The sequence below is a fragment of the Trichomycterus rosablanca genome, chromosome 14 (assembly GCF_030014385.1).
Source record: "Trichomycterus rosablanca isolate fTriRos1 chromosome 14, fTriRos1.hap1, whole genome shotgun sequence".
Classification (NCBI taxonomy): Eukaryota; Metazoa; Chordata; class Actinopteri; order Siluriformes; family Trichomycteridae; genus Trichomycterus; species Trichomycterus rosablanca.
In genome coordinates, this window is record NC_086001.1 from 2570106 (window position 1) to 2641216 (window position 71111).

General features: G+C 41.3%; 5 protein-coding genes and 2 non-coding genes across 10 annotated transcripts in view; 4 read left to right on the plus strand and 3 right to left on the minus strand.

The window, feature by feature from the left end:
• Window positions 1-2140, plus strand: part of patl1 (PAT1 homolog 1, processing body mRNA decay factor) — a 16865-nt gene extending 14725 nt beyond the window's left edge. Inside the window, exons 15-18 of one of the 2 annotated variants that reach the window (XM_063008685.1) lie at window positions 1-46; window positions 1109-1200; window positions 1281-1430; window positions 1852-2140. The exon at window positions 1-46 is cut by the window's left edge and continues 80 nt beyond it. In XM_063008685.1, coding sequence (XP_062864755.1) covers window positions 1-46; window positions 1109-1200; window positions 1281-1430; window positions 1852-1873 — 310 coding nt within the window. In that variant the 3' untranslated portion in view covers window positions 1874-2140. The other variant, XM_063008686.1, reaches the window with a different exon arrangement.
• A 1552-nt stretch (window positions 2141-3692) lies between these two features.
• On the plus strand, window positions 3693-44764 carry dnaja1 (DnaJ heat shock protein family (Hsp40) member A1). 3 transcript variants are annotated; one of them, XM_063008688.1, is made up of 11 exons: window positions 3693-3715; window positions 8455-8608; window positions 12535-12721; window positions 13030-13134; window positions 15209-15436; window positions 17042-17156; window positions 17469-17584; window positions 17879-17979; window positions 18887-19093; window positions 40263-40465; window positions 44686-44764. In XM_063008688.1, exons 1-10 carry the CDS (start codon window positions 3699-3701, stop codon window positions 40296-40298), a joined length of 1266 nt encoding a protein of 421 aa, XP_062864758.1. In that variant the 5' UTR covers window positions 3693-3698; the 3' UTR covers window positions 40299-40465; window positions 44686-44764. The 3 variants fall into 3 exon arrangements, with proteins under 3 accessions (XP_062864758.1, XP_062864759.1, XP_062864760.1); XM_063008689.1 differs by lacking the exons at window positions 40263-40465; window positions 44686-44764 and having other exon boundaries at window positions 18887-20987; XM_063008690.1 differs by lacking the exons at window positions 17469-17584; window positions 18887-19093; window positions 40263-40465; window positions 44686-44764 and having other exon boundaries at window positions 17879-17976.
• trnak-uuu (transfer RNA lysine (anticodon UUU)) lies at window positions 4020-4092 on the minus strand. Its single transcript has one exon. It is a non-coding gene; the product is annotated as a tRNA-Lys (tRNA).
• Window positions 5356-5447, plus strand: trnar-ucu (transfer RNA arginine (anticodon UCU)). The gene is given in 2 exon segments: window positions 5356-5392; window positions 5412-5447. It is a non-coding gene; the product is annotated as a tRNA-Arg (tRNA).
• Window positions 22290-38418, minus strand: smu1b (SMU1 DNA replication regulator and spliceosomal factor b). The gene is made up of 13 exons (XM_063008687.1): window positions 38393-38418; window positions 37075-37285; window positions 36006-36158; window positions 35179-35289; window positions 34315-34443; window positions 32211-32330; window positions 31090-31206; window positions 30403-30530; window positions 28721-28847; window positions 27649-27816; window positions 26501-26653; window positions 25905-26074; window positions 22290-22347 (listed from the first exon to the last, which is right to left on the minus strand). The coding sequence occupies exons 1-12, from the start codon at window positions 38416-38418 to the stop codon at window positions 25976-25978; spliced, it is 1542 nt and encodes a 513-aa protein (XP_062864757.1). The 3' UTR covers window positions 22290-22347; window positions 25905-25975.
• rps6 (ribosomal protein S6) lies at window positions 41299-47612 on the minus strand. The gene is made up of 6 exons (XM_063008697.1): window positions 47532-47612; window positions 45294-45425; window positions 44971-45181; window positions 44724-44870; window positions 43647-43804; window positions 41299-41443 (listed from the first exon to the last, which is right to left on the minus strand). The coding sequence occupies exons 1-6, from the start codon at window positions 47535-47537 to the stop codon at window positions 41348-41350; spliced, it is 750 nt and encodes a 249-aa protein (XP_062864767.1). The 5' UTR covers window positions 47538-47612; the 3' UTR covers window positions 41299-41347.
• A 1608-nt stretch (window positions 47613-49220) lies between these two features.
• LOC134326518 (alkaline ceramidase 2-like) lies at window positions 49221-55566 on the plus strand. Its single transcript, XM_063008696.1, has 7 exons — window positions 49221-49240; window positions 50035-50187; window positions 51086-51200; window positions 52232-52373; window positions 52754-52891; window positions 53963-54100; window positions 55290-55566. The coding sequence occupies exons 2-7, from the start codon at window positions 50080-50082 to the stop codon at window positions 55474-55476; spliced, it is 828 nt and encodes a 275-aa protein (XP_062864766.1). The 5' UTR covers window positions 49221-49240; window positions 50035-50079; the 3' UTR covers window positions 55477-55566.
• The last annotated feature ends 15545 nt before the right edge of the window (window positions 55567-71111 follow it).

The following is a 71111-nucleotide window of genomic DNA, read 5'->3' on the forward strand; positions in this document are numbered from 1 at the left end:
GGTGCAGGGCGGCGAGGGCCACTTTCCCCGCGTGCTACAAAATAAGGTAACGATGCTTTTTAAATTGGGAGAGGAACTCCAGTTCCCTATTACGCTCTGGCTGTTTCTTTACTGCTAGTCCCAGGGCCTCGACCGGACTTCAGAAGTATGTAGTATGGAAAAACGCCGTCACCTTCCGTCCCTCCATCAGACACTCCAATTTTGTTTGATCACAGGGCTGGAACTGGTGGGCGGACGCATCAGAGGACCGAGCTGTTAGAAAATACCGAGAAAGGGGCGCTCGGGTGACGCAGGATAATCCGCTAGCACACCAGCGCCGAGATTCTGAGCTCCCGGGTTCAAATCTTGCCTTTGCAACCAGTCGGCTGGGCGCCATCTAGCAGGCACGATCGGCTTCCAGTCTGCAGGGTGGGAAGGACCGGACTAAAAGGTGGGGTTATCAACACTGTGCAAGGACCTTGGTTGGCCAGGGTGCCTGTACAGAAAGTGAGGAGCGCAGAGATCGGGGCGTGGCTCTCTGCACGCGAAGACGACCCCTCACGAAATGCACCGAAATGTTGGAGGGAGTGTGTGTCGGGCGAACAGACACCCTCCTTGGACACCATCGTGGGTCCCCGGCAGCGGATTAGCTAGGCTAAATTGGGAGAAAGAGGGGGTAAAATGCTTAAAAAGATACTCAAAAAAAGAAAAGCTTGCACTCTGTGGTCAAAAAATGTGTGGACACCTGACCATAAGTTTTTGCACCTGTCTGTGTGACTATATGATGTTTGTCGGACAAATAACGTTTCACAGTTCACAAGGCAGCTGGATGGTAAAATGAAATTAAAGTGTAAAAATTATTTGCATTGGCTTGAGTGGGTAGCACTGTTGCCTCAGAGCGAGAAGGTCCCGGTTTCAATTCCCAGGTAAAGCTGTCCGGGGAGCTGTGTGGAGTTTGCATGTTCTCCTCGTGTCTGTGGGTTTCCTCCCGCAGTCCAAAGACACAAAGTCGTTTAATCATTGTCGTCCCAGCTCACTACGTACAATTCTAGCAAACGACGATCGACTGTAAACGGCTTTAGATTTACTTTTGTGTACCGACCCACGTTTTTGTTTCCGATCGATGCAGTTTGGTGTGACGCTGCTTTATCTGATCCTGAGTGAGGGCGAGCGAATGCAGAGCTCTGATCCCAACTGTCAGCTCATGGATGACAACCGATGGTACGAATAAACATCCTTATATATAAGGATCTTTGTTATTAAGTAAAACTATAATTTTTTTCCTTTTCTTCCTCTCTCAGGACGGAGCTGGTGTTCTCCGTGACGAGGGAGCTGCTGCAGGTCCCCTCGTCGTCCCTCTCGCCTCCTCTCTTCACCCCTCCGAACCTCCTCTCGCTGTTCTCTCGCTACGTGGACCGGCAGAGGCTAGAACAGTTACAAGAGAAATTACAGTGAGAGGCGCCGTACACACACACACACGCGCGCGTCATACATGCACTCGCTGGTTAATTTAATATAAACCTTAAACAGTCTCGATTCGCCATACAATTTAGTCTAAGTAAATGAAATCTCACGGGCGTTCGGGTGGCGCAGCATTCATAGCATAGTGATTATTAGCAACTCGGGCACAGGAGCCCGGACCGGTCCCGGAGAACTCGTCCGACCTTCCCTCCCTCAGACACGGCCAGTTGTGTTTTTGTGGACGCCTGGTCAGATCGGTGGCTCTGCTGAGATTCCAACTCGCACTCCGCAGCTGTGCTAGTGCTTTAGACCGCTGCCCCGCCCGAGCGCCCTACGTCTACGTGTTGTGTATATTTTAGTAGTTTAATCCTTAAATCTAACTGGCATTTTTTTCTTTTCTGTATTTTTCAGGATCACTGCCTTGTGCAGGTAGAAGTTACTTCATACAGTCGCTGTGTGTGTGTGTGTGTGTGTGTGTGTGTGTGTGTGTGTGTGTGTGTGTGTGTGTGTGTGTGTGTGTGTGTGTGTGTGTGTAAAAGAGACACAATGTAGGGCTCATTTTAATCCAGCATAAAACTGTCACTTTCTTATTTTCCTGTTATTAGTTGTGTCGGTCTTTGTGAGTGTGTGTGTGTGTGTGTGTGTGTGTGTGTGTGTGTGTGTGTGTGTGTGTGTGTGTGTGTGTGTGTGTGTGTGTGTGTCCACAAGCGTTCGATGGAGGACGGAACCGAAAGAATCTGTGTTTTTAAATAACTTGTAAACATTGAAGCCTGTGATAAAGCATAAAATTAAAAGTATTTCTATTGTATTAAACAAACGTGTTTGGTTTCTTTATCTGAATGTCACATACAAATAATTTTTTATGAACATGACTGCTGGGATTTACTCACGTTTACCCTTCAGAGCAGTGGTAATGAGCCGTGGTTTAAGTTCTTCTACACCAAACTCCAAAGCTTTGGACTTCTGTTGTGCTGAAACAGGAAAGAGCCTTCCCCAAACTGTTGCCATAAATGTATGAGCGCTTGTTTCGGTCAGTAGGCAACAGCTAGGCTGAAAGTTTAACATTACATTTTATGCATTTAGCAGACACCTTTATCCAAAGCGACTTATAGAACAGTTACAGTATACACCGATCAGCCACCTCCTCGTTTCTACACTCACTGTCCATTTTATCAGCACTTTGTAGTTCTACAATTACTGACTGTAGTCCATCTGTTTCTCTGCATACTTTGTTACCCCCTTTCACCCTGTTTTTCAATGGTCAGGACCCCCACAGAGAGCAGGTATTATATACAGTTATACATCTACTAACTAGAGTGGACAGTGAGTGGACACGGTATTTAAAAACTCCAGCAGCGCTGCTGTGTCTGATCCACTCATACCAGTACAACACACACTAACACACCACCACCACCACCATGTCAGTGTCGCTGCAGGGCTGATAATGACCCACCACCTAAATAATACCTGCTCTGTGGGGGTCCTGACCATTGAAGAACAGGGTGAAAGGGGACGAAAAAAAGCATGATAAAATGGACAGTGAGTGTAGAAACAAGTAGGAGGTTTTAATGTTATGGCTGATCAGTGTAAAGTCTGAGCAATTGAGGCGTAAGGGCCCAACAGCAGCAACCTGGTAGTGGTGGGGCTTGAACCAGCAACCTTTTGATTACTTAGTCCAGCACCTTAACCCTAGGCTACAGCTTGCAAAAAAATAACTAATAAAAATGTTACACTTAAACAATGAACTTATATTAAATTGTGGGTAGCATTGACGCCTCAGAGCAAGAAGATCCTTGTTTTGATCCCCAGGTCGGGTGGTCCAGGTCCTTTCTGTGTGGAGTTTGCATGTTCTCCCCGTGTCAGCGTGGGTTTACTCCGGGTGCTCCGGTTTCCTCCCACAGTCCAAAGACGTGCAAGTGAGGTGAATTAGAGATACTAAATTGTCCATTAACTTGTGAACTGATGAATCTTGTGTAACGAGTAACTACCGTTCCTGTCATGAATGTAACCAAAGTGTAAAAACATCCCAATGAACAAACAAACAAATATTAATTAAATTCGATTTGAGACGAGTCTTTTTTATCAAACATGGCTCATCATTAATCCATCCCAACTGCACAGTTCTACAGAGCCGCTGTGATGGAGTGTTTAGGCCACAATTTAGCAAAGTAGGGCGTGGCAACACGGTCATTTTATTTTGGCCACAGCCAACGTGAAGCAAAATAAATCGGTTCTTTGCTCTCAGGGGGATTGTGTTCATGGCTGTCCAAGGAAGGTAAACTGGATTTAATATAAGATAATGCTTCATGTTTGAACCCAAACCCTGATATATAATCGTGGTCATGCATCAAGATATTGTTCCAATGCATTAACACAGCGTGGCAAGTCAAAATTTTAAATTTATATAGAATATCACCTGCGGTTGAATTCTACTCAACCATTAAACTTTTGTATGTAATGACACGTTTAATGTTAGTTTTTGGAAAATGCATTCGTAATTACACATGTACGTTAATTTTGTATAAGTTTTAGTGTAAGTATTTCCTTTGTGAATGTATAATAAAGAGAAAAAAAATGTTCGCCCGAACAGGGACTTGAACCCTGGACCCTCAGATTAAAAGTCTGATGCTCTACCGACTGAGCTATCCGGGCTTCGATAGTCTCAAGCGCTGAAGTGCCATATAACCAACACAGAGCAATGGCTAAAGCTATGCTCGCAAAGCTAAGAGTTGCGTATTCAAACTGCTGGGTCATTCAATTAAAATTAAAACTAAGACTCGTTCTTTATTTCGCTTTTATTAATGCAATTTTCTGTGCACATTAAAACGCTGCTGCAGTTACAGAGTTTCACCACAAGGAGGCGTTTACACAAGCATTAGACGGACAAGCGGTCATGTAAACACACAGAGTAATGAATGAAGAAATGAGTGGACATTAATTACAGACTATTTAAAACAAGTGTCGTATATTTAAATTGCTGTGTTATTTAATGAGAATTAAAACTAGCAATATTTATATTAATTTTTTCGCTTTTGTGATGCAATTTTCTGTGCACATTAAAACGTTGCTGCAGTTACAGCGTGTCACCACAAGGAGGAGACATTTACACAAGCATCAGACGGACAAGCGTTTTTTTTTAACCGTGGCACTAAAGTGTCATGTAACCAACACACAGAGTAATAAATGAAGAAATTAGTGGACATTAAGTACAGACTATTTAAAACAGGGGTCGTATAATTAAACTGCTGGGGTTTTTTTGGGAATATTTATATAAATTATTTCGCTTTTGTAATGCAATGTTCTGTGCACATTAAAATGCTGCTGCAGTTACAGAGTTTCACCACAAGGAGGAGACATTTACACAAGCATCAGACGGACAAGCGTTTTTTATTTTTCAACCGTTGCACTAAAGTGTCATGTAACCAACACACATTAACATTTACATTTTTTGGCATTCGACAAGGGTCGTATATTTAATTTAATTAATATTAAAACTAAGACTTATTCATTATTTTGCTTTTCTAATGCAGTTTTCTGTGCACATTAAAACGCTGCTGCAGTTACAGCATTTCACCACAAGGAGGAGACATTTACATAAGCATTAGACGGACAATCGGGATGATTTTAAATCAGTTGTTTTTCCAACCGTGGCACTAAAAGTATCATGTAACCTACACACAGAGTAATAAATGTAGAAATAAAGAGATTTAAGAGTGACTTTTCGTTGTTGGATGTAGTTTTAGGATGTAGAGTTGAATATTACACGTTAGTGTTTGATAAGTATTAAAATTACATTGTAGTATTTGCTCCTGGAGCTCAGTTTCATGCTTATTGGACCTTGTTTGTTGTCTGTGCAGGGTGTCCTCGCCATGTTGTAGGTTAATATACTCAGTTGTTGCTGTGAGTGCAACAGGTGGCTCCGTGGCGCAATGGATAGCGCATTGGACTTCTAGTCAAACACTGGAGAGGTGATTCAAAGGTTGTGGGTTCGAGTCCCACCGGAGTCGCATTTTTTCTTTGCGTGCACATCCTTAAATATCGATTCACTTTTATTACAGACAACAGCGCTCCAGTGAGCGGCGCAGATTTTAACCCTAAATCGCAAAACTTCGAATGTTTTCGCGAAATAAACCGAGTTATTGAGTGTCAGCGGTGCGCATGCGCACTACGCTCATTCGGCGTTAGGCAACAGAGCAGTGGAAGCTTCTGGAAGCTTGATTTCTCAGCGCGATTGTGATCAAACTTTGGACAATTTCACATCGATGAGAGCTGAGAAATCACCTCAGAATTATACAGTAAGACGTTTACTTCTCATTTAACAACACGAGCGGTTAAAATAAATACGTGTGCAGTGTTACAATTGAAAAAAAAGCGACTAAGCTCGCTAGCTACACGGCTAATAATGCTAACTATTGTAACTGAAGTGTTTACATTGAATTAACAGGACAGGTTTTTCTGTCCTTATATCAATAATATTCACATGTTTGTACAACACTGCTAATAAAAAATATAATTTAAGCTTCAGTTGGGTAATATTTGAGTAAATAGAATACATAGCCCTTTAGCTCCACTCTAACTTATATTATTTTAGAAGCTTTTTGACTACAATTGTCAAAAAATCAAACGTTTACACATTTGTAGGGTTCATTTACTTTTGTTTATTGGCCTCCTAAATCCTCATTAGTGATTGTGATTGATTACAGCTCATTTTTGATCTGTTTGCCCATATAAATAGGGTTGGTTTGTCTCCACCCTTAAATAAGTACATTGTGTTCTCATACCAAAAGGAATGTATGACATGGTAGATGCCTATATCCAAAGCGACTTACAGTAGTGTGACAGTATACAGTCTGAGCGATTGAGGGTTAAGGGCCTTGCTCAAGGGCCCAAAGGTGGTGCTTGAACCAGCGACCTTTTGATTACTAGTCCAGTACCTTAACCGCTAGGCTACAACTGCCCAATTTAAAACCACACCAGTAGAGGCTTCTGGACAGTGATGTATAAAGTACCGGAAGGCCATACTTGAGTAAAAGTACAAGTATCTTACCAGAAATTTACTCTGATAGAAGTAAAAGTCTCCTTTTAGAATATTACTTGAGTAAAAGTCTAAAAGTATCTGATGTTTAATGTACTTAAGTATCAAAAGTAATTTGATATTAAATGTACGTAAGTATTAAAAGTAGAAGTAAAAGTAAATGCTGTTAGTATAAATGGAAGCGCTGATTTTAAATATAAAGATTGTTCTTTTAAGCCTGTAAACCACCTTAACAATTAACCTGTTTTCTTCCTTTCATCTGAACATGATTTGTGCCAATTCATGATCATAATCAACTGTTCACATCACCTGTTTGAAATCATGACATTATTTAGTTGTTTTTTTAACTCATTACCAGCCCTAAATGTTCCTGCTCCAACGTTTTTAGAATGTGAGTCGATGTAAATGTAAGAAACACGGCATCTGTTTTATTTGCATTTTCTATACTGTCCCATTTTTTTATTTGGGTAGTATATTTCAATAACAACAAAATCATTTTGGCATAATTAATTTAAAGCAAAACGTGTGGCGCATGATCTGCTCAATCATTATTTTAAATCAAAATATTTGAGTAAAATAAGCTGTATTTAAATAATCTTTTTGGGGTCGTATCTACTCACTGAATGTGCAAGTGTTAAACTAAAATAATATTGGTATTCTTACTTTAAGAAAACACCATTTCTAACGTGAAGCTAGCAGCTGAAAAATCATGAATAATAAGTTGGATAAGATGATTTTCTTGTTGAGATGATTAAAGGGTTAAAGACGTGCTGCATGTTCCTCAGCACCATGAATCTCTCCTCTGCCGGTCTAATACAGAAGTTATCTGAGGAAATATTTGTCCATAAATGAGTTTTTAAAAATAATGGACGTGTCTTCATGAGTTTTGCAGTCAATGAATTCCAAACAAATTTAGTGAAACGTTTTATTTGTGGTTCGAATGTAATCGGTAAAAATACAGCGAGTGTATCGGAGTAAAAGTGAAATTTTTATACTCCAGTAAAGTACAAATACTTCAAAAAACTACTTAAGTACTGTAACGAAGTATTATTACTTAGTTACTATACACCACTGCTTCTGGAACATGGGTCTCACTGTCCACAATCAAGCAAGCTTTACTTTGCCCAGAGAGGCCCTTAAAAGCTTGACAGAAAATTTGTTCCTGACCAGACAGACTTCTTTGTTATACACTCCATTCTGGTGTTCATCAAACCAGTTAATAAAGTATAATGGATGAATGGAGTTATTATGGTCTTGTAATGTGAGGAAATTATGGTACGCACCATAGGGTGCACATGGGCCTGTAAAATACCTCATATCAGTTGGCTTGCACACAATCATGCGAAGCCATCCAATGGATGTGATATCCACCAGATGCTGCTTGTACCATTATGGAATTAGTAAACATAATAAAATGGTCATCAAAGAAACGTTGGGGTATGTTAATCTGGTTTAAAGGAATATACTTTCCCAATGTCCATTATGTTAACCAAACTCAGTGTTCTCACTGTTTCACTCTCTGTTGATGCTGTTTGTGTTGATGTTTTTTTTTTTTAAACCCTTTCAATATTTTTCCTTGTGGGAATGATAAACCCTGTTAGTTAACTCATGCTGCATTAAAATCTCACTTTTTCGGGACCAGCATGGAGAGCACTCTAACAAGTGCACCTTCCAGTGGACCAGGTGATAGCACACATGAGATTCGAACCCTGAATGTCAATAGTATTAGGCTATCTAGTGTTTTACCACTATGCCATCCAAGCACAGTACTCAAGTAGCCTTTAATCATTCACTTATCCTGAAGAATCAAGTCAAATGTTACTGGATAGTTCAACTACCAATGAATATCTCAGGATTTTCAATAGATCAGTATCAGTGCCACCACACCATTATTTGTCTACTGTTTCTTTGCAACTTTAACATGGTTTGCTGTTTTCGTTCATTCACCGTTGCTAAATAAGTGTGTTTTCTCTCTGCAGTTGCATCAGGCTGGTGGGCACCATGGTGAAAGAAACTGGTTTTTATGACATTCTGGGTGTGAAGCCTAACGCCAGCCCTGACGAGCTGAAAAAAGCTTATCGCAAACTGGCCCTGAAATACCACCCAGATAAAAATCCAGCCGAGGGTGAGAAGGTAACACAGTTATGATTATGTACTTATAATGCTAAAATGTTTAAGGTCCACAATCTGTCCAAAGGCCTGTGTTTAGATTTTCACAGGGGCTTCCTGCTCTTCTCTGTACTAAATAATGTTTATTATGTTTATTTATTATTTTGTTCTGATTAACACTAACTTTTCTGGAATCCATGTACCGTTGTTTTATTTGCCGTAGCGCTTTCAGTTCGTGAACCTTTAGCTACAGAATTCAAACCAGTAACTGCAGAACATTTCGGATCATAATAAACAATGTTTAGGAATCTCTTTCTGATACATTTGAACATGTGGATTGACTGACTGTTTAATTGTTTTAGTTTGTTGAGCTTCGGATTAATACATAGATGAGTTCCTTGCTTCGGAAGGGATGTCTAGCGAGGTGTAAGGAGGTACAGTGAGGTATAATATGATGTAGGGAGGTATAATGAGGTATCATGAGGAGTAATGAGATGTATCGAGGTGTAGTGAGATGTATCGAGGTGTACCGAGGTGTAATGAGGTGTAACAAGGTGTAGTGAGATGTATCGAAGTGTAGTAAGGTGTATTGAGGTGTAGTGAGATGTATCGAAGTGTAGTAAGGTGTATTGAGGTGTAGTGAGATGTATCGAGGTGTACCGAGGTGTATTGAGGTGTAGTGAGATGTATCGAGGTGTACCGAGGTGTATTGAGGTGTAGTGAGATGTATCGAGGTGTACCGAGGTGTAATGAGGTGTAACAAGGTGTAGTGAGATGTATCGAGGTGTTCCGAGGTGTATTGAGGTGTAGTGAGATGTATCGAGGTGTACCGAGGTGTATTGAGGTGTAGTGAGATGTATCGAGGTGTACCGAGGTGTATTGAGGTGTAGTGAGATGTATCGAGGTGTTCCGAGGTGTAATGAGGTGTAGTGAGATGTAACAAGGTGTAGTGAGATGTACCGAGGTGTAATGAGGTGTAACAAGGTGTAGTGAGATGTATCGAGGTGTACCGAGGTGTATTGAGGTGTAGTGAGATGTATCGAGGTGTACCGAGGTGTATTGAGGTGTAGTGAGATGTATCGAGGTGTTCCGAGGTGTAATGAGGTGTAGTGAGATGTAACAAGGTGTAGTGAGATGTATCGAGGTGTATTGAGGTGTAGTGAGATGTACCGAGGTGTATTGAGGTGTAATGAGGTGTAGTGAGATGTAACAAGGTGTAGTGAGATGTATCGAGGTGTATTGAGGTGTAGTGAGATGTATCGAGGTGTATTGAGGTGTAGTGAGATGTATCGAGGTGTATTGAGGTGTAGTGAGATGTATCGAGGTGTATTGAGGTGTAGTGAGATGTATCGAGGTGTTCCGAGGTGTAATGAGGTGTATTGAGGTGTAGTGAGATGTATCAAAGTGTAGTGAGATGTATCGAGGGGTACCGAGGTGTATTGAGGTGTAGTGAGATGTATCGAGGTGTTCCGAGGTGTAATGAGGTGTAGTGAGATGTAACAAGGTGTAGTGAGATGTACCGAGGTGTATTGAGGTGTAGTGAGATGTATCGAGGTGTTCCGAGGTGTAATGAGGTGTAACAAGGTGTAGTGAGATGTATCGAGATGTACCGAGGTGTATTGAGGTGTAGTGAGATGTATCGAGGAGTAATGAGGTGTAGTGAGATGTATCAAAGTGTAGTGAGGTATAATGAGGTGTAACAAGGTGTAGTGAGATGTAACAAGGTGTAGTGAGATGTATCGAGGAGTAATGAGGTGTAGTGAGATGTATCAAAGTGTAGTGAGGTATAATGAGGTGTAACAAGGTGTAGTGAGATGTATCGAGGAGTAATGAGGTGTAGTGAGATGTATCAAAGTGTAGTGAGGTATAATGAGGTGTAACAAGGTGTAGTAAGATGTATCGAGGTGTACCGAGGTGTAATGAGGTGTAACATGGTGTAGTGAGATGTATCGAGGTGTTCCGAGGTGTAATGAGGTGTAACAAGGTGTAGTGAGATGTAGTGAGATGTATCGAGGTGTACCGAGGTGTAATGAGGTGTAACAAGGTGTAGTGAGATGTATCGAGGTGTAACAAGGTGTAGTGAGATGTATCGAGGAGTAATGAGGTGTAGTGAGATGTATCAAAGTGTAGTGAGGTATAATGAGGTGTAGTGAGATGTATCAAAGTGTAGTGAGGTATAATGAGGTGTAACAAGGTGTAGTGAGATGTATCGAGGAGTAATGAGGTGTAGTGAGATGTATCAAAGTGTAGTGAGGTATAATGAGGTGTAACAAGGTGTAGTGAGATGTATCGAGGTGTACCGAGGTGTAATGAGGTGTAACAAGGTGTAGTGAGATGTATCGAGGTGTTCCGAGGTGTAATGAGGTGTAACAAGGTGTAGTGAGATGTATCGAGGTGTACCGAGGTGTAATGAGGTGTAACAAGGTGTAGTGAGATGTATCGAGGTGTAACAAGGTGTAGTGAGATGTATCGAGGAGTAATGAGGTGTAGTGAGATGTATCAAAGTGTAGTGAGGTGTAACAAGGTGTAGTGAGATGTATCGAGGTGTTCCGAGGTGTAATGAGGTGTAGTGAGGTGTAGTGAGATGTATCGAGGTGTACCGAGGTGTAATGAGGTGTAACAAGGTGTAGTGAGATGTATCGAGGTGTACCGAGGTGTAATGAGGTGTAACAAGGTGTAGTGAGATGTATCGAGGTGTTCCGAGGTGTAATGAGGTGTAACAAGGTGTAGTGAGATGTATCGAGGTGTACCGAGGTGTAATGAGGTGTAACAAGGTGTAGTGAGATGTATCGAGGTGTAACAAGGTGTAGTGAGATGTATCGAGGAGTAATGAGGTGTAGTGAGATGTATCAAAGTGTAGTGAGGTATAATGAGGTGTAGTGAGATGTATCGAGGAGTAATGAGGTGTAGTGAGATGTATCAAAGTGTAGTGAGGTGTAATGAGGTGTAACAAGGTGTAGTGAGATGTATCGAGGTGTTCCGAGGTGTAATGAGGTGTAGTGAGGTGTAGTGAGATGTATCGAGGTGTACCGAGGTGTAATGAGGTGTAACAAGGTGTAGTGAGATGTATCGAGGTGTACCGAGGTGTAATGAGGTGTAACGAGATGTATCGAGGTGTACCGAGGTGTAATGAGGTGTAACAAGGTGTAGTGAGATGTATCGAGGTGTACCGAGGTGTAATGAGGTGTAACAAGGTGTAGTGAGATGTATCGAGGTGTAACAAGGTGTAGTGAGATGTATCGAGGAGTAATGAGGTGTAGTGAGATGTATCAAAGTGTAGTGAGGTATAATGAGGTGTAGTGAGATGTATCGAGGAGTAATGAGGTGTAGTGAGATGTATCAAAGTGTAGTGAGGTATAATGAGGTGTAGTGAGATGTATCGAGGAGTAATGAGGTGTAGTGAGATGTATCAAAGTGTAGTGAGGTGTAATGAGGTGTAACAAGGTGTAGTGAGATGTATCGAGGTGTTCCGAGGTGTAATGAGGTGTAACAAGGTGTAGTGAGATGTATCGAGGTGTTCCGAGGTGTAATGAGGTGTAACAAGGTGTAGTGAAATGTATCGAGGTGTTCCGAGGTGTAATGAGGTGTAACAAGGTGTAGTGAGATGTATCGAGGAGTAATGAGGTGTAGTGAGATGTATCAAAGTGTAGTGAGGTATATTGAGGTGTGCCAATCCATCCCCTCTCCACAAAAATCACCTGCTTGCCGGGATCTGTGCCGTCCGAGTGCCTCTACGCTGGTTATTTACAATTAATCCATTATTACTGTTTATTTACTGAATTTAACATTTGGATGGGGTCAGGCGTGTTCAGAAGCCATGAAACACATTATATTTTGTGGTTTTATTTAATGTTTTAGTCGTTGCACCGTCATGTCTTTAAATGTCATATTCAAAGGATCGTGTGTGTGTGTGTGTGTGTGTGTGTGTGTGTGTGTGTTCTTCCTTACAGTTCAAACAGATCTCTCAGGCCTATGAGGTGCTGTCCGATGCTCAGAAGAGGGAAGTGTACGATCGGGGAGGGGAGACGGCGATCAAGGAAGGTGGAAGCACGGGAGGATGCGGAGGCTTCAGCTCGCCCATGGACATTTTTGACATGTTCTTCGGAGGAGGAGGACGCATGCGCAGAGAGAGGAAAGGTTCGTGATTCAGATCAACTAATGACATTGTGGCTCTTGCTAACAGACAATTACAGACACACTGTATGGGCAAAAGTATTGGGACACCTCTTCTAATTTTAAAATGTGAGTGTTTCAGCCACGGTAATGGCTAAGAGGTGTAATAGAACCAGTATGTAAAGTGAAAAGGTGTGAAAAGCCTTATCAAAGAAGTGAAGTGGCTCATGGGCAGGTGTCCAAATACTTTTGTTAATGTACCATCACATGTACATATGATATGAAGGTAATTGGATTGTATTTGGACGACTGTTTGTCGTTTTGTTTTATAGGGAAGAATATTGTGCACCAGCTGACCGTCACCTTGGAGGATCTTTACAACGGAGCCACCAGGAAGCTGGCCGTACAGAAAAACGTCATCTGTGAGAGATGTGAAGGTAACGGGATGGATACAGTCGATGCGCCGGTCTCACTTTGCCCCAAGAAAGGACTGCTCAAACGCTGCACAGAAATGCATCAGTCTCACACCAGAAACGTGTCATTTTCAGCTACAACCTGTCCATCATTGTGGTTTAGGTAGCAATTTACCCAAGGCTCAGCATTTCAGCCTCAGCTTCTGTAGATGGAAGCTAAATCGGCCCTCACTCACGGCCATGTCACTGTTGCACATCACAATCACAACATTTTCTTCTTGTTGTGCCCGACTTATGTTATGAATGGCATAATAATTACAGTCTAGCAGTAAGTACTTTAGCTCTGACCATATTGTGCATATTGTGGATTTATTTAGTTTTGGCTCGGTAGGCCAATCAGGTCCTACATCTACAAAACGTTTTCTACATTCGGTGCTCATAAATGCATTGTTTACTGTTTAGGATAACTGACCTGCGCCACCCTAGCACTTTTATCCAAAATAAAAACAACTAAATGTACTATAGTGAAGCCCAAGTGTCCTGCCTGGTCCATTAAAGAGACTGTGGTTTTATTCATGTTGCAACTTTTTAAACACTAGATTTGTTCTAATGTGCTTAATGTACTTATTTAGCCCACAAAATTATAACATGTGGCCACAAATCAGCAATCGAGCCAAAATAAAAACCATAAATATTGAAGATTGGTGCATCAAAGGTGCCTAATGCAATTATTTAGCCCCCAAAATGATATAAAAAGTGGCCACAAATTAGCAGTCAAACCAAAGTTGACCATAAAAATTCAAGACTGGTGTGTTCAATATGCTTAAAGTAATTATTTAGCCCACAAAATGATAAAAAAAAAAAAAAAAGTGGCCACATCAGCAATCAAATCAAAAATAACCATAAATATTCAAGATTGGTGTGTTGAGTGTAATTAATGTAATTATTTAGCCCATAAAATGATAAAACTTGTGTCCACAAATTTGCAATCAAATCAAAATCAGCCTTTAATATTCAAGATTGGTGCATCTAATATGCTTCATGTAATTATTTAGCCCATAAAATGATTAAAAGTGGCCACAAATTAGCAATCAAATCAAAATTGACCATAAAAATTCAAGATTGGTGCATCAAATGTGCTTAATGTAATTATTTAACCCTCAAAATGATAAAAAGTGGCCAAAAATTAGCAATCAAATCAAAATCAACCCTAAATATTCAAGATTGGTGTGCCTAATGTGCCTAATGTAATTATTTAGCCCTCAAAATATTAAGAAGAGGCCACAAATAAGCATTTAAATAAAAAACGACCATAAATATTCAAGCTTGGTGCATTTAATGTGCTTAATGTAATTATTTAGCCCCCAATATGATAATAAGAGGCCACAAATAAGCATTTAAATAAAAAACGACCATAAATATTCAAGCTTGGTGCATTTAATGTGCCTAATGTAATTATTTAGCCCACAATATGATAAAATTGTGTCCACAAATTAGCAATCAAATCAAAAACAACTATAAATATTCAAGATTGGTGTGTCTAATGTGCTTAAAGTAAATATTTACCCCGTAGAGTAATAAAATGTGGGTGCAAATAAGCAATAAAATCAAAAACAATCATTGATGTTCACTATTGGTGTGCCTAATGTGCTTAAAGTAATTATTTAGCACACAAAATGATAAAAAAAAGTGGCCACAAATTAGCAATCAAATCAAAATCTATCATAAATAATAAAGATTGGTGTGTCTAATGTGCCTAATGTCTTTATTTAGCCCACAAATGTGTCCACAAATTAAATCTACAGAAGCTGAGGCTGAAATGCTGAGCCTTGGGTAAATTGCTACCTAAACCACAATGATGGACAGGTTCTAGCTGAAAATGACACGTTCCTGATGTGAGAGTGATGCATTTCTGTGCAGCGTTTGAGCAGTCCTGAGATAAAGATAGTGTGACAGTTACTGTTAACATGAGCCATTTCGTGCACTTGGTTTCTGTCGAAATAACACCGTGAGATCGGGTCATAACGTATTCATGTGTTATTCCAGCTCTCTCGTGATCTATCAGTAACGATTCATCCGTGCGTGTTGTGCTTCTCAGGCCGCGGGGGCCGTAAAGGTGCCGTGGACGTGTGTCAGTCCTGCCGGGGTACAGGAGTGCAGGTGCGTCTGCATCAGTTAATCCCCGGCATGGTGCAGCAGATCTCCACCGTCTGCACCGGCTGCAGAGGTCAGGGTCAGCGCCTCAGCCACCGCGACCGCTGCAAAGCCTGCACCGGCCGCAAGATCACGCGCCAAAAGAAGATCCTGGAGGTGCACATCGACAAAGGTAGGAAACCCCCCCCCATCCCATCCCATCCCATCCCCTCCCATCCCCATCCCCTGGCTGATTGCCATTCTGTTATTGATCGATTGGGACTAGAACACACTTTATAAAACAAGTATTAAATAGAGATGGGACGATCGATCGGCTATGAATCGGTATCGGCCGATTTTTAATCAAAATATGCTATCGGCGATATTTCCTAAAAGTAGCCGATCCGATCGTGTGATATATAAAGATCACGTTAAGTTAACGGCTCAGTGGATTGATCCAGACTTTGAGCTACGAAGCACCAACCATCACATCACCATTCATCAACCATCGTACAGAAACCACAGTGAAAGCTCTTCATGACCTAAAATAACATCATTAACGTTGTGCATCACACATACGATGTAATTTTGCTGATTGTAATATTTACTTTAAAAAGATAATTCAACCCGGTCACATCTGAGTTGATTCTATCAGCACGTTATATAAACTCCTGGTTCACTTTGGTAAATCGTGAGCGGTTCTTACTTGTGATGTAGATGAGAACAGAAAACGTTACAGAGCCAATCAGAGGCAAAAGTTTATTCATTACCAAATTCGTTAGTTCAGGATCATCTGCTGAACTTTTAGCTCCTTAGACGGAACGAGTCTGACTCGGTTACAGATCTGTGCTAATAGCAGTTTAATGAAGCTTTTTAATGTAAGAGAGTCACACAGAATGTTCTGTAGTAGCTGGTGTTTATTTAAAACCACGACATTTAATTAATAACAGTAAACACGGAGAGATAACCGAGAAGAGAAACTTACGCTTCGCGAAAAATGACTCGTGAATCAATGAATCACTTATAGCGATACTGTGAACAAAGCGTCTCTTCTAAAGGCACACACACACACACACACACACACACACACACGCGCGCGCTGCTCCGGTTTATCTTCACTGTGAGGCTCTTTTTAAGTTTATTTATTTTATTTACTGCTAAACCCCAGATCTGCTCCAAATCACACACTGATAGTTTTCGGACAGGTGCTAAGGCAGCTGTATCCAAGTCACTTCTAATTCACTTAATATTACTCAATGTGATATTATTATAATTGTTATATGATGGGGCGGCACATAGGGTAGCACTGTCGCCTCACAGCAAGAAGGTCCTGGGTTAAAATCCTAGGTGGGACGGTCCGGGTCCTTTTCAGTGTGGACTTTGCATGTTCTCCCCGTGTCTGTGTGGGTTTCCTCCGGGAGCTCCGGTTTCCTCCCACAGTCCAAAAACATGCGCCCAGGCTAATTGGAGACACTGAATTGCCCTATAGGTACCCGGCCGCTAGGATGCATAAACCAGTTCATTGTAGTGCCGGTCCCAAGCCCGGATAAATAAGGAGGGTCGTGTCAGGAAGGGCAGCCGGCGTAAAAACTTTGCCGAATCAATAATGCGGATCACGATCCGCCAGCAGCCCCTAACGGGAGCAGCCGAGGAACTAGATAGGTGGATGGATGGATGGATAGTTTTTGGACGGTGCTGTGGGAACTGTATTTAAGTCTGGACTTTATATTACGTTAATAAAACAGATGTTCCACAAGTTCATATGCAGGTTTGTTTTAAGAGGCTGATGTGTTGACAGGTATGAAAGATGGACAGAAGATCGTCTTCCATGGAGAGGGCGATCAGGAGCCTGGGCTCGAACCTGGTGACATCATTATCGTCCTAGACCAGAAAGCGCATCCCGTATTCACCAGGTAATCATGGGTATAAGTGAATAAATAATGCAGCTCTTTTTTTGTATTGTGCAGTATTGTTTGATACATGTGTGGGCACTTGGGTGGCGCTGCGGTAAATCACACTAGCCCGCTGGGAGGTCAGGGCACTCTCAGTGCTGGTCCCAAGTCTGAATAAAACTAAGGAGGCTTTGCAGGCCAGGATGATCCATTGCAGCGATTCATTAATACATGGCAGCGTTCTAATTACGGCCGATTGAGGACGTAATCTGGGGGGGAAAAAAGTCAGCTGTCTACCTGCATTTACATTGTAATGTTGTGTTTTTCCCACAGGCAGGGAGAGGACCTGATCATGACCATAGAGATTCAGCTTGTCGAGTCGTTGTGTGGCTTCCAGAAACCTGTTAAAACCCTGGACAACAGAACCCTGCTTGTTACGTCTCATCCTGGTGAATGCTCTTACGTTTTGATGGTTAGCTCGAGGTGCTCTTGATGCACAGATCAGGAACCCTGTGCCTGGGAGTCTAGACTCGAGTCTGGAGGGGCGGTGCAGTAATTAGGTAGCTTTGATCCTTTCATCCAAAGTGGCTTTTGATAACAGTAATTAGACGCGATCCAGGAGTCTCACTGACTAAGACAAATAAGTGCTTAGTGGGTACTGAGAGAAATCGCCCGGTTGGTATTGGGTCGAATTATTGTAGCCGATTCATTTTTAATGAAAATCTGGTTTCTTTTTCACGCAGGCGAGTTGATCCGGCCGGGAGATAAGAAGTGTGTGCTGAACGAGGGGATGCCGATGCACCGCCGACCTTTCGAGAAAGGCAAACTCATCGTCCTGTTCAACGTGAGTGAATCCAGTGCAAATCAGTTAACACGCAGGTGCACTTGTACACTATGGGGCCAAAAATATGTGGACACGGATAATGTCCCTGTTGGACAACGCATTCCAAAACCATGGGCGTTAATATGGAGCCTGGGCGGCTATTTTGGTCTTTTAGAAAGAAATCACAAAGCAGAGGAAAGCAGTTGCTTGGTAAAAGTGCTGCCGGCTACCCCCTTCCCACCCCCCAATATGAACCTGTTAGAATTCCTTTAAACTGTTGCAGTTACGACCCCTGCTGGCTGTTTGATGGTACTTGCTTAAATTCAGGTTGGGTACCTACGTGAAAAACGATTGGCTGTTGTTCATACAGGGTGGGAGCCAGAACCGGGACCTTATAACCGATGCAATTACGACCTCTGCTGGCTGATTGATGGCGCCTGCACAGAGTCGAGGAACAATACGTTGATCACACAAAGCTGATCCGCATGTGAGCTCGCCTCGTGCAGGTGAAAGGATGCAGTCGGCTACTGCACACATGTCGGAGCAGTAGGGCAGTTGTAGCCTAGCGGTTCAGGTACTGGACTAGTAAGCGGAAGGTTGCTGGTTCAAACCCCACCAGGTTGCCGCTGTTGGGCCCTCAATTGCTTAGACAGTATACTGTAAGTCGCTTTGGATAAAAGCGTCTGCTAAATGCCCGAAAATGTAAACGTGTGTCAGTCTCGCTCTCCTCAATCAGGAGTGGAGATCAGCACCGGTAGAGAGAGAGAGCGTAATGCAGTAAGGTCATTGGATACGACTAGATTGGAAGGAAAAAATGAGCTGTTTCCATATTATAAACTTCATTTCATGTCCTAAGACCAAGTTCATGCTCCTTGCAGAGCGTCGTTCGAGGCCAAGCTTAGATTAACACCAGCTCCGACTCCTCTAGGTGGTTTTCCCCGAGCCAAACTTCCTGCCGGAAAACAAACTGAAGCAGCTGGAGCAGTACTTCCCCGATACCCGAGAGAAAACCGACCCCGAGGGCATGGACGACGACCTGTATATTTACGCCGACCTCGAGGACTGTGACCCGAACCATCAGAGACGCAATTACCACTACGTCGATGAGGAGGAGGACTTGTGCCAAGGAGGAGGGGTACAGTGTCAAACCTCATAGGGCTTCCATTGTTCTTTTATTTCTCTTCCATGTTCCTAAAGCTTATGTGGTTTTTTTTTTTACGTTAAAAAAAAGATAATAATGATTAAGGATTTAAAAAATATATACAGTATATTGTCTATTAGAAACAGTTCCCCACGCTAAGCCCGGTAGGGAGGTGATGATTGTGAAGCACGGTGTTGATTATGGAGATGATGTTAAGTGTGGATGCTCAGTGGAAGGTGAGTTAGTTATCTGATATCTGTAGGGGTGCAGTGTAGTGAGAGCGAGCGCAAAACCGACCTGCCGACCAGGTACGCGCAGCTACTATTTTACTAAAATATTCACTAATTAAATCGAACCTCAGTTTGTTATTCAAGTAAGAAAAATGCTAGGGACGCACCGATCTTGTGCTGAGCGCTAGATGGACTAAACCTGGTGGGTTTGGTTTGGAATTGGTGCATTACGCCCTTGCAAATCAGGAAAGCGCAAGAAAAGGATCAAGATTTGGCTCGTCGGTCACTCTGGTCAGTGCTGATGTTTGGACGCATCTCTGTGCTGTTTATTTTATAAGGATGAGTTTCTCCAAATGCTGGATTTGGGACACAAACGTTGGGCTTGGGACCGGCGCCGAGAGCGCACTGATGCACGTTCGCCTCTCAATTCAACGGTCAACCGAACGTGGATGTTGACCAGGGGGCACAAACATTTGCGCCAGACTGTAGTGGCAGACAGACTTGTTGTGTGCGTGTTCTTAGTTTCTCGAACCCTCAGCGTACGTGAACTGCTAGTGAGAGGTTATGGTTTAAAAAATAACAAAACAAAACAAAACAGTGTTTTCTATACGCCTGGCAACCCTGAAAATAGTTGCATGCACAGGCTTCGAAGTCAGACGTCTCAGTTTCTTACAGAACTGAATTAATCACTAGAAAACAAGAGCCGTGCTTCATTTCTATTCCAAACTTCCCGGATCTTCCTGGTGCTTCATCGCCAGGAACAACCTGCTCACGACACGATCCTGTACAGCTGATGATTACTGCAGAATCAGCAACAACAACAAAAAACTAAAACCATGTTTCTTTTCTGTTCTTGCCATATTTAAATGTGCCAATTGATTTTTAGTTTGAATTAATACTGTGATTAATAGTTAGTGCTGCTAAAAGTGAACAGCAAGTTTAAAGGTGACATTTCTAACAGGGATGGGAGCGATTCTAATATTAATAATAGCATAAATGTTATAAATAACGTCTGTCTAAATTACGACCTTTTTTAATCTGAGTTTGTTTTTCTCATGTGTAGCAGCTTTTGCACTGTCGATTATTTATTAGCACCTTTTATAATGTCAGTTCCACAGCATTGATGCACACATTTCTATTACGTTTAATATTTACCGATATTTTAGCACCTTCCTTCCTTCTTTTATTCCTTATTTTTATGTTTTATGTTGTTCGCCAAACATCAACGTCGGTTTATTTTACCTGTGAGAAAAGCTTCATTTATGGATCATTTCAGATGCACTCCAGTCCTGCCAAAAGCCAAACAAAATAGTCAGAATATTTTATTTTAAGGGCAGTGGTAGCTCATTGGGTTAAGGTATTGGACTAGCAATCGGAAGGTCACCGGTTCAAGCCCCACCACCACCACCAATTCCCACTGTTGGGCCTCTGAGCAAGGTCCTTCACCCTCAGTAGCTCGAATTGTATTCAATTGTAAAGCGACCGCTAAATCCTGTATATGTATGTAAATGTAATTACAATTTTTGGGGTGGTTTTAGGGGCGAGGGGATACCTTCTAAATTTATTGAGTACTGTACTAGGGTCGGTTTTATTAGGACTGATAATCTGATAATGTAAACATTTTAACTTTGACATTAAACTGTAATCGTTCCTCTTTACCTGTTTTGTTTTCTTCCTTTTTTTATGTTGTTTTTTCTTTAAAAGTGCAAATTACACATCACCACAGTGCTAGTTTTAAAATAATCGGCACTCTAAAGTGACGGGGAAGTAAAGAATCCACTCCATCACCTACCTCAGTGGTACAGGGTCTTACAGCAACCAGAGACTTTCATTGTTGGGTCAGGAATAGCATGCTGATACTTCTTTTATTAGCCTTATACTGATTTCTTTTCTTCTCTAAGGGGTCTAAAGTCTTGGGTGATTTTTGAACCGCACAGACTGACGTGCGCCTCAAAGACGAGCCTAACGTTACTACACCTTTTCAAGCGGCTGTGTCCCAAATCGCACCTTACTGTACTAAAAGTATGTCTAATGAATTACACTTCGAATTGTATAATTACAAACGACACCGATCAGCCGTAACACTAAAACCACCTCCTTGTTTCTACACTCACTGTCCATTTTATCAGCTCCACTCACCATATAGAAGCACTTTGTGAAAGAAGGCTAAAGTATGCAGAAAAACAGATGGACTAAAGTCAGTAATTGTAGAACTACAAAGTGCTTCTATATGGTAAGTGGAGCTGCTAAAATGGACAGTGAGTGTAGAAACAAGGAGGTGGTTTTAATGTTATGGCTGGTCACGGAAGATATATGTAGATCACAGAACATGGTTTGGGATGCAGCCAGGAAATCCCCTGTAAACAGTGTCTGCCTGCTTGAGCAAGAATCATCAGATGACGTCGGTTGTTCAACTGAGAACAATGTGATGCTGATAAAATCAGTATTGATTTTGTTTGGTATAAGCTGCAGACTGGGCTGTAGCATTAGAAAACGGTGCATTGGTAAGGATGTCAAAAAGGTGAACTGAATCAAATGGTAAGTCTGTTTCTAAAAGTCGTTGGAGTCGTTTTTTGTGCAGCATGGCTTGAACTTTTTCGAAGTTTTAGCAGTGTTTATAGCCACCTTTCTCACTGACTTTCTAGGTGACTGGCCTATTGACGGTTTCGTAGCGGACAGTTTACATTATTTATTTCTTATTGAACAGATGAGTAATAGCTGGAGGACATGAACTAAAACAATTTACTTCTTGCTTGCATGATATGTTGTCTTTGTTTAATGTACTTTTCATCGTGTTTCATATTTATATCTCAGTATTTAAACAAAGATTCTTCTAAGAAACTGTCGGTAGCACAGATTTACAAGCACTTAAATTTTGTCTTACCCAAAATACGCTTGCTGCGTGTACAATTTCTCAGTTCAGTTCTCACCGTCACATCATCGTCCCTGTAATCTTCATTGTAGCATGAGCTGTGTGTAACATTCTCCCACGAGAAATACTTGAAGGAGGTCCAGGACCTGTCAGGATGTCCCAAACGACTGGTCAGCACAAAGTAATGCAGAGTCAGCATGGACGTCTGAATTGCTTAGCCATTGTCTGTTATACACAGAGATGGTGCTATAGGAAATAGCATGACCAGCATGATTTGGTTTCTTAAATGCATTTCTCAATACTTTGCTTGTGTGACGTTACATCTGGATTAAGCTTAATTAGATGTCGGTTTAGGCCTGTTTACTGGTATTGACTAAGTGGATTTGTGTGTATTTCTCCTCATGCTTTTGTCTCAGCTATAATGTTCCTGACATCTACTGGTTGAAAACCCAGGTAAATCACTCACTGCTCACCTGGACAATAACAGGACAGTTCAAACGTTTTGGCAAGTTGCACAACATGCAGAGATTTTTATTAGTTGTGAATTAAATGTGTTCATTCCAGACCATAAAGCAATCAGAATTAAATGATTGGATGTCAACGAGTTCAATAATGAATTGATTAAAAACAAGAAATGTCAGTTTCACATTTGGAGCAAGAATAACGTTGCTGCCGTTCCCAACACTCGATGCATTTACATAGTAAAATCAGTGTAACCCACTGTCCAGTAACAAACCAGAAGATTCCTGACAGTGCAGAGGTTATGAAAATAAATACATCAAAATATAACTTACATTATAACAGTTCTAGTGCATGCAAGTGTGGGTCAAGTGTTAAAACACACCAATCCTTCACACCTGATAACAACACAATCATAAACTGTATTTACACTATACACATGCATACACACACACACACCATGTTAGATCTCACGCGGCGGTTCTGTAGGTGTATAAATGTATAGTCAGATCTCACACAGCGGTTCTGTAGGTGTATAAATGTATAGTCAGATCTCACACAGCGGTTCTGTAGGTGTATAAATGTATAGTCAGATCTCACACAGCGGTTCTGTAGCTGTATAAATGTATAGTCAGATCTCACACAGCGGTTCTGTAGGAGTATAAATGTATAGTCGGATCTCACACAGCGGTTCTGTAGGTGTATAAATGTATAGTCAGATCTCACACAGCGGTTCTGTAGGTGTATAAATGTATAGTCAGATCTCACAGCGGTTCTGTAGGTGTATAAATGTATAGTCAGATCTCACAGCGGTTCTGTAGGTGTATAAATGTATAGTCAGATCTCACAGCGGTTCTGTAGGTGTATAAATGTATAGTCGGATCTCACACAGCGGTTCTGTAGGTGTATAAATGTATAGTCGGATCTCACAGCGGTTCTGTAGGTGTATAAATGTATAGTCAGATCTCACAGCGGTTCTGTAGGTGTATAAATGTATAGTCAGATCTCACACAGCGGTTCTGTAGGTGTATAAATGTATAGTCAGATCTCACAGCGGTTCTGTAGGTGTATAAATGTATAGTCAGATCTCACAGCGGTTCTGTAGGTGTATAAATGTATAGTCAGATCTCACAGCGGTTCTGTAGGTGTATAAATGTATAGTCGGATCTCACACAGCGGTTCTGTAGGTGTATAAATGTATAGTCGGATCTCACACAGCGGTTCTGTAGGTGTATAAATGTATAGTCGGATCTCACAGCGGTTCTGTAGGTGTATAAATGTATAGTCAGATCTCACAGCGGTTCTGTAGGTGTATAAATGTATAGTCAGATCTCACACAGCGGTTCTGTAGGTGTATAAATGTATAGTCAGATCTCACAGCGGTTCTGTAGGTGTATAAATGTATAGTCAGATCTCACAGCGGTTCTGTAGGTGTATAAATGTATAGTCGGATCTCACACAGCGGTTCTGTAGGTGTATAAATGTATAGTCAGATCTCACACAGCGGTTCTGTAGGAGTATAAATGTATAGTCGGATCTCACACAGCGGTTCTGTAGGTGTATAAATGTATAGTCAGATCTCACACAGCGGTTCTGTAGGTGTATAAATGTATAGTCGGATCTCACAGCGGTTCTGTAGGTGTATAAATGTATAGTCAGATCTCACAGCGGTTCTGTAGGTGTATAAATGTATAGTCAGATCTCACACAGTGGTTCTGTAGGTGTATAAATGTATAGTCAGATCTCACACAGCGGTTCTGTAGGTGTATAAATGTATAGTCAAATCTCACACAGCGGTTCTGTAGCTGTATAAATGTATAGTCAGATCTCACAGCGGTTCTGTAGGAGTATAAATGTATAGTCGGATCTCACACAGCGGTTCTGTAGGTGTATAAATGTATAGTCAGATCTCACAGCGGTTCTGTAGGTGTATAAATGTATAGTCAGATCTCACAGCGGTTCTGTAGGTGTATAAATGTATAGTCGGATCTCACACAGCGGTTCTGTAGGTGTATAAATGTATAGTCAGATCTCACACAGCGGTTCTGTAGGAGTATAAATGTATAGTCGGATCTCACACAGCGGTTCTGTAGGTGTATAAATGTATAGTCAGATCTCACACAGCGGTTCTGTAGGTGTATAAATGTATAGTCGGATCTCACAGCGGTTCTGTAGGTGTATAAATGTATAGTCAGATCTCACAGCGGTTCTGTAGGTGTATAAATGTATAGTCAGATCTCACACAGCGGTTCTGTAGGTGTATAAATGTATAGTCAAATCTCACACAGCGGTTCTGTAGGAGTATAAATGTATAGTCGGATCTCACACAGCGGTTCTGTAGGTGTATAAATGTATAGTCAGATCTCACACAGCGGTTCTGTAGGTGTATAAATGTATAGTCGGATCTCACAGCGGTTCTGTAGGTGTATAAATGTATAGTCAGATCTCACAGCGGTTCTGTAGGTGTATAAATGTATAGTCAGATCTCACACAGTGGTTCTGTAGGTGTATAAATGTATAGTCAGATCTCACACAGCGGTTCTGTAGGTGTATAAATGTATAGTCAAATCTCACACAGCGGTTCTGTAGCTGTATAAATGTATAGTCAGATCTCACAGCGGTTCTGTAGGAGTATAAATGTATAGTCGGATCTCACACAGCGGTTCTGTAGGTGTATAAATGTATAGTCAGATCTCACACAGCGGTTCTGTAGGTGTATAAATGTATAGTCAGATCTCACAGCGGTTCTGTAGGTGTATAAATGTATAGTCAGATCTCACACAGCGGTTCTGTAGGTGTATAAATGTATAGTCAGATCTCACACAGCGGTTCTGTAGGTGTATAAATGTATAGTCAGATCTCACAGCGGTTCTGTAGGTGTATAAATGTATAGTCAGATCTCACAGCGGTTCTGTAGGTGTATAAATGTATAGTCAGATCTCACACAGCGGTTCTGTAGGTGTATAAATGTATAGTCGGATCTCACACAGCCGTTCTGTAGGTGTATAAATGTATAGTCAGATCTCACACAGCTGTTCTGTAGGTGTATAAATGTATAGTCAGATCTCACAGCGGTTCTGTAGGTGTATAAATGTATAGTCAGATCTCACATCTACTTTAATTGACAACAAAATGGATTTTGTGCTGCTTTTCCGTTTGAGAAGAACCAACCTGGCCTTCATCATGGCTGGAATGGAAGACTTTGAGACACTGATGACCATTGAGGTGTTAATGCCAGACGTACCACAGGATCAGGATGTGGAAGCACAACACTGATGCGGAGTTCATGTGATGAATGGCGCTCGGTGGAAGAGTTCAGGGTTTCCAGAGTTTCAGCAGGCCGTCCTCACTGTAGGTAGCGATGAGGTTGTGATGAGGATGATGGGTTATTCCAATCACATCCTTCTCGTGAACCTGCAGAGTAGGACACATGATCACAAGATCAAAACTGTACAATCGTCACACAAAAGCACCATTTATTCCTTTAAATAACGTCACAGAGGACCTGGCAACCCATGTGAAACGAATCCTGTCCTGTATTTATCGTTCCTTCCAATCTAGTCGGTCCAAATTCCCGGTTGCAACCACCTGTGCCTTGAACTAAAGAGCGACAAACTATCCCACACCCCATGTCACCAACCGCTTGTTTGTGTAAGGAGAGTCATGCTATGCTCCTCTGTAATTCATCCACCTTTCATGCAGGCGGCCAGCAGAGGTCGCACTGGTAGCAGCAACCCTCATGCACAGCCGATCATGACTGTAAAAGTATTAGCGGTGATGGAACACTTGAATGCCTAAACTACTTTTAATAGCGGTATTAACTCAAGGTTTCGTTCGTACCATGAGGGTTCTCTCCAGTCTTCCCGTGATGGTGCTGAACGAGTAGAGAACGTAGTCCTCGCCCACGCAGTAGATCCACTCGCCTCGAGGAGACAGCGTGCAACACACGAAATCTCCCCCCTGTCTCACGCCCGAACCGAAACTCCTCAGTACCTTACACACACACGGAGAGACAGAGGAAGCAGGTAGAGTGGAAGAGTGGAGGTGGAGGAGGTCAAGAGAGTGAGAGAGAATGATAAATGGTGTGAAGAAAAGTGTGGGTGTGATGATCAACTTTCCTGAGCGAACAGAATCCATACATCGCTGCATCAGCTCTTCACTTTTAAATCATGTTTCGTCTACAAATGTAACTCTTAGCTTAACGGTTAGCTATTAATTGATTTCCGTTAATAATTGATTAACTAAATTCTGAATGAGAAAAGCTAATTGATTGTCCTCATAAGAATGCAGAGCTGTGTTTATTGATTGTACAGTGTTATCTGCCAATATTATGTATAAAAATCATTAAGAAATGTAAAACAATTGAATCAAACATGCACTATATGGACAAAAGTATTGGGACGCCCCTTCTAATTTTTTAATTCATGTGTTTCAGCCACGACAGTTGCTAGCAGGTCTAATAAATCAATCATATATAGAAAATTATATGCTTCCATTTTGCAACAACAGTTTAGGGAAGGCCCTTTCCAGTTCCAACATGACTGTCCCCCTGTGCACAAATCAAGCTATAAAGACATCTCGATTAGAAGAAACTCCAGTGTCCTGCACAGAGCCCGGACCTCAGCTCTACTGAACAGCTTTGGATTGAACTACGACATCGACTGAGGCTTTCTTGACCAACATCAGTGCCCTGCTGTATAAATGCTGTCATCTTTTGACTGAATGGGCACAAATTCCCATACACAGACATTTAACATTCAAAGACTTGTGAGAAGCCTTCTTAGAAGAGCGGCTGTTGTTATCGCTGAAAAGATCACACAGACGTCACTCTACTTTAATAACGTTGGTTTCTTTTAATGGGTTGTCCAACAATCTCATAATCAGGTGTCCAAAAACTTTTGGCCATGTAGCGTATTATGCTGCACTGGATTTTTGCTTCATGGTCCATATAGAATTGAAACTGGCTTATTTGGATTTTTGGTTCTTACCTGTCCATGGACGTTCATGACGACCACCGTGCTGGTCCTGTTACACACTATGAAGTGCTCAGGGTTTTTGGGCACCAGAACCACGTTGTTAACGGTGATGTCAGATCCTTCAGGGACGTCTGGTGTTTTGATGGTGATGGTGCATTCGGCCGTCTTCACGTTCCAGATCTGATGGGGAGAACCCAGGACATGCATGTCATGGCAGTCTTGAGTCATTTCTTGTGAAAAAAAGACTAGAAAACATACACAGATGAGGCATAACATTAAAACCACCTCCTTGTTTCTACACTCACTGTCCATTTTATCAGCTCCACTTACCACATAGAAGCACTTTGTAGTTCTACAATCACTGACTGTAGTCCAGCTGTTTCTCTGCATGTATTGTTAGCCCTCTTTCACCCTGTTCTTCAATGGTCAGGACCACCACAGAGCAGGTATTATTTGGGTGGTGGATCATTCTCAGCACTGCAGTGACACTGACATGGTGGTGGTGTGTTAGTGTGTGTTGTGCTGGAGTGTGTGATGAAGTTTTTAACACCTCACTGTCACTGCTGGACTGAGAATAGTCCACCAAGCAAAAATATCCAGCCAACAGCGTCCCGTGGGCAGCGTCCTGTGACCACTGATGAAGGTCTAGAAGATGACCGACTCAAACAGCAGCAATAGATGAGCGATCGTCTCTGACTTTACATCTACAAGGTGGACCAACTAGGTAGGAGTGTCTAATAGAGTGGACAGTGAGTGGACACGGTATTTAAAAACTCCAGCAGCGCTGCTGTGTCTGATCCACTCATACCAGCACAACACACACTAACACACCACCACCATAATTGTAGAACTACAAAGTGCTCCTGTATGATAAGTAGCTGATAAAATGGACAGTGAGCGTAGAAACAAAGAGGTGGTCATAATGTTATGCCTAATCTGTGTATTTCTTTGTGACCAGTGTCTAGGCTTCACATCCATTTGCTTGGTGATTGTGTTAGGTGACCTACTGTATATGCCGCATATAAAAAGTAAAAAACAAAAGTGGAGATGCATATTTTTTATTCATAGTCAGTTACAGATCTACCTTGACTGTTCCATCCGCTGAGGCGCTGATGACGTGGTGGCCGGTGTGTGAGAAGATGACGTCGTTTATACAGTTGGTGTGGCCTTGAAACTCTTTCAGCATCTTCCCGGATTTCAGTCCGTGTAGTCTGGCGGATTTTGGAAACAATGTTTTAGAACAAACAAAATTATCTTCACATTTCATTTGCAATATTTCCCCCAAACAACCCTAAATTAGTCATATCCAATTCCTCGTCGTACTTGCCACCCTGTCTACACCCACGCTGGCCGAAAAGGGCTGTAGGCTACCGGACACCACCTTGGACACATGTGCAACTGACCGGTTGTTTCATTTTTACCACAGAGTGGTAAATGTCTAAGACTTTTTAACTTGGATTCATACAAAGGAACTTGATGTGTTCTGTATTTCACTGGCGCTTGTACCTAGTCGCAGCTGCAAGAAGGTAACTGTGTCTTTAGGGTGACTCACAATTGAGACAGGATGCAATTAAAGCAACTGAGATCGTGGGCCTTTCTAAAGAAGGCCATTTGGCATTTGAGCATCATACCAAGAAGGGGTACCCATGTGTTGGCAGTACAGCACAATATAACAAAGTCTACGGCCTCAAAAGGATAATACTTAATCATTTGTTTGATGTTTTGATGGGTCACCAAAGGCTTGGTGGTTAGCAGTTGACCATCAACTAATGACACTGAATTACACGTCGAAAGAATTTGCTCAAATTTGCATTCTAACTAAACCCTAAGTATATAAATGTGCCCCCTGCCCATCTTGTGCCGCGTCTGACGTTTGCAGTCATTGACTGAAAAAATCTAATTCAATACAAGTGAGGAAGAGCTTTCATTCATCAATACAAGTCAAATCAGAGCTCATCATTTCTTCCTTTCAGAACCTGGCATGGCGAAGAGTCTGCTTCCGTTAGACTCGTTTTCTTTGCCTGAGATAGAAATAGAAACCTTTTTTCCCTCCCCTCTCACTCTTCGCACAAGTGGAAAATCCTTTCTTCTGCCCACACGGGGCATGAGACGGGCACCGATTCCGCAGAACTGCTGCCGTCAGGCTGCTAAAAGAAATGACGAGTGGGCGGCACTGTGTGCAAACATGTGCCTGTACCTGAACTAATGAAGTTTCGCTGCACCGATCACAACAGTTTGAAGCTGAGGGGGTCCGTTTTACCTCCATTTCACTTTTAAATCGTTCTGCCAGTGTTGTACGATAATTAAGGTCTGTTCAGTTGTGTGCCAGTCATGTGAATAGGTTCTCTGAATTTGCAATGTCTAAACTGGCAGCACACCTACTCACTGATGACTGTCCAGTAGCGATGGAGGTGGTGGGCAGAGCTTTGACAGTGCTGCAGTGAGGAGATGAGCACAGAGGCTATGACTGCATCCAGAGGCATGACTGGTACTCGGTGCAGTTTACTCTTCTAGAAACACTTCCCTTTACATTTTCGAGCATGACTGCAGAGATTTGCTTCCATTTAGCCACACAAGCAATTGTGATGTTGGGATCTGATATTGGGGGATAAAGCCTGGCTTGCAGTCTGTTTTTGGTGTTCCAATTCATCCCAGATGGGTTGGATGGTCACCAAATTATCCTATTTTTTTGTTTATGGCACTTTATGGTACTTGAATTGAGGACCAAACAGGTGTGAGGGTTCGAGTACTGAAGGGTGGAAGTACCTGATGATGTGGTCGAAGGAGCCGCTCAGCAGTTGACCGTTATCTTTACTGAAGCATAAGCAGGTGACGGCTTTGGTGTGGGCGCGCTCGAACTTGCGAAGACACTGGCCGTTACGAATCCTCCACAGCTACGAAGAGACGATGAATCCTGTTAGAATCAGTTCTACTACAGACCCTCTCTCAGATATCTTCTAATACGACCACAACATACACCCAAAGGAATAAACAAACACTGCATGTTGGGAGCATTGCAAAGCTGAAATGCAATTCATAGTGGCACCACTGGTCAGTAGACCAGTCAGTAAACATGAATAATGGTGTAAAGGACACAATACCAGGACCAATGAGCAACAAAAGACATGATGTTTTCCTACATCTGGACATGCACAGTGTCCTATCTTACAAGTCTCAGACTTTGCATTGCTATTATAGACTTTTATAATATTAATAATAATCTAGTACATTTCTCCAGATTACTCAATGATATTATGCACTGTAGATGGTATAGACACCATTTTGCCCATTGTTCATTCAGAACTGTCGTTCTTAAGCTGTCTGGTTAGTAGCGGATTTACATATATCTGCTCTCTGCTGTTTTATTTTCTCATTTCACATCCTGTCCCAACTTTTTTTGGAATAAAAGTTTGTATTTTAGCTTTAACGTTGTATTTGTGATGTAGACGTTACCTGGATTTTACCGTTCTGCGCTCCGGATGCCATCATCTCCGTGTCGTAACTCGCCGCCAGGCACAGCACGGCCTCGTCCATCATCATGAAGTTATCCTGAGCCTGGTACTTCAGGTCCTACACACACACACACACACACACACACACACACACACACACACAAACAGGTTAGGGACGATACGATCCTTTTACTATTCCAGCTTGACTGTACCCTGTTCACAAAGTCAGATCATGAAAGACTTGGTTTTATGAGTTTGTGGTTTGAAACTCCGCTGACCTGCTCAGAACCCCGACCCTAACCCTAGCGAACACCTTTGGGATGAATTGGAATGTTGATTGTGAGCCAGGCCTTCTTGTTCTTTGGGCTAAATGGGCATTTAAAACCTTCTACATGGACGTTGGGGTTGTTTGCTCTCCGTATACTGGTGGAGTTTGTGTACAGGTAGATCCAGCAGAGCTCTGTTCTCTACACGGGCAGCGATATTTTTGGACGGTGGCGTGCATGGTCGTGCTGGGACGGTGTTGAGGTGACCCAAATACTGCAACCCCGAGCTTGAACTGTATCTGTTCTTGCTGCTCACAGAAAAACTCAGCAGCAGTAGAGAACGATTATGATGATCATTTCTGAGGATCTGCTGTAGGCGCTAGGGTGTAGTTACGCTAGTCCACCACCGCTGAGATTGGCACCGACCGGGCATCTACACAGACACGATTGGGGATGCGTTAGTGGTCCAAGCCATGCGTAGTGTCCTCCCTCTCAGCAGCAACGAGGAACCCTGTTTTGATCATTGTCCCTCCCTCCAAACAAGCACCTGGTGAGAGCTGGAGGTCCCAGCGGTGGTGGACTAGCACACTAGACCGCCACGCCACCCAAACGCCCCATCAAAGTCTACACTACATAGTTTAGCTCTTGTAGCCTAGCGGTTACAGTACTGGATTAGTAATCATTAGATCACTGGTTTAAGCCCCACTTCTGCCAGGTTGCCACTGCTGGGCCCTTGAGTAAGGCCCTCAAGTCTCAATTGCTTAGACAATATACCATCACTGTAAGTGTAGGTGAAAGTCGTTTTTGGATAAAAGGCGTCTGCTTAATGCAGAAAACGTAAACTGTACAAATGTACCTTGCAGATTTTGCCCGTGGTGAAGTCCCACACCTCGATGAATCCATCAACTGACCCAGTCATCAAGTACTGACCGTCCGGTGAGAACCGGGCGCACTCGACATGGGATTTCGGACCAAACTGTAACGAATACACACAATAAATGCCATTCAAGCTCTTTTGAGGTCCTGTTAGAAACAGCAGTTCACTCAAGTACATGTATGCTATTCAGTATGAAACCCATTCAATCATTCATTGGTCAGGGTCACAGTGGGCGAAAGACAGGAAACACCCCGGACAGGTCGCCAAACACACACTCAGGGCAATTTTTAGTTGCTCCAGTTGACCTGACTGCATGTTTTTAGACTTGTGGTAGGTAATCCACTTGGACACAGGGAGACATCATGCAAACTCCACACACATAAAGGACCCAGACCGCCCAGCCGGGGAATCGACCCCAAGCCCTTCTTGCTGTGAGGCGACCTTGCCTTAATTACTTTACCCGTTAACCAGTCTGCAAAACCATTGACTGTCAGTCAGTGCATCTCCATTAGCATCCGCCCACGTGCTAGCACAACGCTAAGTGTTAGGCGTCGACTCCGTTTGTGAAAGGAGGCAGATAAACGGTGTGACTTACTGGCACCCTGGGGCGAGAGCCCTACCTCCCCAAATCAATCAGAGCCTGCAGTGAGTCAGCGTGCCACCCTCGGCTTCTTAAAGCAATTACAACCTCCGAGTGTGTGTGAGTGTGTGTGAGTGTGTGTGTGTGTGTGTGTGTGTGTGTGTGTGTGTGTGAGAGAGGATGCATCTGCCAACCAGACAGTCCTTGGCAGCTCATGCATACTAACCACAGCTTCAAGATGGCATTTGGATCATCACACAGATGGTATGGGAAGCTTTGCTGAGCCGGCTGTTTCACACTTCTTTCACACCACAAAACTGCTGAATGTCCTGTTGCAAATCCACCTACTGCACTCTACAGGGAAGACTCTGGAATATGTCTGTGGGAATTTGTGCCGCTCATTCGGTCGCGGGTGTTTAATGGGGTTGAAATCAATGTTACTGCATCGTGCCCACTGATACCGGGGACACCAGACCCACCATGACCCTGACCACTGACCTGATCTGACCACAAGCTTGCTAAACATCCTGTTGCAAATCCACCTATTGCACAGTCTTTCACTCTACAGAAAAGGCTTTGAAATGCATCTCTGTGAACATGTGCCGCTCATTCGGTCACAGGTTAATTGGGTTTGAAATCAATGTTACTGTATGTGACCACTTGACCACTGACCTGACCCTGACCTGTTCTGACCACGAGCTTGCTGAACGTCCTGTTGCAAATCCACCTACAGCACTCTACAGAGAAGATTCTGGAATGTGTCTGTGTGAATTTGTGCCGCTCATTCGGTCGCAGGTGTTGTCAATGTTACTGCATCGTGCCCACTGATACCGGGGACACCAGACCCACCATGACCCTGACCACGAGTGCAAATCCACCTACTGCACAGTCTTTCACTCTACAGGAAAGGCTTTCTACAATTTGGTCGCAGGCGATTATTGGGGTTGAAATCAATGTTACTGCATGTGACCTGACCCTGACCTGATCCGACCACGAGCTGGCTGAACGTCCTGTTGCAAATCCACCTACAGCACTCTACAGGGAAGACTATGGAATGTGTCTGTGGGAATTTGTGCTGCTCATTCGGTCGCTGGTGTTTTATGGGGTTCATTGGGGTTGAAATCAACATTACTGCATTGTGTCCACTGATTTCCGGGAAGACCAGACCCACCGCGACACTGACCTGACCCTGACCTGATCTGCCCACGAGCTGGCTGAACGTCCTGTTGCAAATCCACCTACTGCGCTCTACAGGGAAGACTCTGGAATATGTCTGCGTGAATCTGTGCCGCTCGTTCAGTCTTCGGGTGTTTAATGGGTTTATTGGGGTTGAAATCAACGTTAATGCATTGAGTCCACTGACTTACGAGGAAACCAGACCCACCGCAACCCTGACCAGGATAAAGCTGTGGTTAAGTGAAACATAATACTATTGTGACATTTTTGGCTGGTCAACCGCCTCTGCAGGCCAACGACAGGTCATGAATGTCTTACACAACCTACCTTAATGAGATGGCTGAGCTGGGTGGGGAAGCGCTCCTCGTCCAGGTCCTTCATCACGGCTTTACCCCGGAACAGGTCTAAGGACATGCCGGGGGGCAGGAGACCCTGGTGCTGCTGCCACTTTAGAGACTGTTCAGGTTACAGAAAAAGCTTTAGATCGAGGAGCAGGCGAGCAAGGGAATGAAACTTCGACTCGTGTTCCACTTACCAGCATCGCCAACGATCCAAACTGCCTGAGCGCTTTGGTTTCCTGTAACCTGTAGAGGGTGCTCTCGCATAAACGCCCCTGCCAGAAAAATAACAAACAACAACAACAAAAAAAAGTTGATTAGTACCCGATGCCCATCCAGCTGCTTCACCTCAAGGCCAGCAAGTGGCAAAATGCCAACAATGCTGCCAGCTTGGCTCTTAAAGGTATGCATTGACCAATATTTTTAATTATAGACATGACCAAAGGATTCAGTGTTATTTTGCAAACGTCTAGGACCACACGTAGGGTCATTTACTGTGGGTGGGAAGTTCTAGCCAGAGAAATCTAACTATTTATTTAGCTACCATTATTTACTTTTTTAGGCTACCACAGTGGGGTCATTTTGGAGGGACGATGGTCGAGTAAACGCCCTCAGCAGAACGTTTCAAACAAACCAATGAGACTTTGTAAAGAGCCAGTGGGTAACATGGAGAAGTTAGGCCGTTGTAGCCTAGCTCTTAAGGTACTGGACTAGTTATTAAAAGGTTGCTGGTTCAAGCCCCATCACTGCCAGGCTGTCGCTGTTGGGCCCTTCAGCAAGGCCCTTAAACCTCAATTGCTTAGACAGGATAAAAGCATTTGCTAAATGCCGAAAATGTAAATGAAGAACCCACCTGTCCGAGAAGAGTCATGAGGCGCGACGGAGGAACCACACTGACCTCTCCGACCAGAGCCTCGGCCAGCGTCAACCTACGCTTCTCCTTACTGCTGCCCTCTGGGTAAACCTACACCAGGACGAGATGGAGAACATGCTAATGTCATCCAGCAGGCCATGGTTACACAAATCTCACCCCAAGTCACACAGGGTATGACTTTTGTACTTCCGATCTGGGCTGCTTTGGCTTATTTCAATCCCACCAAAACCTCACTCAATAATTGATCGATCGAACAAATTTGTGGTGCACCTACATGGTCAAAAGTATTTGGACACCTGACCGTGAGCTTATCGGACGTCCCATTTCAAAACCAATCGAACTATGTGATCATTTCAGCTAGAACACCAGCCACTCTTCTGAGAAGGGTTTTCACTTTGAAGCATGTCTGTGGGAATTTGTGCCCATTGAGTCACTAAGACTGCTGGTCAAAAACCTCAGTTGATGGTCCAGTTCATTCCAGAGCTGTTGAGTGGTTCTGAGGTCAGGGCTCTGTGCAGGACACTGGATTTTCTAGGTTTATAAACTGAGCTTTTCTTCATGTGTTTATAGAGCTCGCTCATGCTGGAACAGGAAAGGGCCTTCCCTAAACTGTTGCCACAAGGTTGGAAGCATAATATTTCCTTTATATAATTGATTTATTATACCTGTTAGCAACTGTTGTGGCTGAAACACATGAATTCAATAATTAGAAAAGGAAATACATTACGGGTGTCCCAAAATGTGAGTGTTCCCTTACAAACGGCCCTAAAAGCTGTTCCCACCCCACCGTGGGTTCGATGACTCGCCTTTTTGGGATCGAAGTGGGAGTTGGTGAGGAGCGTTTCCAGTCTGGAGTAGCGCCCAGGCTGGGTGTGTTTCATCATGATCATGGGGTCGGTCTGCACCAGCAAACACTTGGCTGCACCCAGTTCCTTCATCTCGATCAGTTCCAGCACCACCTGTGCAAAGATACAGAACGTGAGCTCGCCGTGCTCCAAAACACGTTTGGGGTCTGAACTCGCCTTTATCGTCCAGTTCAGACCCCACGTGCACTGTAAATATGGAAATGCAGTAAAAGCAGATTTAATGATGGAATATTAATGTAGGGTTGGAATAACCAGTACTGTAGGGATTCCTGTTCATGTTCTGTTGAAAACTGAGACTTACGGAGTACTTCCAACAAAATCAACGTAAGCCTGAGATTGGCGTCAATCAGTGTCACAGTTATGAGCCAATCACATTCATTCATTCTCTGTTTTACCACCGCTTTATCTTATCTGGGGTCGTGGTGGGTCCGATTTACTGGGAGATAGTTATAACTTTTAGTTCATTTAATTCTGTGTTTGTATGATTGTGTAAATCCTATTTATTTAAAGTTTCCTCCAGACCACCCAAGAAGGATGGGCCCTGCTGAGTCTGGTTCCTCTCAAGGTTTCTTCCTGTAATTTTCAGGGAGTTTTTCCTTGTCACAGTCGCCCTCGGCTTGCTCATCAGGGGTTTTTGTATCTGTTGGTCCTGGATTTTGTGAAGTTGCTTTGAGACAATGCCTATTGTAAAAAGCGCTATATAAATAAAGTTGACTTGACTTGAGAAACACCCTGGACAGGTCGCCAGTCCATCACACACATACACACACACCCTCATATCTAAGGGGACTTTAGTATCTCCGAGAAATCACCCTCGAATATATTTAAAAAGTTTTCAGGCTGTAAAGCGACTGATCTGACCTCTAACTTGTATATAATGAGAATGTATAATAAATGCACAGTACGGCACGAGCACTGAACAGCTGCACATTGACACGACCTTTGCATAAAAGCTCACGTGCATTTCAAATCTCAGCACCATTCGAGATCTGTTCTGTAGGTATCTGACCTGCTCATAGAGGTCGATGAGCAGCCCGTCGGGCAGTTTCAGATGCTGGATAGCTCTCAGGACAGCGTCCCACCGGCCACCGGTCACGTCGGCCATAAAGCTCTCGATGCTGTCGACCGGGTGCAGCGCCACCGTACTCTCCTCCTGCAGCGTGGCTAACGTACGTGGCAGGTTGTTCTCCTTCAGGTACTGCATGATCAGCCGAATCACACTGTTCAACAAACAAACAAACAGAAAAACCTGCAGTCAGTTCAGGTGCATGTGTTTTTATGTCTGTTTTACTGAAGATTAGGTGCAGGGACCTTTTACAGGTTCGTTCTCCTCACCCCTCATCCTAAAAAAACGTTTTCTTAGTAAAGATCCATTTAGATCACGTTTACTCAGGGACCTGAAAGAGGTGCGCAACTAAAACCCCAAACCACAGTGAAACATTTATATAATAATAATAAATGATAATGAACAATAATAAACAAAAATAATAGCATGGATGGGCACTGATGTTGGTCAAGAAAGCTTCGGTTGACGTTCCGGATCATTCCAGAGCTGTTGAGTGGGGCTGAGGTCAGGGCTCTGTGCAGGACACTGAAGTTTCTTGCTTTTTAAGCTTGCTCATGCTGGGACCAGAAAAGGGCCTTCCCTAAAGTGTTGCTGCAAAGTTGGAGGCATGCAACTTCCTTTATATTGGTTTATTACATGGTTTATTACAGCTGTTAGTAGTTGTTGTGGCTGTAATGCACAACAGTGTCTCTTCTAATGACTAAGTATTAGGGAGCACAAACATAAAATGTGGCGGGTGCTAAAGTTTTTATATAGTTTTCATAACATGTTGAATTCAACAAATGAATTAAAAACGTGCAATAAATGTTTCCTCACCATGCACGTTTCCACGCAGAAAACACAAACAGGGGTGTTCAAACTTTTGCACAGGAGTGTAAACCGTGCAGCCAAACAGCACCGAGCATAATGAAAATAAACGATACTGAATAATAATGAATCGATCGAGTATTTAATTAATCGATCCTTTCGGAGCTGCACGTGTGAGAGGTTTAATGACTGCGGCATGAAGAACGCCAATTAAAAACAGCTGGAAGAGAAACGCACATCCAGCTGTGTGGAACATCATCACACATAAACAGGTCCTGCATTTCAACATGCAACACTTACAATAATCAGTGATGATCAATGGCAGGTGGTTCAGACTGTTTAGCGTTTATTAGACTCACATCTGTATATTATACATAACATTTATTATTACTGTCATTATTATTATTATTATTATTATTATTATTATTATTATTATAGTTTGCTTTTTACTTACTCGGCAGATTCCACCTGCAGGTCCATGTCTGGGAAGCGCCGCGCACACGCACACGCACCGACCGATCCGCCTTTCGGAGGAGCGCTCGCCCTCGTATCCGCGAGCCCACGCCACGTGAACGCGCAGCACACGCACGTGTTTCGGCGCGTCGTCTCCGATGACGCCATCTCCGACTCCGGCCCCGCATGGGGGCGTGTGCGTGACGTCAGAGGCGGGGGACACGTTGGCGGCGACATGTGAGCAGCTTCGTGGCCAGGTTCGCGGTGGGTCCGCCGCCACCCTGACTGTCACACTCGGTGACAGGTTGGAGCTGCCAATCCACCCTCTGTACCATCCGCTGATAAAACCTGATGCTAAATGATGAGCTGTATCATTTATTTATTCGCTCTTAATAATTGCATCATCCTGGTCGGGCTCCGGTGGGTCCAGTGCTAACAGGAGGGCAGGAATACCCCACTGAAAGCGAGTTAATCAATCAAAGCGCAACACGCAAATATTTGGGAGGTGGGAGGAACCTGGAGTACGCATACAGGAATCCTGCGCCCAAACAGGGAGAACATACCAAACAACCGAAGAGCACGTGGTATTAAACATTATGCTATAAATCAGACACACTTCACAGCCAAATGTATGTGGACACCACCACCAATTCCATGCACATGTAGGCTATAATCAGTCTATGCGTAAAATCCAAACAATCCACGACTGACTGACAACTGACTGATTTATTCACATGATGTTTTGTTCGCAACGTATTCCAGTTTGTACCAGAACGCCCTGCAGCGTCATTTGATGACGTGAGAAGATAAAAAGGAAAACAGGTTCATGACACTTGGTTCAGTCAAAACGCGCATTAAATCTCATTAAAAAGCCACGACGCCCGATTCCAGGATTAGTAAACGTGGGATTGCTTTCTGAAATGCAAACCCAGTCTCACTGTTTCACAGCTCACTAGCCCCAGTGCCGTGGTTCTCATTTAAGGTGGACCTGAACAGTTCAGAGATTTTGTAAAACAATGTGAATCAGTTTCTCTCCGTCTACGACTTATGAACGATTTGCGTCTCGTCGGCGGAACATTTAGATTCCAGTCGGATTGAACTTTGTGCGCAGCCTTTTTTCTCCAGTTACCTCGTTTTAAGGACGTGTTTTGGTGATGCCAACCTCATCAGCTTTTTAATCCATGTTTCTCAGTGTGGAGCAAGTCGTATTCTCAATATATATGTGGGAGGGGTGTGGTATTTAAAAATGCGTAAAATGCCTCCTTACCAATAAACTGATTCACATTTTTGGCATTTAGCGGACGCTTTTAATCCAAAGCGAATTACACTACTGTGAGAGTACACAATCTAAGCAATTGAGGGTTAAGGGCCTTGCTCAGGGGCCCAACAGTAGCAATCTGGCAGTGGTAGGGCTTGAACCGGCAACCTTCTGATTACTAGTCCATTACTTTAAACCCCTAAACTGCCCTGCCCTACTGATGTACATGATTATCTAGCTTTGCATTTACATTACACATTGGTCAGTTTTTCCATTCCTTGTTGGTTGGGCAGGAATCACCCACTGTTTAATTAACGGCTATGGCTTTGATGTGAAGTAAATACTCCACAATTTATAGCCAATTATTTTTGTCAGTAATAAACTCATTGTATAAGCTCCATAATGATGGGTTTGGAAAAATGTCTATCCTCTTATTTGTTTTTAGAGCTTAATATCATTGTAAAGCCAAACAAGCTTACAGAACCAAGCAAACAAGAAAATAAATCCATAAATATTAACTATAAAAATTGTGAAATGCATTATTCCCAATGCTCTGTGAAATGAATTCAAGCCGAGTCAACACCCACAATAGTCATCTAATGTTTTTTCATAGGGAGCAGACACAAGAATACCAACCGTTAACCGGTGATATAAAGCAGTGCGCCGTTAGACTCTGAAGCATAGGAAACTTGACGGATGAAACGTTCCTCATGTATCAGGATTGGACAGCTTCCAGAAAACCTGCTCATCTAGTGTTGGATTTAACATACCACAGCACTGGAATCCTTAATGACCTTCATACGTCCATGCTACAAGGTAGGAAACCACAGACGCATCCAAAATTTTTGTCTGTAGTTCATTCTGTCCAGGTACCGAAAGCTTTCATTCTATGGTTGGGACAACTCAGACTTGCTGACCACCCAAGAGCTTCCAACATTTAGTCTAGCCCAGATATAGAACCAGCTGTAAAGTGTGGAGCAGGAACAATGAGCCAGGAATGTTTGGTTTAGGGTCACACAGCTACAACATTCTACAGTCACGTTTGTGGCAACAGCTTAGGTAAGCACCTTAACCTTCCCAGATCCAAATCGAATCCCAAAAAGAAATGGTTTGGTGTGACTGGTGCAGAAATTGAAGTCACTGCAGAGTCCAACCCAATTAAATCATAAAACATCAGCATGAACATTAGCACCCAATCTCATTAGCGCTCACATGGCAGAGAAAATAATTGATAACTGTACCGCGCCAGTCTTAAATGGAGAAATTGATTCATTAGCAGCACTAGAAGCTATGAAAACCACTATAGGATTAATCAGTATAAACAAAACTGTATGACATAAGCTTATTTGCACAGGATAAAGAGGACCAGTCATATTTGTCTATTTAATAAATGCAGCAGCAGTGAAATTTGTATTAAAATTTACCCAATACCCAAAAGAAACCAAACGTCATGGTGTTAATCCAGTAGTAGTAGTGTTAATTCCCTGAATGCCTCTTCAATCTCACCTAGTTAACGCCGCCTGATTTCACCCATCATAGGAGACAACAACCCAAATCCTTCATTCATAAACACATCAGCTGTATCCTAATGAACCCGAGAGTTAATAATTGGAACCCAAACCCAGAAAGAAATCAGAAGGACACGGAGGTTGAACAAAACTGTGATGTTTTATTTATCGAGGTGCATGGTTGGGAGTCTCACTTCTGGCTAGACTCTGACTTGGACTGGGAGGCTCTCAGGGAGGACAGGCGGCGTCTCTTGGCGATCTTCTCCTGCTTCTTCTCTTTGGCCTCCTGCAAAACAAAAGGGGGAAAATAAAACAAATTAATCTTAAGTTTCTTTTCCATCTTGGATAAACGAGTCCAGTGAGGGTTTGGCAGAGCGTTGCAGTACGACCATACACACTGTGCACGGTGAGGTCGTTATCCGGTTTGCAGCTCCACTGTTACTGTGGCACCACGCTGTCCCCCCTTTGAGGCTACTGTCCAGCCGGAAAGGGTCTACTGGTGTGCCGTCTACTTAACCATAAGAAACCTAAACCTGTATGATCCTTGCTTTCTTAAAGCAGTGAGTAACCAAACACTAAAATCCCTTCAAGTTTCGTACATTTGTTCCTCCCTTACGTGTGAACCATCCTGTTCACTGTGTGAAACTAGTAACTTCAAAACTCAAACCTCCACTCTATATATGCCCTCTAATGCTACTGACCTATCAAAACATCGTCTTTACATTCAGTACACTCTCCTATTGAGATCCCAAATACAAGCAGCAGTCGTAAGATGCACATGTGATCATGTTTGGGACGGTTTGCGCCGACAGGCCCGTTCGACCGACGTGGAACGAGTCCTGTTCCGATTTAGAACCTTGGGGCGCACTTTCACCAAAAACTAATTCAGATCCAAACAATAGTAGGTTTTTCAGCAGTAACCATGACGACATCCATCATGTTGTAGAGGAAAGAAAGCTAGCTCTCTCTCTACATAGACGCATTTGACGTCATCCTGTGCTGCGCTCCCGAGAAGGAGGCTGTTCCAAATCCTAGATGCCCTAATATCCTCAATACTGAGGCATCTTATTACTTCAATGTTATTTTGGCTCAAGAACGAGTGAGCATCCGACGCTGCCTTAGTGATCAAGGCAATCCCAGAATTCATTGCGGGTCGGGTGCTCTTCTCTCACAGAAAAATAAACATGGCTGACGGGCGGAGAAACGAATGAACTTTTTCAAACGTAAATAAAATATTACTGATTTTTAACTTGTACAGTGTGTTTTTATTTGCAAGTTCGGGCTCGTCAGGAAACGTAACCGTTATCGGTACATGAAGGGTGATGCTATATTGACGTTAGCGTGCTGTGCTACCTCAGTTCATTGGTTTTAAGGGCAAGATGCGCGTTCGAATAACCTGCCTTATAAGTCATTGACTTATTAGAATCCTCTCTACTGAGGTAGCTGCCTGTGTAGACAGTAAGACAGTAAGACAGCTCACTAGGTTTTCGAACACACCCAGTGTCTTATCACCAATAATCCATCCATACTCGCTTTTTGGATAAAAGCAAACATCTGTAAACAGCAGCACAAATGCTCACAGGTATGCTCACACTGAGCTCCACCAGCTTGTCACTACTGTTTACTCCTGTTGTGCATCTACGGTACCAATTACTAACTAGTGCAAACCTGGACCCGCTTCTCTGAGCAGGATCAAAACTTTAAGAAGTCTGAATGGAACCAGAATCCAGATTGAATTATTACTTTATATTGGTGGTGTCCCAGACGCTGACCTTTGTGTATTTTATTTATGCATTTCCTCCCAATTTTACCACAGTCAATCTGTCTTTCGCTGCTGGGGGGGGATACCCGATTGTAGTCGGTCCACCCTAGCAGAGACGTGTCTGCTGCAGGCACCGCCAATCAAGCCTGCTAGCCGACCGGCGGCTACGCCGAGTTTCAAACCGAGGAGTTTGGAATCTCGGCGCTGCGCCGCCTCATACACCAGCACACCAAGACAAATTCCTTGCACGTGAAAACTTGCTCAGCAACAAATCCAATTCTGATTCAGAAGAGCCGAACCATTTGTAATGCTCATGGTTGTAGAGTTTAACACTCTTACTGGTGGATCTGATGGGATTTGGTTGATTGACCGCTGTTGCATATTGGAACGATTACTGAAGGTGATCTTGTTCTGTAATACATATCTGCTGAGAGAAGCCTTCTGCACGCCAACCGCACAAAATCAATATTCGCTTTTGCCAATACAGCAAAAACTGTAGGTGGTTTGGAACGCAGCCTTTATGAGACTCGAGTTCTTGCCGTTTTCTGGTGTCGGACCAACGAGTAAGAACTCGCCGAGATTGGAAAACCGCACACGCTTTCTTGAAGGACAAAATTCTCATGCCACCGGATAGACCTACCGACCGACCTCTCAAAACCTGAACCGTATCCGAGTGATCAACAAAGTCGGCACATAATTCGCTTGACTCTTTCGCACGGGCTCGTACCTTCAGCCTCTTGGCGAGCAGCTTGGCGTACTCCGAGGCCTCCTCCTTGTTCTTCAGCGTGCGCTGTCTCTTCAGGGCAATGCGGCGGCGCTTGTGCTGCAGCACGCGAGGGGTCACCAGACGCTGGATCTTGGGGGCTTTAGTCCTGGGCTTCTTACCTGATGGATAAACAAAACATCATGAAACACCGACATGACAGGAGCACGTAGTACTCAACACGGCTGACTGGACTGGGAGTTTCTGAGCAATCCTAAAGAGTTTGACGGAGCATTGCAGTACAACAAGCCATGGTTTTTTTTTTTGGTCAGGTTGTTATCCGGTTTGCAGCTCCACTGTTACTCTGGCACGCGCCGTCCCCCCTTTAAGGCTACTGACCAGCCGAAAAGGGTCTACTGGCGTGCCCCTTGACTCTAGATGAATATTTGTTCATGGGTCTACCTGCAAATAATAAAGAATGACGAACACCCTGTTCCCTAAAATGTCTCTCACAATCGTGCACCAGTTCAGCTTTGAAACAGACCAGTCCAAGCTGCTGTGAAGAGGAATCCTAAAACCCTTCAAAAGACGTCTCTGGGAGCTTCCTGAATATGACGCTTCCTCTTTTTATTCCACATGGGGCATCGTAGCAGAATACGCTTCACTGTCCGAGTGGTTTGACGAGATTGGTGTAACCGGACCGCCTCTCTTCCTGGCAGTGTGGCTCAGGATGGACATGTCTGTTGTTCCCAGTATTGCTGTTTAATTACATGTCATGTAGTCATGGACAATTTTGTATCTCTAATTCACCTCACCTGCACATCTTGGACTGTAGGAGGAAACCAGAGCTCCCGGAGGATCAAGGGTCCAAAAGGAGCACACTGGAAGTCGTGGGGCTTAAACCAGCAACCTAATCGCTACTCCAGTAGCTAAATCGCGAAGCTACCACTGCCTTTATCTAATAGGACGTGTTTTATATTTTGTTGAGCCACTATTAGGATGCTTGTCTGTAAAATTTACGTCATTATATTCAAATTTAAACCCACGCTTCTGATCCCTGCAGGAAGAAAACCTTCAAAAGCCAAGCGACGGCTCGCTCACCTTCTTTAGTAAGAGGTCTGCGCACCACGTACTGCCTGACGTCGTCCTCCTTGGACAAGTTGAACAGCTTGCGGATCCTGCTGGCTCTCTTGGGGCCCAGGCGACGAGGCACGGTGCTGTCGGTCAGTCCGGGGATGTCCTTCTCACCTACGGACGCAACAAAAAAAAATAAATAAATAAATCAAGGGTCCGAATCATGATTTAAAGGAAGAAAATACGCCGACAGTGACCGGGACAGCCACGTTACCTTTCCTGATGATGACCAAGTTCAGCACGCTCAGGTTGGCGTCGACGATGCAGCCGCGGACAGACTTGCGCTTGCGCTCGCCGGTACGGCGGGGCCTGTAGCAGGAGTGGCCCTTGCTGAGGAGCAGGCGCACACGGCCGTTAGTCAGAACGCCCTGCTTCATGGAGAAACCCTGCTTGTCGTTCCCTCCACTGATGCGCACCACGTAGCCCTGAGATCAGACGCACAGCAAATTAAAGCGCCGGATCAGACTTTCCTCTGTAAAAAAAAAAGGCGAGAGAAATGACGACACAGAATTTGATCAGTTCTGTGCGCATCCTGACCTTCCACTCATCGCCAAGTGGGTCAGCGGCAACTTCTGTGGCCATGCGCTTCTCATAGAAGGTCCTCAGCTTGCGCTCATCGTCCACTTCGATGAGCTTCTGGCAGCCAGTGGCAGGAAAAGATATGTTGAGCTGGAAGAGAATTGGGGAGGAGAGGGAACATTAGTGTACAATACCTCCAAGATAAGCAATACAGTCATAAATCAGTCACAAATATCTGTCAGAAACCACCAGACAAAGTAAATAAGCAAATGCAATTGGGCCAGAGACCAAGTATTTTATGTACTAAATACGCTCATGGGCAAAAAATGCCAGAAAATTGTTATTTTGGACATTTTTTGCGCACCCAGACAGGTGCTAGTCTGAGCAAACCTACTACCACTCATTTTATGACTAATAAAGATAATGCAATTCTGGTTCAGTGTGCCAAAAGGGAGTTTCAGAAGAACAGTGGAGGTAGGATGTTACGAAGGCGACACTGAAATGGTTTGGGCATGTGCAGAGATTGGGAGAAGGTCACCAAGGCTTAAGATGGCAGGCTGGAGGAGGAGATGAGGGCCAAAAAGAAGGGAAATCGATTTTGTCTCGAATTTTTTTTAGACCAAACACACCAAAATCAGTCCGTGTTCACTAACAAACAACCTGGAGTTAAGAGATAGGATGCTGAACTCTACAGTGCAGAAGATGAGATGCTGACCATCCTAAACCAGACACCACTCAACTGTTAACAGACTGGACAAATGTTACAAAACCTGTTCCTGCCGATCAATCGTGCACTGTTACCAGTATTGACCGCCTAGTATTTACACGTCATGTCTGTTTTGCAATGGCTGGCTGCACAGATAGGTCAGTTTTCTCTCGTGCTGCTTGTAGTGGACTAGGACCTAATAATACAATCCACATCCTCTGCCTTCAGTGCCATCAAGTGGGCCATTATCTCATTTTCTGTTCTGGCCACCTTTTAAACTCGCTCAGTGGTCACCGTCTTCCTCTGAGCCTTTAAACAGTTCTCCAATGCAACTGTACATTTATTTATTAGGATTTTAGCGGCATGTTTTACACTTTGGTTACATTCATGACAGGAACGGTAGTTACTCGTTACACAAGATTCATCAGTTCACAAGTTTAAATGTCAAACACAGTCATGGACGATTTTGTATCTTCAATTAACCTGACTGCACATCTTTGGGACTGTGGGAGGAAACCGGAGCACCTGGAGTAAACCCACGCAGACTCCACACAGAAAAGGACCCAAACCGTCCCACCTGGGGATCGAACCCAGGACCTTCTTGCTGTAAGGCAACAGTGCAACCCACCATGCCACTGTGTACATTTATTTAGAATTTTAAAAAAATCTAAGGGAGAGGATGTAAATACATAAAGAGAAACTATGCAGCTACAACATGCTGGTTCTCTAGTAATGGTGTCAACAATCAATCGCAAATGCAACAAATAAAATAAGCAAAAGATTTGTTTGTTCCTCATTAGGTTGGCAGAAATGTATAAGCAACCATGTGGTTTTGACATATTCACTTAAAACAAGTCTTTATTTTCACAAGGTTTCTTTTACCTTTGAGAGGCTGCTTCGAGACAGCTGTTATAATAATATTAAATGTTATAATAATAGTATAATAATATAATATTGCAGTAAACAATAATAGCAGACAAACTGGGCCAATAGACGTGAATAAATTGTTATAGGTGCACAAATCTAAACACTATATTAATATTCCATCTAAACTAATCAACAACTGCTCTGATTACGAATTGATCTTTAATCCAACACCATTAATTAAGGCTTTTAGTTAAGTAAATATGTCTGAATACATGCCTTTAATAGTAAGTTATAGGTTTTAACCAGTCTGTGCTAACATGCTACGTTAAATTAAGTGAACTGTTGGCTATAATTGTGGTGTAAATACTCATGGGGTGCAGTTTTATTATTATTTAGATCAATATATAATTAAAATGACGCTAATAAGGCGATAAATTCCACCAAACAACCAGCGCGGCTCACACCATCTCCACATTTATACACAGTAGCCGCCATGACATTAGCCAACTAGCAGCTCCGCTATTCACCCCAAATAATCCGCCTTCATCCACTTCATAACCACCCTTATAACTACTTCATCACGTCGATACGACATGCTCGAACCCTTAGCGATGCATACAGGGACGTATTTCAGCCACATTGGCAGTAAAACACATTAAAAATATAAATATGAATCCTCGTACCTTCATGCTGGAGGACTGTCTATGCCGGAGTCCACCACGGAAAAGAGGCCGGAAACCGGCGTCATACTCTCACATAGTCTCCAAGTCTCGCGAGATTTCACTCGCCGCGCGTTAATTCCAATAACAGCTAGCGTAAATTTATGAACGGTTTTTATTACATATAAGTGATGTTATTGAGACAGATGTGCAGAATTATAACATAATACACTTCATTTATTTAATTATTTGTTTGTATTATTGTACTGACTGGGCAGAGCTGACAGGACTTCAGTGTAATACACACACACACACACACACACACACTTGTAACACGTATGATGGTTGGCTAGTCATTTACTTCTGTCCTAGAAGACCCACAAAGAGAACATACCAAACTCACAACCAGTAATGACCACCTGTTGCTGTGCGGCACAAGCTCTATGATCAACACCATCACAAAGCTGATAAAATAAATCCATGACATGTCATCGAACTGTTTTCAATCATGTATACATTAGTTGGATGCTTGTGGTTCTTTAGAGACAGTATTAAAAGCATTCAACACCTAATAGATAGGGTCAGTTGTAGCCTAGTGGTAAAAGGTACTAGTAACCAAAAGGTCGCTGGTTCAAGCCCCACCACTAGGGTTGCCAACTTTCAGAACTGGAAATAAGGAACACCTTGGGCTGGCAGGTTGGCGGAATGCATTGGGGGTGGTGGTATGGTGGGTGTTTACCTGAGCGGGAGTGGGGGGGGGGGGGGGTAGGCAGTTAGAGTTGCACCTATAAAAAATATAATGGGTCTTACACCATCATTGGCTGTTTAACATTTATTATTTTCATTCTTCACAATAATAAATCAGAACCATATTTTAAGCAAAACAACATGCATAAAGAATCATGTAATATTTTTTCTCAATAGTGCAAACAACATTTTACACTGACATGCAGCCTCGGTTCTGGACTGCGTTGCTTAGGGGGCAGTGAGAAAAGTGCCGGCCCTGCTCGTGTTACTTTAGTTTCGCCCTAAGCCGGATTCGAACCTACGGTGGAAAAATACACTCTACGCTCTGCCCACTGTGCTACAGCGGAGTAATGAACAGGTTGTTATGCTGATATGCCTGCGCACACACAGCGTTACTAACACTAAAAGTGAAATATTACTTAAAATAATAACCAAACGCTTTCGAATTCCCACGGTAGCAGCAGTTTCCTTCTGTCTCAGTCTAATCTGCAGCATTTCTCTCCCATTGATAAAAATACGGAATAAAGCGCGTCCCGTATCAGTTCAAAAATGGAACATGACGTTTATTTTCCACATAAGGAATGATTCCGTATTTTACGGGACGGTTGGCAACCCTACCCACCACTGCCAGGTTGCCAACACTCAATTGCTTAGACAATACAGTGTCACAGTTCTGTAAGTGGCTTTAGATGAAAGTGTCTGCTAAATGCTGAAAATGTACAAATGTCTATTACTAGTAACAGATCCTTCACCCTCACATGCATTTTAAAGTGTTTCAAAATACAAATTCCTGTGCACATTTTTTGGGGTGGGGGGGGGGGTTGAAATGTCTTGGCTAATCATTGTATGTCAGAAATTCATTTTCTTTCTTGCTTCACTTTTTATGTTATTTGATCTTAACTTTACTCTGTGTTCTCTTCAGTCTTCAGTTTTCTTCAATCTTTGTCATTTCGTATTTGCTGTGGATTTAAAAGCTTGATGTTCCAGTGAGTTTTTCCTTTTTTAATGGAAAATTATTTATTTATTTATTTATCGATTTACTCATATATACTCATTTATATAGTATTAGGAGAAGGTGGAGGGCACTGGGTTAGAGGGGTGTTGTGTTTTTAGGAGAAGGTAGAAGGGACTGTGTTAGAGGGGTATTGCGTTTTTAGGAGAAGGTGGAAGGGACTGGGTTAGAGGGGTGTTGTGTATTTAGGAGAAGGTACAAGGGACTGGGTTAAAGGGGTGTTGTGTATTTAGGAGAAGGTAGAAGGGACTGGGTTAGAGGGGTGTTGTGTTTTTAGGAGAAGGTAGAAGGGACTGGGTTAGAGGGGTGTTGTGTTTTTAGGAGAAGGTAGAAGGGACTGGGTTAGAGGGGTATTGCGTTTTTAGGAGAAGGTGGAAGGGACTGGGTTAGAGGGGTGTTGTGTTTTTAGGAGAAGGTGGAAGGGACTGGGTTAGAGGGGTGTTGTGTATTTAGGAGAAGGTAGAAGGGACTGGGTTAGAGGGGTGTTGTGTTTTTAGGAGAAGGTAGAAGGGACTGGGTTAGAGGGGTGTTGTGTATTTAGGAGAAGGTAGAAGGGGCTGGGTTAGAGTGGTATTGTGTTTAGGAGAAGGTAGAAGGGACTGAGTTAGAGGGGTGTTGTGTTTTTAGGAGAAGGTAGAAGGGACTGGGTTAGAGGGGTATTGTGTTTTTAGGAGAAGGTAGAAGTGACTGGGTTAGAGTGGACATTGTGTCAGGGCTGTTGTCATTGGCACTGAGAATAACAGTATGCAGTGTTGGCTTGATGAACAGGAAGCACTCAGGCTCACAGGCTGATAAAGAAACTCAACTACAGGAATGAAGAGTGAAAAACTGTGGCAGCATCTACAGCCAGGAACCTCCGAAATCGACTGGTGCGAGGGCAACTATGAAATCCACCCCAGCATTGCGGAATTCTACAACACGGTCAGATCTCTGCTTTATATTTGTTGTGTTTGGTTCATAAAGAGAAGGGAACAGTTGTCTGTGTGGGACTTGAGTTTTTTTATTTACATTATTAGTTAGTGGGCTGTTTCTGATCTGTCATGATTTAAATGGCTCAGACTTTATTACTTGTACTTTTTAACCTAATATTTTACTCTATAGTTGTTCATATTATTATTTACATGCTTATTTACATAGGATACTTACTAAGCCACTTGCATACACTATATGGACAAAAACATTGGGACCCCCTTTCTAATTTTAGCGAATTCGTGTGTTTTAGCGGCAACTTTTGCTGTTAGGTGTAAGGTAAATGATATGCTTCCAACTTTGCAGCAACAGTTTAGGGAGCTCTCGTTCCTATTCCAGCATGAATGTGCCCCTGTCCACATCATAATGAGCTTGTTGGACATCTATTTCTATTTCAAAATACAAATGATATTAAAACAGCTTTAAAACAGACTTACCTTAATGTGATTTTTTTAGTTTAAACAACAATCAGAAAATACAATGATATTGTTGTTGACTGTTGACTTTGACGTATGTTTGTGGAAATTTATGCCAGTTTATTTAAAAGAGCATTTGTATGGCTAGGCATTGATGTCGGTCAAGAAAGCCTCAGTTGATGTTCCGGTTCATTCCAAAGCTTAGCAGGACTCTGTGCAGGCTGGAGTTTTTTAAACCAAGCTTTTCTTCATTTGTTTATAGAGCTCGCTTTGTGCACAGGGGCGCAGTCATGCTCGACCAGGAAAGGAATTAAAATAGAAGGACTGTCCCAATATTTTTGTTCATATAATGTGCTTAATTCTAAATAAAAGAGATTTCAACGTTTGTGTGAATGGATGTTTTCTAAATCGCCGCTCATCACTGTTATTTTCAGGTCAGCAATGTGCTGTTTTTTATTTTGCCTCCTATTCTGATGTATTTATTCCACCAATATGCAACTTATCATAACCGTGGAATTTATCTCATATGGAGTCTGCTCATCGTGGTCGGTAGGTGCTCAGACTGAATTCTTGCATTAGCATTAACACATTTACTTCTTTTCTCAGATTCTTTGTGCAAAATGTCTCACATTTTCTCTTTTAACATTCAAATTAGAATCAGAATAAGATTTATTGGCCATGTGGACACACAAGGAATTTGATTCCTTGGCTGTTGGTTTCTCTCTAGTGTGTATGCAATATACAGGCAATGTACATATAATGCAGAAGGTGGATTGGCTGCTGTAAATTGCCCCTAGGTGTGTGACTGAGTAAGAGAAGCATATTTGTGTCCTGGCTTACAATTGGTCTGTGATGTGTCTTTGCCTTAAAGCCATTGCTGGACCCACTGGAACCCTGATTAGGATGAAACTTCTAGTAAGAATAAATGATTAATGAAAGACAACATACAATTATGTGGCCAAAAGTATTTGGACACCTGACCATGAGCTTGTCAGACGTGCTTTTAAAACAGTATGGCATCTATGCGATCTTTTCAGATATTACATTCTCCTTTGGAAAGGCTTCACACAAGACTTTGAGGTATGTGTATGGGAATTTGTGCCCATTCAGTCAAGGAATGACAGCATTTGTATATGGACTTTTGTCCATATAGCGTACTCCTTGTGGCTGGCTCTGTTGGTGTAGATAAGGTGGAAACTATTGGAGACGTTTTCCTTACAGATACAGTTGTCCTCGTTCCTCCACTGATAATAAACACGTTCTACAGCGCTCCAGTACTGCATAATGCACATAAACAAAGAGTGTACAATGAAAGCACTGGCTGACAGGACTATAATTAGAGCACAATAGATGACTCTTCAGAACTGCATTGTAATTCCAAGCATAAGCCAGGTTCTAGGAGACGATCTCCACGATGTTGTTTTAACGAATGCAATACTACACTGTCCAGTTTTTTTTTGTGATACACTTGAGCAACATAAACATGGTAGACTCACTCGCTAAATGGCCGTCATTGAAATAATGCATTAATGCTTATTAAAATATCTACACGAACGATCCGGCTCTGCTCTCTCTTTCAGGTGCTGGCTCGGCGTATTTCCACGCTACGCTCAGTTTTCTAGGTCAGATGCTGGATGAACTGGCGATCCTCTGGGTGTTGATGTGTGCCCTCGCAATGTGGTTCCCTAAACGATACCTGCCCGAGATGTTCCACCAGGACAGGTGCCAATATAAAGATGCTCCATCCAATAACACAACTGATTTAACTGAGGAGAAGCGTGTTGTCAACCCCTTGACAAGGGTTATGATATTATTCTTACATTTTCAGTAAGGATAACAAAATGATATAATAATAATGAAATGCAAGAGTAACCCCCTCTAGGCTCACTGATGCCCCCTAGGCAGCCACAGCCCCCTGGTTGAGAACCACTGGTCTACAGAATAACATGTCATTTCTGAAGCAGCTACACGATTTTCAGAGATCCTCTAATCTCCTGGATAGATCAGCAAGGGTTAAAGAAAAACACCTACCAAAAATACAATGCAATGAGCACAAAGTACATGTAAAATAAATTTAAAAGTGTCTCTTGGTTGTTTTACAGATCACACTTTAAGCTGGCGGTTGGCATGCTGGCTGGCGTTACTACCTGCTTGGCGTTTGTGAAGCCGGTGCTGAACTCAGTCTCTTTGATGACTTTGGGGATTCCCTGTACGGTTCTGCTCATTACTGAGCTCAGGAGGTGAGAACGTTACTATCACTGACCTACAGATCACACAGCACACTCAGTAAACCTCCACACATTTGGTTTGTACTGGCGTGAGTCGTGACCCCCTCGGTCAGTGGCGTGTTTTTTCCTTTCCTTCATTAGCCCCGTTACACCCAGCACGGACCGGCCTATCCTGCTCCATGTTACTGGGTGTGTTTTTGATTTCTGGTTGCTGATGGAACGTTGTTTATCTGATTCATCATTCAGCTGTGTGGGTCACAGTTCGTACCCTTTCCTATTTGGCATGAGGCCTCGTTCTGGGTCGTGAGAGGTTGCATACCAATGAAGATTTGTTCCTCCAGTCAGTGTAAAATCATACAATTCAAAAAATACTATTTAAAAACTATTTAAAGAGATTTTCAAAAGAAAATAAATAATAAAATTGTAAAGAAAATGTTTTATTAGTAAACAAAAATAAATAAAATAAATAAAAATAAAAATAAACAATAAATGTAATAATAATTAGAGGAAAAAATAATAAACTTACTACTAATAATAATAACAACAAATATATTATTATTAATAATAAATATCAAAATAATAATAAACATAATAAATGGAATGATAATCAGAAGAAAAAGAAAATAATAATAAACAAACATAATAAATGTAATAATAATCAGAAGAAAAAGAAAATAATAATAAACATATTACTACTTTTAATAATAAATATATTAATAATAATATTAAAATATAATAATAATAAACATAAAAAATGAAATAATAATTAAAAGACAAAGAGGAAAATAATACACATAATAAAAATCATTAACAATGTAATAATAACTAGAAGAAAATTGTAATAAACATAATAATAATAACAATAATAAATCGTAAAAGTTTTTTTTTCATTAGTCACAGTTAATGCTGCCTGGGGCTTTTTCTATAACCTGAAACATCCTTTTAAAGGTTATATATATTTTACAGTTTCTCATCTGTACAGAAGAACCATTAGGTGCTATATAGAAGCATTTATGGATGCTGTGTGTTGGTAAATGTATTTTATTTACTGTGTGTACATCTGTGTGTGTTTTTTCATTACAGATGTGAAAATGATCGTGTATTTAAACTGGGTCTAATCGCAGCACTGTGGTGGATCGTGGCTCTGCTGTGCTGGATCAGTGACAGGATCTTCTGTGAGCTGTGGTCCAACATTAACTTCCCGTATCTGCATGGTATCTGGTACGCTGCACTCCTTAAATTTTTACCTACAATCACATTCATTTTATAATTACTGCAACAAATTCAGGTCAAAAGTTTGTGAGGAATCCGTGATTACTATTTCTGCCCTGATCCTGGTTCTTGTTTTTAATAAGTCCTGGAGGGTGGGCAGGGGAACACCAATGATTTTCTCTGCTCTGTCCACCACTCTTTGCATCTGCATCTGTCCTGTTTTGTGGCTGAACCAAACCATACTGTGTAGATGTGTACAGGACAGATTTAATGACCGCAGTGTAGAATTGTTTCAACAGCTCCTGTGGCATACCATGCTTCCTCAGTTCATGCAGAAAGAACATCCTTCGCTGGGCCTTTTTGAGGATGGAGTTGGTGTTGGTCATTGGAAATTGTAGTTCCCAAGAACTTGAAGGTCTCCACAGTAGACACAGTGCTGTTGGAAATTGTGATGGGGAGCAGTATTGAGGGTCTTAAAGTCCACTATCATCTCTACAGTCTCTACAGATTAAATAGGGCAATTAGGGTTCCAATAATTAGGGCAAAAATATTGGAACATTTACTGTGATTGTCCATTAGAAACTTAAAATCTAACAAAGTCATATTCATATTTTTAAATTTATAAAGTCTATTGTGGGTTTTCTGAAAATCAAGTCCATTTTCTTTTGATGTCATGAAAAAAAAAACGCTTGGAGGAAAGTTTTCAGGGAATAATGATCAGAAATATGTTTGAAGAAAAAAAGCGTAGGCGATTAAACCCAACAACACTGTATCTACTGTATATCTACTGCATCTATGCAGAAAGTGGATGGGATTATAATGAAAGAAACAACTTAATAATATATTTTGATTTTGTTTTGCCTTATACTTTGTTCTGTTTAACCTGTTCTCCTCATTAGTAGACACTTTTGTCTGCCATCTAGCGGTGGAAAAAAGTACTAGACAATTTTTGGTAGATATGAAGATTTCTGACGTTTTTGTGCAAACAGACATTAAGTAGTGCAAAGTAGCTGCATAAACATTTATTTGTTTTAGTGAAAATTGCTGCTCTGCTAAAAGATAAAACAACTTTAATGTTTCTGTTCTTGTGGTTTTGGACTTTAGTATGATGGTTTCCGGCGAGAGGTCTGAACCTGCATGTCTGTTTCTATCTTTATTTTATTAATTGTGTGTGTGTGTGTGTGTGTGTTTAATCCAGGCACATGCTGATCTGTATTGCCTCGTACCTGGGCTGTGTGTGTTTTGCTTACTTGGATGTCGTCACTGAGGCTCCAGAGAGAGCGCCGGTCCTTCTGTTCTGGCCCAGTGAACGTTGGGCCTTTATCGGCGTACCCTACATCACACTGCTCCATACACACCACAAATCCCCCTTAAAGATTATGTAAAGGGTCAGGAAGAGGATGAGGATGAATGTAACACCATGGAGGACATTACAAGCTGAAATATATTTATATAAAGAACCGTGATTGACATTCTAAGGATTTAGGTTCGATGTGTGTTTTGTTTATGTTTACATTGTTGTGCCAAGTACTGTATGTTTCTAACCTCATTTATTTTGAAAAGTTACTTACACCTGTCCTCTGGGAAGCAACAAGGGACTTTTGTTTTAATGGAAGACACATTAATAATATTAATGAAATACCTCCCCTTACATTTTAGACTTTATAGCGGTTTTGTTTATTAAAATAGAGAAAACTAAAATTCTACTAGTGGCTTGGTGGCACAGTGGGTAGTGCTGTCTCCTCACAAAACAAAGGTCCTGAGTTTGATTCCCAGGGTCCATTCTGTGTGGAGTTTGCATGTTCTCCCTGTGTCCGTGTGTGTGTTTCCTCTGGGTGCTCCAGTTTCCTCCCACAAGTCCAAACACCAAGCAGTCAGGACAACTGGAGCTACTTATAATTTCCCTCATGCCAAGTTCACACTACACGACTTTCAAGTTGTTCAGAGCTCTGTATACTTCACACTACACAAGTCTTTTAAATCGTTGTGGTTTTCACACGACACGACTGATCGGTGATAGGGGGTCACACACTACACCATCTATCACCAGGAGGAATCCCATTTAAAATATCTTATAAATGTATTAAAAGATAAAATATATAAAAAATATATTAAAATATATTGTGGGGTTACTTAGTCGCTAAGTCGTAAGTCATGGAACGAATTAATGACGAAAGGCGAGATGATGATGATGATAATAATAATAATAATAATAATAATAATAATAATAATATTATTAATAATAATATTAATAACAAAAATAATATTAATATTAATATTAATAACAATATTATTATTCTTATTATTATTAATAATAATAATATTAATATTAATAATAATAATATTAATAATAATAATAATAATAATGAGAAGAAGAAGAATAAAAATAATAATAATAATAATAATAATAATAGTAATAGTAATAGTAATAATAATAATAATAATAATAATAATAATAATAGTAATAGTAATAATAATAATAACAATAATAATAATAATAATAGTAATAATAATAATAATAATAATAATAATTTGATACAGTGCCTTTCACACACGCAAAGTTTGCTTGTACACACAACAAAACAAGCTAAAGTGGGAGGGACTGTATTTTTTTTTATTTGTCAGATAAGGTTACAAAAAAGGTTATTTATTTAATAAATTCATCTGGATGTCAATAAACAATCAAACAACAGGTCTGCCGTGACCTACAAGCCTCTATTCATCTGTGTTATCAGCAAACTTCAGCTGAGCTGAAAGAAAAATACACGTTTCTACAAGCGTACATAAACTTTTGACTTTGACCAAGTGTGAGTAATTAATACTGTTAAAATATTCATCCCACAAACTACGCTTGTTTCATCCATCATGCTTCAGCGTCTCTCTGACACATGGACAAACCAAACAAGGGCATCGTGTTTTAGCTGATTGGTCCTAAACACGGATATTTGAATTTTAAATGCTGATCCATATTCAAATTAGTCAAAATCTGTATATTTAGCCCAGCAGCTTTTTTCTCCTGCATGCTTATTTTGTCCTGGAACATGAAACGAAGAGACATCATGGAAGAACTGAGAACATTTCCAACAGAAAATAACAGTGTAATTCTGAATTGGTACGACTGCCAGCGAGCACCGTTCTTCATGTACATTGCATCTCAAATGGTCAACACCTCACTGGGATTGTTCACCAATATCTGGGTTCTGCTGGTGATCCTGAGGGATTGGAGGAAACAAGGAGCTCAGGAGATCTTCACCATTAACCTGGCAATTTTGGAGATCTTCTATTGCCTCCTGTCACTGGTGCTGATAATAAGCTTTGTCTGGTTAAAGATAGCTTTCATCAATAAATCCAGCTGGTTCATCTATGGCTTGTGTTTTTTTGGACGTCCGCTGTTCCAGTGTGGGTTGTGTGTAGAGCGCTATGTGGCTGTGGTGCACCCCGTGTTTTTCTTTAACACCATTACTTGAAATACAAGGTGATATTTCTTATCATCTGCTGGATCATCACACTTTTGCTATCTTTCTTTAACTTTGTAAAGCCAGACGTTGTCACAACATGCTCGGTCTTCACTGTTGTGATGTCTGTCAACGGATTCTGCAGTGTGTCCATCCTCAGGGTTCTCCGACGCCCAAGTCCAGGCACAGAAGGGAAAAAGGTGGAAGACATGAACAGGATGAAAAAGAGAGCATCACTCACTGTAGTGATCGTCCTGGCTTGTTTGATGTTTAATTTTATTCCTGTGATTATTGGGGCGGCTCTGAAGCGTGTTATTCCGGCAGAGACTTTATATTGCGTTTTCAGGCCGTTGGGATTTTCCGCCTGTCTGTTGGGAAGTTTTGTACAACCACTTCTTTTTCTCCATCGTGTAGGGAAACTAAAGTTCAAACCTTCTAAGAAATAAGTTGGAACGTCTTATTGTTTAATCAAATCAAATAACATAATTCACTAAATGGACATAATTGTAAATTTTCCCATTCGTCTATAACTTATCACCATAAATTAAATTAGGCATAGTAAATGTAAAGAGAAACATGTTTACTTTTCCATAAATTCATTAAATTCAAATTTTTTTAAAAAAGGAATTAATGAAATAAATAATAAAATAATGTTAATGTTTTTATTCTGTCTGCTTCTTGTTTTCATTTTCTGATGGTAACATCTACTCTTAACAGTAACAGATGATCAGAACTGTACAATGTACTGCCTTTTACAAAGAGATACAACTAATATTGAGCAGAATGAAGTTCACCCTATTGGTCCGGTCCCCCACAACAGTCCCAGTTTCTTATGTGGCCCCTTGGAAGATTTAATTGCCCACCCCTGATCTATAAGGACCCACAATCTATGCTTGAGGGAAGTTGAGGGAACTGTCTGTGGATCTTTCTGATCAAACAATGCCAAGGCAAAGATCAGGGTAAAGATATCAAACAATATCTAAGGTGTCAAGTATTTTCAGGACCACAGTGGCCACAAAATGTTGAAATGGAATTAGCTCGACACAACCTTGAACCTTTCTCAAGTTGCAGGGACAGAGAGACTGGTAAGCCATTAAGTTTGGGAAACCAACCAACAACCTTCTGATTACTAGTACCTTAACCACTGAGCTACCACTGCATGATGCTGCCACCATCATGTTTCACTGTAAGGATGGTATTAGCCAGTTGCTCGCTGTTCTACTAAAATAATTCGATTTTTGTTTTATCAGACCAGAGAATCTTTTACTTATCAGTTGCCACACTTAATACTCTGCCCAAAACACTTGATGGTGCTGCAGAGATGGTTGGCCATCCAACAACTTCTCCCATCTTTGCACAGGACTCTGAAGCTCGGTTAGAGTTACCACTGGGTTCTTTCTTACTGCCCAAATATAGAAGTTGGTAAAGAAATAGAATTTGCTACACAAAAAAAGAATACATCTAGTTTTCCACTGCCGTGACAGGTATATATGAACTTTTAATTTTTCCATTTGTGAGTAGTTAATACTGCCAAAACCATTTGTTATCTCACAAAGTAAGATTGTTTCATCCATCATGGTTTAGTGACTCTCTGAAACTGAGCTGACATATGGATTAAGCAAACAAGGGCATCACGTATAGTCCTGTAAAACATATAGAGATAAACCTTCAGGAACATTTGAATGCTTTGCCACCTCAGATTCAAATGAGTCAGAATCTGTATATTTAACCCAGCAGATTTTTACCTGCATGCCCAGTTTGTCCTGGAACACCAAAAGACCTTTACAAACCACTATGGTAGAATTTAAAACATTTCCAATGGAAAATAACAGCATAGTCCTGCATTGGTACGACTGCCATCGAGCACCGTTCTTCATGTATGTTGTGTCTGAAATGGGCAACACTTCACTGGGATTGTTCACCAATATCTGGGTTCTGCTGGTGATCCTGAGGGATTGGAGGAAACAAGGAGCTCAGGAGATCTTCACCATTAACCTGGCAATTTTGGAGATCTTCTATTGCTTTTTCTCACAGGTGATCATGTTGAGCTTTGTCTGGTTAAAGATAGCTTCCTTCAATAAATCCAGCTGGTTCATCTATGGCTTGTGTTTTTTTGGACGTCCGCTGTTCCAGTGTGGGTTGTGTGTAGAGCGCTATGTGGCTGTGGTGCACCCTGTGTTTTTCTTTAAACACCATTACTTGCAACCCAAGGTGATATTTCTTATCATCTGCTGGATCATCACATGTTTGCTATGTGCCTTCAATCTTGTAAAGCCAGACGTTGTCACAACATGCTCGGTTTTTACTATTGTGGTGTCTGTCAACGGATTCTGCAGTGTGTCCATCCTCAGGGTTCTCCGACGCCCAAGTCCAGGCACAGAAGGGAAAAAGGTGGAAGACATGAACAGGATGAAAAAGAGAGCATCACTCACTGTAGTAATCGTCCTGGCTTGCTTGATGTTTAATTTTATTGCTCAGTTCATTGGGCCAGCCGTTAAGTCTTTAATTCCGCTAGAAGCTTTTAAGTGCTGTTATGTGCCGTTGGGAATTTCCGCCTGTCTGATGGGAAGTTTTGTACAACCGCTCCTGTTTCTACACCGTGCAGGGAAACTAAAGTTCATAACTCGAGCTGAATTAAAGAAATAAATGAACAATCAAACAACAGGTCTGCCATGAATAACCAGCTTCTATTCATCTGTTTTATTCATGTGTTTTCAGCAAACTTCAGTTGAGCTGAAAGAAAAATACACGTTTCTACAAGCGTACATAAACTTTTGACTTTGATCAAGTGTGAGTAATTAATACTGTTAAAATGTTCATCCATCATGGTTCAGCGTCTCTCTGACACATGGACAAACCAAACAAGGGCATCGTGTTTTAGCTGATTGGTCCTAAACACGGATATTGAATTTTAGATGCTGATCCATATTCAAATGAGTCAAAATCTGTATATTTAACCCAGCAGCTTTTTCCTGCAAGCACAGTTTGTTCTGGAACACCAAGAAGAAGAGACATTATAGAACTGAGAACATTTCCAATGGAAAATTACAGCGTAGTCCTGAATTGGTACGACTGCAAGCGAGCACCGTTCTTCACAGACATTGCATCTCAAATGGTCAACACCTCACTGGGACTGTTCACCAATATCTGGGTTCTGCTGGAGTTTGATTCCAGAGTCTTTTCTATGTGGAGTTTGCATGTTCTCCCTGTGTTGGTTTTTCTCCTGCTGCTTCGGTTTCCTCCCACAGTACAAACACATGCAGTCAGAATCAGACCCACCGTGACCCTGACCAGGATAAAGCGTTGGTTAAAAAGACTCCAGTTTGTCTAACTTCAGTTTAAGCAACTTTACAATGGTCAGCAAAAAATTAAAGACCTATAAAAAAAAAATAAAAAATAAATAAATAATAAAAATAGCAAAATGCTAAAATATATTAAAATATGTATAAAATTATTTAAAAGCTTATAAAGATTTTAAACATGGTCTAATTTACATGACAATGTAAATTAGTTTTTATTTGCACAGCTTTAACTGCACACGTCTTTAATCTAGTTTTTGTCCTGTTAGATGTCTTATATTCTTATTTTTTATATTATTATATATTTATATATATATTTTTAGATTTTTATATCTTACTTGTATTACATTACTGTAATACCTGTTTTTATTCTCTCCTGTACTACATTGTAATGTTGTTGTGTGATGTTTGTGATAATTGTAAATTGCTGCTGCAACACCGCAATTTCACTTCGGGGATTAATAAAGTAATCAATCAATCAATCAATCAATCAATCAATCAATCAATCAATCAATCAATCAATGACGTTCGGTACCGACAGTTCCAGGTTTCCGCCGCTTGGCGGCGCTGATTCGTTACAGTTTTTATTCAAACTTGTGTTTGTGTCTCGTTTGAGTTTGTAACGTTAATGTTTGTCGGCGTCACCCATCAGGTAAAGATATCACTGTTTCTTGGATTTCTTTACATTAGCATCGATACATTTAAAATAAATTTATAATAAGTTTATTAAAAAGATAAAAAGTTAAAAATGTTTAACCGTTGAAGGACTTCATGTATTAGCTGCGTTGTTCAGTGGTACTTCTACCAAATACATTACACAACGTTCGGTCGTAAACAAGAGACACAAGCCACACTGGGAGGGACTGGTTTTTATTTTCACACTTCAGGGTTACCAAAGAGGTCACAAGGTTACAAAAAAGGTTATTTATCCAAGAAATGTATCTGGATGTCAATAAACGATCAAACAACAGGTCTGCCATAAACTACAAGCTTCTATTCATCTGTGTTTTATTCATCTGTGTTTTATTCATCTGTGTTATCAGCAAACTTCAGCTGAGCTGAAAGAAAAATTTCTACAAGCGTACATAAACTTTTGACTTTGACCAAGTGTGAGTAATTAATACTGTTAAAATATTCATCCCACAAACTACACTTGTTTCCTCCATCATGGTTCAGCGCCTCTCTGACACATGGACAAACCAAACAAGGGCATCGTGTTTTGGCTGATTGGTCCTAAACACGGACATTTGAATTTTAAATGCTGATCCATATTCAAATTAGTCAAAATCTGTATATTTAGCCCAGCAGCTTTTTTCTCCTGCATGCTTATTTTTCCTGGAACACCAAAAGAAGAGACATCATGGAAGAATTGACAACATTTTTGACTGCAAATTACAGCGCAGTCCCGAATTGGTACGACTGCCAGCGAGCACCGTTCTTCATTCACATTGCATCTCAAATGGTCAACACCTTTTTTAACCCTCAGTGGTGCCTCACTGAAGAAAGAAGTAATAGTAAAAAGGTTCACAGGTTCAGGTTGTTGATGCAGATCCTGCTGAAGTAGACCCAGGTGAGAAAGCTTCTACCACCAGTTAACCAGAAGTAAACCAACTACATCAACCAAAATAAAATAAAAAATACTAAAATATTTAAGTTCATCATGGGTTCATCGAATTTCCAGTGAGCAAGATCACAATACCTATTTCCATCCTTACTGAAAGCATGAGAATAATTTATAGAGAATAAAGCTGGATGTCCGGGACCACACTTAGGTTTTGTACAGTATCAGATGGTTTGATCTGAGAGTTCTCTGTGCCCACGTGTTTAAGGATAGTTTAAACGCACCTATTAAAATGCACTGTTTTTTGCATGCTGAGAGCCGGACTCAGTTTGGGAAGTACGTGTCCCAATTATACAGCATTCAGCGTTTCATGTGGACGTGTCCAAATACTGATTTGAATGCGGTGCGTTGCCTGGATTCAAATGTAGTGTTGGTAGGGTGTCATAAATAAAAGATTTGTTTTCTGCAGGCACATTTTACATGAGATCATCAGAAGAGAAGACTTTAACATACCAACATGTCCTCTGAAGAACTTAATTCAACTCTGAACCTGAACAGCAGCGGTAGCATAAATCGGTACATCTGTTTGCAAGCACCGCTCTACATGTTCGTGGTGTCCGAAATGGGCAACACTTTACTGGGATTGTCCACCAATATCTGGGCTCTAGTGGTGATTCTGAGCGACTGGAGAAAGCACGGAGCTCAGGAGATCTTCACCATTAACCTGTCCGTCATGGAGATCCTGTATTGTCTCCTCTCGCAGTTGCTGCTGTTCAACTACATGTGTCTGGAATTCATCCCCATGAGGACATTCAGCTGGTTTGTTTACAGCTTCAACTATTACGGACGCTCCCTCTTCCAGAGTGGATTATGCCTGGAGCGCTACGTGGCCGTGGTGCACCCTGTCTTTTACTTCAAACATCATTTCTTGAAATGCAAGGTGGTGTTTCTGATTGTCTGCTGGATCGTCACACTGAGGCTGTCTTTCGCCAGCATGGCTGAACCAGACATGTATCGTGTTGGCGGCCTCTTCAGTATCACCGTGTCTGTTAATCTGTTCTGCGGCTGCTCTATTTTCCGTGCTCTTCAACGTCCAGGTCCAGGAACAGAAGGTCAAAAGGTGTGCAACGTGAACCTGATGAAGAAGAGAGCGTCGCACACTGTGCTTATCATCCTGGCCTGTGTGATTTTAAATTTTATTCCTCTTTTTATTAATCCTACCATAAGGGCTTTCATCTCAATAGAGGCGTTCGATTGCATTTTCTTGCCTTTGGGAACTTCCTGCTGTGTAATGGGCTGTTTTGTTCAACCACTGCTGTTCCTGCATCGTACAGGGAAACTCAGAGTCAACCTAAAAATCTTTTAAATAACTGGTACAATAAGGGATATGAACACCTGATGGAGTAAATTGAGAAAAAAAAATCAATAAAATAAGTAATTGGAAAGGTTTAAAAATCTAAAAGGCCTCCATTTGGAACCTTGAATAGAAACATACTGGAGTCCTGAATCCCACAGACGCCCAAAGAGGTTACTGCATTAAAAACTCCTGCAAGATAAGAACAGGTTGAGGTCATTGTAATCTTAAAAAAAATGAACACCAGCAAGATTAAATGTGCCGGTGAGATCACTGTGTTTAAAAAAAAAAAAAAAAAAGAAATTAATGAACACACCTGCTGGTTGGAGAAAAGGGAGATGATATAAAAAATGGTTTTATGGACATAATGGCAATGAAATTTAAAGATGAGATGCAAAAGGAAGGTGGAGTGATTAACGTTCACACGTAGAAAAAGGTATAAAATAAGTATTTGTAATCTGTACTTTGTACATTCTTCAGATTGACTCCCAGTTATGATCATATTTGAAATCTGTTTGAAGCCTTTTCTCTTTTGACTGAATTCAGTCTCTGGAGTTTTTCTTTAATAATTTTGTATTTGTAATAGTCGTGGTGTGAAAAATTAGTCTCTCTTTGACCATAACACCTTTCCTAATTATTAAGTTCTTTTAGTTGTTTTAGCCATACCCATTGCTAACAGGGGTCTAAAATCATTTCTGTATAATAAATAATATGTTTACAGCTTTGGGGTAACAGTTGGGGATGGCACTTTTCTGTTCCATACACACAAGGGTCCATAAATACACGGTTCAAGGCTGTTTAGAATCTCCAGAGGTACACTGAGCTCTAAAGTTGGCGCTGCTAAACACCGTGGAATAAATTGAATTGTTGATTGCGAGCCAGACCTTGCCCCTATACAATATCCCCAAAATCTCGTGGACAGCCCTGCCAGAAACCTGAAGGCTGTTTACTAGAAGGCTCTACATTTATCTGTATATTGTTTTCTTATTTTTTTTTTTACTTTAATTTACTTTTTTTCTTGCTTGTTGTACAATCAGTGAATTTTATTAAACCACAGTTTAACCAGTAATATTTATTCCTGTAAAACATTTAACCTTGGTATTTATTAATGTAAACATTTAATCTTTATTAAACTGTTGTAGTAATATTTATTATTGTAAATGTTTTATATTTATTATACTGTGGTAGTAATATTTATTATCGTAAATGTTTTATATTTATTATACTGTTGTAGTAATTATTATTGTAAATGTTTTATATTTTTATACTGTGGTAGTAATATTTATTACTGTAAATTTTTTATATTTATTATACTGTTGTAGTAATATTTATTATTGTAAATGTTTTATATTTATTATACTGTGGTAGTAATATTTATTATTATAAATGTTTTATATTTATTATACTGTGGTAGTAATTTTTATTATTGTAAATGTTTTATATTTGTTATACTGTTGTAGTAATTATTATTGTAAATGTTTTATATTTATTATACTGTTGTAGTAATGTTTATTATTGTAAATGTTTTATATTTATTATACTGTGGTAGCAATATTTATTATTGTAAATGTTTTATATTTATTATACTGTGGTAGTAATATTTATTATTGTAAATGTTTTATATTTATTATACTGTGGTAGTAATTTTATTATTATAAACATTTATCTTTGTAAACATATCAATCTTTATTAAACTGTGTTTTTTTTCTAGTAATAAAAGCTTTGTATTATTAGAATTATGTGTTTAAATTAGAAATTTGATGGAATTTGAAATTTACCTTATGTACTGTTAACAGGTGCGACTGATTTGAATTTGATGAAAACAACAGGAGTGTCCCAGTACTTGTTTCCAAATAGTGCATTTTGTATTTTTCGAAGAACTCCTCTGGTAAACGCAGACTTTATGCAAACAGGTTGCTTGTGCACTAGCTGCTTTACATTTTAGGTGTCATTGTTTTTTTTAAGTTGTGTCACAGGAGAATTATTACCTACTTTCCATGTCATGACAAGAGTGCAATGTTGTACCCACTCCTCAGGTCGGGTTCGAGTGAAAGCTCTGCCGGCCAGGCACTTTTTTAGGTGATCTGAACTGATTCTTTGATGATGTTCTGCATTATTGGTGAATGAGTTATGGGTCCCTAGGTCCTTTTGGGACAGACAGCACTTGCAGGCCTGTATACAGTCTTCATTGCATCCTTCACGTCCCATATGCTCTTAAGGTCCATGGTCGCTGTGGTTGTCACATCAGAATGCTCCTGGAATTAAAATTCCCTCAACAGGTTATCTTGTCTTATTGCAAGGGAAAATAATTGATCAAGGGAGCCTTCAGGGCAGGTGGACCTTGATTGGACCTTCTGTCCGAGCCATATCTATTTATCCTGTATTGTCGCTGGTGAAATTGTCTTTCACTCCCAATTTCACATGCTCTGACTGGTTGACCATCACTCATATATGTTGCAATCATTCAGTTATAGATATATTTCAGAAACTGCTGGATCCTTGTTATAAAGACACAACAGTGGTGGTTGGGGTGACTGGCATTGCCAAACCAAACTTCCTGAATGTTAACCTGGGTTCCTCGCACAGTTTGAAATAAACTCCAGGGATTGTTAATGGATTAACCTTTAACTGTATAACTTTAATCCATCATTGCTGGCTGTTTTGGAATCGCAGTGAGTAGATCATTATGAAAATTGGTGCTTATTTGTTTGTGCTGTCTTTACCGTAACAGATTATTTTTCAGTCATTTGTCATTTTGCCTGGGAGGGATTTTTCAAGTGACAGCACCAGGTTTTATTTCAGTTGTTCAGAGGTAAACGTAGTGCCTGTTAAAATTCTGTACGTTCATGTCATCACGTCGCTTTAAGCGGAAGAGAGTAAGTACAATTTTTACTATAGTTACATGATGAGTTAAGTTGCATTTAGGACCGCATGGCAGATCTAAAACAAATGTATTAATATCAAGACGCTAATAGAGAGTAGAGTCACATTAAAAACAGCTTTCATTCCTCCTAGCACCTGTCGTACAAGTCTTTTATATATTGTGGAACTCTGTGTTAGAACGTCAAGAAATCTTAAAAAGTCTTGCTGCTCAGATCTTCTACTCCAGTGTCATCTACCAAGTCTGCGAGAAGAAGTGCTGCAAAACCTTTTCTTGTCCTGTATTTTGTGTTTTAAATAGGTGCAAAAGGTTCTAACAATGGTGATTGTCCCAAATGCGATAAAAACTCCTAAACAATGGCTTGATAGATGAGGACAAAGTGCTTACACAGAGGTATATGGATTGATAATTTACATGAATGGATTAAATTAATAGGTTTTAGAGCTTTTCCAAAGGCAAGGTTCATTTGAATCTGAGTATTTGCGGACCGCTACACTCTGTATAGTATGAAGACCCTGATTGGGATTATGACTTCTTGAAAAATGGTTTAGATTTTTGGATGGAACAGAACAGTATTTGGAATGAATGTAAAAAGGAAAAAGAAAAGAACTAAGGAATTAGAGGAATATGGATTCCATGCCAGTTCGATGTTGGTCTGTTATTGTCAGATAATGAGAACAGAAAGGATGTAGGGATGTAGGGATTAAAGGACAAATGACTCAACCCAAGTTACATCCTGACTTATCTACTGTAAATATTACTTGTGTTTTTGAAGTAAAGGTGACTTCCATCAACGATACTCAGTTTAAAATTCAATTTCAACTTCAATTTTAGTGAATTAAAAATGTTCTGGACTTATTGCCCTCACCTAAAAAATCTATTGCTTTTGTGGTTAGTTTCTTTAAAACCTGGACAGATGAAGCAGGATTACCTTTAGAGTATAGTTCTGATTTACACCTTGCTTTCAATACTTGCTTGAATAATATAATGCTCAGGTTATGCATTTAGAACCAGGGATAACTAAAATGAGTGTGGAGTACTTCCAGAAGCATGTGCACGAACTAGAAGGTGCTGGAAGCATTTCCTGTTAGGCATACTAATTTCTCTGCTGTATCTGTTTTTTGTGCACAGGATGCTTCATGGGGCACGGTCAGAAAGAATGTTAAAAATGGGAAATTGCTATTATTGTGAACAGGGTACAGGTTTCGAATATGGTAAGCAGCCGCACCAGGGCAAAGGCAAAAACAAGAATGGCAAACAAAAGGCTGCTCCATCTCAGAAGCAGCAGACTCCTCCTCCAAACAACTCTTAGTTGGACTCCTGGTCCTACCCAGAGGGCTCCTATGCCAATGATGTACCAGGCCACTCCCACAGCGCCTCCTGGTTCACAATAGGGCTTCCCACACACTGGAGAGCCTGAGGTGCAATTAGATTGGTCCTGTTTAAACACCACCCTGTCTGACAGGTTTTCTATTAAAACCTATGGATTTTATCCATTCATGTAAATTATTAGTCCATATACCTGTGTAAGTACTTTGTCTTTATCTATCAAGCCATTGTTTAGGAGATTCATCGGGTTTGGAACAATCACCATTCTTAAAACCTTTGGCAGCCATTTTAAAAACAAAAGACAACAAAAGACAACAAAATATTTTGATAACTCCTCTCACAGGAAATGTTCAAGAAATTTTAAATATCCTAAAAATTGAATAACGATAACAATTGACCAAATAATCACTAATAAGACATAAACTGGAGTAGAATAAAGGAAACCTAAAATAACAACAACAACATATAAGGCCAACCGTTTCTTCTCGAGAACAGCAATCCAGCAGATAAGTAAAATTCTGAGAAGAACTGAATTGCCCGCATTCTCCACCATTTGTTAGACCATCAAGAGATCAGATCTTCTACTCCAGTGTCATTTGCTGAGTCTGAGAAGAGTCCTGCAACACCCTGCACATGGAAGAAAACTCATCACAGACAGAGTAAACTTCCATTTTACTATAGGCTGAGATGAAGTTAAATAACTGATTCTCAAGAACAGCAATCCAGCATATAAGTAAATTCTGAGAAAAAACTGAATTGCCCGCATTCTCCACCATTTGTTAGACCATCAAGAAATCAGATCTTCTACTCCAGTGTCATTTGCTGAGTCTGAGAAGAGTCCTGCAACACCCTGCACATGGGAGAAAAACTCATCACAGACACAAACATTCAGAGTAAACTTCCATTTTACTATAGGCTGAGATGAGGTTAAATAGCTGATGTGTGAGGATGTTTGGCGAGAATAGCTTGGAATGATTTATGAGCAGAGCTGTTTTGCCTAAACAAAACAATGAAGTAAAATCTAAACTTAACAGCACAGAGGTTTCCAGAATTAATAATGAGGAAGAAAAATAAGGTTTAAAATGGCTTGGCCATTAAGATAAGCACAAAGAATTAACATCTGTGCCAATATATGAAAAACAAGTTTGATAAGCGGGTCAGGGTGACGCTGACTGCTCAAGTGAACAGAAAAACAAGCAAGCGGGTTAGGATGAAGTAACAGACAATACAGTCATTATACTCCAATACAATAGCCCATAACCATAAGTTAATGGTTAGGGGTTGTTAACATTCAGGGAGGGGGAATAAAACCTGTTTAAACAGGTGCTGTGGTTAGCTATTGCTGAAATGAGCACATCTGTTGCAACACAGAGGCCAGAGGAGATGAACAAGTCACCAAAAGTTTATGGACACCTTGATATTTTAACACTCGGGTTGGTGATCTGCTGTACACTAGGTTTCTTAAATCAACACCACCAAACAGCAGATATGTGAGCACCAAAGTAACAGACAAAATAAAATGAGCACAGCAGTAGGAATGGTGGATGTGCAATAAAAAGTAGAAATCTGGACTTCTAACCCCCTTTAAACAAACTACATAAAATTAAGTTAACTAACTGTAAAACTTCAATGTTCAGTTTTAACTTTGTCAACCAGGTTTTCAATGAACAAACCATTGTTCGCTCTAGAACTTTATTAATTACGAAAGGCTTTGAAAAGTTGCATTTATCATGGCTTTATTGTTTAAGTATTTGGAACCAATTTCCATACTCTACAGATGGCAGTTTGACCCTTGACAGGCATCCTTCGGCTTCTTCCAAATATCAGTCCATTTAAATTTTGAGGGTATTTAGGATCTGTAAAAGTTTGAATAATATTATTATTATTATTTATTGTTGGTTAGTGATGCATTTTGTAGTTATTTACTCTTATGTACAACCAAATATGACCATACATTTAGGACCTCTTACTGGAGGAGGTTAACCATGTATCCCTCCATCTTTTGTCTATACCTTTAGGAAACAGGAGCTCCTCTGCAAGCATCAAAAATGAACACAACACTTACAAACTTAGCACTTGACCAACTGGACCCATGGTTTCAACATTTTTCATCACTCATTGTTGGGATCATCCAGAACCTCAACTTTTTAGTGGGTCTTCCTCTAAACATCTACATAATTTCCCTTATCAGAGCTGGTGGACTGAATGGATCTGTGATTTTCACGTTGAGTCATGCTCTGAATGACATCTTTTTCACCCTCCCAGCACCGCTGTATTTGCTCTGCTATTTTCAAAACCTCTGTTTTCTGCTACCGTTAATGTTTTTTAACTCCTTTTGCCTGGCCTCTCGCTTTCTGTTTCAGTGCTGTATGTCCTTGGAGTGCTACCTGGCAGTGGTTCACCCTGTCGTTTTCCACAAATACAAGCATCTGCAATATCGTCTAGCAAGCTCAATCGTTATATGGACTTACTCGTTAATAATTGGTGTGGTATACATGTTCCAATTTCAGAATGTGCCACACTATATACTGGGCTTCATTCAAAGTGGGATTTTTATTGTAAAGATTTTCTGCTGCGTCTCCACCCTCAAGGTCCTGAGGAGACCAGGGCCGGGAATCAGGGAACGAGAAGACGGTGAAGTGAGCACTGTCAAAAAGCGAGCTGTTGCAAAAGTTTACATAAATCTTCTGACATTTTTAATGCAAACAATCCCACTGACGGCTGCATTTTTTGTGTATAAGATGTTACCTGCTTCTTCACTTGCTTTGGCGTTGATCATTAGCATTCAAATGTACGTCACTGTAGGTTTTGTACAGACGGTTTTCTTTCTGTACCAGTTTGGTAAACTGACACCCTTGTGTCGAATATTATCATTAATTATTTAAAGTGATTCAGTTATTTACATCAACAACTAGGGTTCACATCCTGATCTTGCTAAGTGCCTTTAGTTGTCCAACCTTACTTGTATATGGACATAAACTATTTAGAAACTATTTAGAATATATAAAGAGGCACTAAATGTGTTGTGTTTTGCTTGCCCAAATATGAGTAATTTAAATAAACAGGAACAATTTTTTTCGGGATTCAACGATGAGATCCAAGTTTGAGCTTCATATCTTTGATTAACCAGCTAGCAATGTA

Bases quoted from the DNA above. Each gene is read 5' to 3' on its own strand.
- dnaja1 (XM_063008688.1), top strand. The intron at 13,135-15,208 runs GTAACGGGATGG...TGTGCTTCTCAG, and splicing joins CATCTGTGAGAGATGTGAAG to GCCGCGGGGGCCGTAAAGGT. The intron at 17,585-17,878 runs GTGAATGCTCTT...TTTTTCACGCAG, and splicing joins GCTTGTTACGTCTCATCCTG to GCGAGTTGATCCGGCCGGGA.
- rps6 (XM_063008697.1), bottom strand. The intron at 45,182-45,293 runs GTCAGGATGCGC...GTCTGATCTCAG, and splicing joins CACTTGGCGATGAGTGGAAG to GGCTACGTGGTGCGCATCAG. The intron at 44,871-44,970 runs GTAACGTGGCTG...TTGCGTCCGTAG, and splicing joins CTTGGTCATCATCAGGAAAG to GTGAGAAGGACATCCCCGGA.
- LOC134326518 (XM_063008696.1), top strand. From the start codon at position 50,080: ATGAAGAGTGAAAAACTGTGGCAGCATCTACAGCCAGGAACCTCCGAA. The intron at 52,892-53,962 runs GTGAGAACGTTA...TTTTCATTACAG, and splicing joins CTCATTACTGAGCTCAGGAG to ATGTGAAAATGATCGTGTAT. The intron at 54,101-55,289 runs GTACGCTGCACT...TGTTTAATCCAG, and splicing joins CCGTATCTGCATGGTATCTG to GCACATGCTGATCTGTATTG.
- smu1b (XM_063008687.1), bottom strand. From the start codon at position 38,418: ATGGACCTGCAGGTGGAATCTGCCGA. The intron at 36,159-37,074 runs GTCAGATACCTA...ATCTTTGCACAG, and splicing joins TCATCGACCTCTATGAGCAG to GTGGTGCTGGAACTGATCGA. The intron at 27,817-28,720 runs GTAGATCTGTAA...TCTCCCCATCAG, and splicing joins CAGCGGATGGAACAGTCAAG to ATCTGGAACGTGAAGACGGC.